The sequence below is a fragment of the Amia ocellicauda genome, unplaced genomic scaffold (genome assembly GCF_036373705.1).
Source record: "Amia ocellicauda isolate fAmiCal2 unplaced genomic scaffold, fAmiCal2.hap1 HAP1_SCAFFOLD_32, whole genome shotgun sequence".
Classification (NCBI taxonomy): Eukaryota; Metazoa; Chordata; class Actinopteri; order Amiiformes; family Amiidae; genus Amia; species Amia ocellicauda.
In genome coordinates, this window is record NW_027102887.1 from 598,320 (window position 1) to 667,177 (window position 68,858).

General features: G+C 42.8%; 13 non-coding genes and 36 pseudogenes across 13 annotated transcripts; 48 read left to right on the forward strand and 1 right to left on the reverse strand.

Moving 5' to 3' along the window:
• Positions 1-23,288: 23,288 nt before the first annotated feature.
• Positions 23,289-23,407, forward strand: LOC136730509 (uncharacterized; annotated as a pseudogene).
• A 215-nt stretch (positions 23,408-23,622) lies between these two features.
• Positions 23,623-23,741, forward strand: LOC136730791 (5S ribosomal RNA). Its single transcript, XR_010809455.1, has one exon. It is a non-coding gene; the product is annotated as a 5S ribosomal RNA (ribosomal RNA).
• A 215-nt stretch (positions 23,742-23,956) lies between these two features.
• Positions 23,957-24,075, forward strand: LOC136730992 (uncharacterized; annotated as a pseudogene).
• A 221-nt stretch (positions 24,076-24,296) lies between these two features.
• LOC136730620 (5S ribosomal RNA) lies at positions 24,297-24,415 on the forward strand. Its single transcript, XR_010809413.1, has one exon. It is a non-coding gene; the product is annotated as a 5S ribosomal RNA (ribosomal RNA).
• Positions 24,416-24,624: 209 nt separating this feature from the next.
• Positions 24,625-24,743, forward strand: LOC136730613 (5S ribosomal RNA). Its single transcript, XR_010809406.1, has one exon. It is a non-coding gene; the product is annotated as a 5S ribosomal RNA (ribosomal RNA).
• Positions 24,744-24,954: 211 nt separating this feature from the next.
• On the forward strand, positions 24,955-25,073 carry LOC136730926 (uncharacterized; annotated as a pseudogene).
• Positions 25,074-25,282: 209 nt separating this feature from the next.
• Positions 25,283-25,401, forward strand: LOC136730731 (uncharacterized; annotated as a pseudogene).
• A 211-nt stretch (positions 25,402-25,612) lies between these two features.
• Positions 25,613-25,731, forward strand: LOC136730688 (uncharacterized; annotated as a pseudogene).
• Positions 25,732-25,946: 215 nt separating this feature from the next.
• LOC136730993 (uncharacterized) lies at positions 25,947-26,065 on the forward strand (annotated as a pseudogene).
• A 209-nt stretch (positions 26,066-26,274) lies between these two features.
• LOC136730614 (5S ribosomal RNA) lies at positions 26,275-26,393 on the forward strand. Its single transcript, XR_010809407.1, has one exon. It is a non-coding gene; the product is annotated as a 5S ribosomal RNA (ribosomal RNA).
• A 211-nt stretch (positions 26,394-26,604) lies between these two features.
• LOC136730713 (uncharacterized) lies at positions 26,605-26,723 on the forward strand (annotated as a pseudogene).
• A 209-nt stretch (positions 26,724-26,932) lies between these two features.
• On the forward strand, positions 26,933-27,051 carry LOC136730615 (5S ribosomal RNA). The gene has a single exon (XR_010809408.1). It is a non-coding gene; the product is annotated as a 5S ribosomal RNA (ribosomal RNA).
• A 211-nt stretch (positions 27,052-27,262) lies between these two features.
• LOC136731058 (uncharacterized) lies at positions 27,263-27,381 on the forward strand (annotated as a pseudogene).
• A 224-nt stretch (positions 27,382-27,605) lies between these two features.
• Positions 27,606-27,724, forward strand: LOC136731055 (uncharacterized; annotated as a pseudogene).
• A 214-nt stretch (positions 27,725-27,938) lies between these two features.
• LOC136730680 (uncharacterized) lies at positions 27,939-28,057 on the forward strand (annotated as a pseudogene).
• Positions 28,058-28,282: 225 nt separating this feature from the next.
• Positions 28,283-28,401, forward strand: LOC136731056 (uncharacterized; annotated as a pseudogene).
• A 214-nt stretch (positions 28,402-28,615) lies between these two features.
• Positions 28,616-28,734, forward strand: LOC136730681 (uncharacterized; annotated as a pseudogene).
• Positions 28,735-28,959: 225 nt separating this feature from the next.
• LOC136731057 (uncharacterized) lies at positions 28,960-29,078 on the forward strand (annotated as a pseudogene).
• A 219-nt stretch (positions 29,079-29,297) lies between these two features.
• On the forward strand, positions 29,298-29,416 carry LOC136730857 (uncharacterized; annotated as a pseudogene).
• A 225-nt stretch (positions 29,417-29,641) lies between these two features.
• LOC136731049 (5S ribosomal RNA) lies at positions 29,642-29,759 on the forward strand. Its single transcript, XR_010809479.1, has one exon. It is a non-coding gene; the product is annotated as a 5S ribosomal RNA (ribosomal RNA).
• A 555-nt stretch (positions 29,760-30,314) lies between these two features.
• Positions 30,315-30,433, forward strand: LOC136730562 (5S ribosomal RNA). The gene has a single exon (XR_010809356.1). It is a non-coding gene; the product is annotated as a 5S ribosomal RNA (ribosomal RNA).
• A 210-nt stretch (positions 30,434-30,643) lies between these two features.
• Positions 30,644-30,762, forward strand: LOC136730486 (uncharacterized; annotated as a pseudogene).
• A 213-nt stretch (positions 30,763-30,975) lies between these two features.
• On the forward strand, positions 30,976-31,094 carry LOC136730684 (uncharacterized; annotated as a pseudogene).
• A 220-nt stretch (positions 31,095-31,314) lies between these two features.
• Positions 31,315-31,433, forward strand: LOC136730726 (uncharacterized; annotated as a pseudogene).
• A 221-nt stretch (positions 31,434-31,654) lies between these two features.
• On the forward strand, positions 31,655-31,773 carry LOC136730929 (uncharacterized; annotated as a pseudogene).
• A 225-nt stretch (positions 31,774-31,998) lies between these two features.
• LOC136731060 (5S ribosomal RNA) lies at positions 31,999-32,116 on the forward strand. The gene has a single exon (XR_010809480.1). It is a non-coding gene; the product is annotated as a 5S ribosomal RNA (ribosomal RNA).
• A 556-nt stretch (positions 32,117-32,672) lies between these two features.
• LOC136730961 (uncharacterized) lies at positions 32,673-32,791 on the forward strand (annotated as a pseudogene).
• Positions 32,792-33,001: 210 nt separating this feature from the next.
• Positions 33,002-33,120, forward strand: LOC136730843 (uncharacterized; annotated as a pseudogene).
• A 215-nt stretch (positions 33,121-33,335) lies between these two features.
• Positions 33,336-33,454, forward strand: LOC136730807 (uncharacterized; annotated as a pseudogene).
• Positions 33,455-33,666: 212 nt separating this feature from the next.
• Positions 33,667-33,785, forward strand: LOC136730632 (5S ribosomal RNA). Its single transcript, XR_010809425.1, has one exon. It is a non-coding gene; the product is annotated as a 5S ribosomal RNA (ribosomal RNA).
• Positions 33,786-34,001: 216 nt separating this feature from the next.
• LOC136730479 (uncharacterized) lies at positions 34,002-34,120 on the forward strand (annotated as a pseudogene).
• A 210-nt stretch (positions 34,121-34,330) lies between these two features.
• Positions 34,331-34,449, forward strand: LOC136730928 (uncharacterized; annotated as a pseudogene).
• A 218-nt stretch (positions 34,450-34,667) lies between these two features.
• On the forward strand, positions 34,668-34,786 carry LOC136730474 (uncharacterized; annotated as a pseudogene).
• A 215-nt stretch (positions 34,787-35,001) lies between these two features.
• LOC136730678 (uncharacterized) lies at positions 35,002-35,120 on the forward strand (annotated as a pseudogene).
• A 220-nt stretch (positions 35,121-35,340) lies between these two features.
• Positions 35,341-35,459, forward strand: LOC136730869 (uncharacterized; annotated as a pseudogene).
• A 565-nt stretch (positions 35,460-36,024) lies between these two features.
• On the forward strand, positions 36,025-36,143 carry LOC136730864 (uncharacterized; annotated as a pseudogene).
• Positions 36,144-36,358: 215 nt separating this feature from the next.
• On the forward strand, positions 36,359-36,477 carry LOC136730887 (uncharacterized; annotated as a pseudogene).
• Positions 36,478-36,692: 215 nt separating this feature from the next.
• On the forward strand, positions 36,693-36,811 carry LOC136730679 (uncharacterized; annotated as a pseudogene).
• A 220-nt stretch (positions 36,812-37,031) lies between these two features.
• LOC136730870 (uncharacterized) lies at positions 37,032-37,150 on the forward strand (annotated as a pseudogene).
• Positions 37,151-37,715: 565 nt separating this feature from the next.
• On the forward strand, positions 37,716-37,834 carry LOC136730865 (uncharacterized; annotated as a pseudogene).
• Positions 37,835-38,049: 215 nt separating this feature from the next.
• On the forward strand, positions 38,050-38,168 carry LOC136730888 (uncharacterized; annotated as a pseudogene).
• Positions 38,169-38,379: 211 nt separating this feature from the next.
• LOC136730671 (uncharacterized) lies at positions 38,380-38,498 on the forward strand (annotated as a pseudogene).
• A 217-nt stretch (positions 38,499-38,715) lies between these two features.
• Positions 38,716-38,834, forward strand: LOC136730560 (5S ribosomal RNA). Its single transcript, XR_010809354.1, has one exon. It is a non-coding gene; the product is annotated as a 5S ribosomal RNA (ribosomal RNA).
• Positions 38,835-39,057: 223 nt separating this feature from the next.
• On the forward strand, positions 39,058-39,176 carry LOC136730866 (uncharacterized; annotated as a pseudogene).
• A 215-nt stretch (positions 39,177-39,391) lies between these two features.
• On the forward strand, positions 39,392-39,510 carry LOC136730889 (uncharacterized; annotated as a pseudogene).
• A 211-nt stretch (positions 39,511-39,721) lies between these two features.
• On the forward strand, positions 39,722-39,840 carry LOC136730608 (5S ribosomal RNA). The gene has a single exon (XR_010809401.1). It is a non-coding gene; the product is annotated as a 5S ribosomal RNA (ribosomal RNA).
• Positions 39,841-40,057: 217 nt separating this feature from the next.
• LOC136730561 (5S ribosomal RNA) lies at positions 40,058-40,176 on the forward strand. Its single transcript, XR_010809355.1, has one exon. It is a non-coding gene; the product is annotated as a 5S ribosomal RNA (ribosomal RNA).
• Positions 40,177-40,400: 224 nt separating this feature from the next.
• LOC136730946 (uncharacterized) lies at positions 40,401-40,519 on the forward strand (annotated as a pseudogene).
• Positions 40,520-43,434: 2,915 nt separating this feature from the next.
• LOC136730549 (U5 spliceosomal RNA) lies at positions 43,435-43,549 on the reverse strand. The gene has a single exon (XR_010809343.1). It is a non-coding gene; the product is annotated as a U5 spliceosomal RNA (small nuclear RNA).
• Between the last annotated feature and the right edge of the window lie 25,309 nt (positions 43,550-68,858).

Sequence of the window (68,858 nt, forward strand, 5' to 3'; positions counted from 1 at the left end):
TGAACTGTCTCTAAAGCAGCAATATCCTTCTTGAAGTGTGGTGCCCAGAACTGTACACAGTATTCCAGATGAGGTCTAGCGCATTGTACAGTCTTAACATTACTTAAATTCTACACTTTTGACGATATACCCTAGCATTCTGTATGCCTTTTGTATTGCTTCCCCACATTGTTTGGATGGAGAAAGTGAATCCACATAGATTCCTAGGTCTTTCTCATGCATTACTTCATCTAGATCTGTACCTCCCATAGTGTAATTATAGTGGACATTTTTGTTTTACTGCATGTATTACCTTGCACTTGTCCACATTGAATTTCATTTGCCAGGTGTCAGCCCACAACTGAATTTATCTAAGTTCCTCTGAATAGCATGTGCTGCCAAGATTGTATCTGCTAAGCCACCTATTTTAGTATCATCTGCAAATTTGACAAGGTTGCTAAGTATCCCAGAGTCCAGATCATTAATATAGATTAGAAAAAGCAAAGGCCCTAGTACTGATCCCTGTGGAACTCCACTAACAACCTCACTCCAGTTAGAAGTGACTCCTCTAATCTGTTTCCTATACATCAACCAGTTCATAATCCATCTACTTACATGACCCTGAATGCCTACAGCTTCCAATTTGAGGATCAGTCTTTGGTGTGGAACCTTATCAAAAGCTTTTTGGAAATCTAAGTATATCATATCATATGCTTTCACGTGATCTACAGCTGCAGTTGCATGTTCAAAAAAATGTATTAAGTTAGTAAGACATGATCTGCATCGTCTAAACCCATGTTGACTATCTCCAAGAATATGGTTTTCATTGAGATGCTCCTCTATTTTCTGTCTAATCATTTTTTCCAACATTTTACAGGTGATGCAGGTGAGACTGATTGGTCTGTAATTTCCTGGCTCAGTTTTGTCCCCTTTCTTGTGGATTGGTATGAAATTTGCTGTCTTCCAGTCAGTGGGAACATCCCCTGTTCTATGTGTCATTTGAAATAATCGAGTTAACGGCCTATACATAATTTCCCTCATTTCTTTAAGTACTGTTGGAAATATCCCATCTGGCCCAGGTGATTTGTTTGATTTTAATTCTGCTAGTCCCTTTAGTACCTCCTCCTCATTTATCCTGATCTCTCTTAGGGTTTGACTGGATTGATTGTCAACCTGTGGCATGTCATCTGTTTTTTCTTTTGTACAAACCTCTGTGAAATACTCATTTAGAATATTTGCCACATCTTGTTCGTTTTCCAAGATACCTCCATTTTTGCCCTTTATCTGTTTCACCTCCTCCTTAATTGACCGCTTGCTGTTGTAATTTTGAAAAAAGCTCATTGCATTGGTTGTAGCTCCAAGAGCTATGTTTCTTTCTATTTCCCTCTTTGCTTTCCTGATCCCTTTCTTAAGATCTCTTTGCAGCTCAACATATTCTATGTATTCTATATGTATGTGTGGAAGGAAAGTTAGAAATTCTTTTCTCACAACTGTTTTTCTCTCTTGTATACTTAAGAAAGATAAGGTCAAGCTAGAAGGTCAGGAGGCCATAAGGTATTTTGATTTCTCTTTGTTATTTACAATGAGAACCTTGGAGACAATGTCAAACAGAATGACCTACGTGCCTGTTCCCTAATACCATGTATAGACCTATGAACTCTGTTCGATAATGATATATGTTCTGCTTAGTTAGCCTTTAAGATAACATAGTAATGACTTTCTAGCATGTATGTATGTATGTATATATATATATATATATATATATATAATATATATATATATATATATGTATGAATGTATGTATGTCCAATTGCTTTTGACAATACAAATGAATTGAGAGGGAGAGAGAGAGAGAGAGAGACAGACAGACAGACAGACTGACAAACAGAAAAACAGACACACACACAAACACACACACACACAGAGCCAGCCAGCCCGCCAGCCAGCCAGTCAGCCAGCCAGCTCAGCGATGACATCACGAGCCTCTCTCAGCTGACTGCTATGACATCACAGAGCACGTACATTCCGTTGCTTGCCGTCTGTCAACCACTCAGTCACTGCCAGCCAGACTGGCTGGCTGGCTGGATGTGGGGGCTGCTTGCTGCTGCTGCGTACCTTAGCAAGCTTATTTGCTTGACCGGCCTTCCTACTCCTCTGCCCACATGCCCACCTATGCCTCTACTCCAAGATACTTATACAATAGAAAAACTATGGTAATAATAATATAGCCCAAGACAAAAAATATTAATCTTTCTAGACTGTATTAAAGTTCAGCACTTCGGAAAAATAGAATTATTTTGTATTTCAATAAAACAAAAATTATTACTGCTATCCACACACCCAACCAATGTAAATGTCACGGACGGTGTTAATTAGCTCCTTAATCACCATTACTTATTATATTTATATTTCACTTCACTTTATGCAATATGGCTTGTGTATTTTGTTTGGTTCTATATTGCCATTATTTTGTGTGTTGATTATCTTTCACTTTATTGTTTAATTTGTTATTCACTTAGTATTATTTTGATTGTTTGCACGCGTGCCTTATTATTTTTGTTTCTTCTTTCTTTCACAACTCACCTGGGTCCACCTGCACTCTTCACACGCGTCCCCACTTAATCACCCTGCCCTGGGAGAGGAGAGGATTATCTGCTGTAGTCCACTTTCCAATGTGGGAGGTCTCTGCGGCTCATATCTCATTCAATTATTTATTCATTTATCCTACATCAAGTTTATTTATTTTCCCACGTTTCATTCAATCACCATCAGAAGCTCTCTGTGCTAAAAGTGGCAGCACATTTGTCTCACACACATCAAACTCGCCTTTTCCTGCTTCCCAAGCCTTATCAACTTACTCAGACCCTCGTCAACTTACTCAAACCCTCTTCAACTTTGGTTAACATTGCTCTGCATTCTAACAGCTATTCTTTCTCCTATTCTTAATTTCTTACAAGAAATGTATTCAGGTTTTTTTATCAATATGTTTTATTTATATTTATACAGATGTCACTCCATTATTCGTTTATTGAAGTCATATATGTACCTAACAAAATATTAGCCAATAGGCCATTGATCTCAATAATGATTCCCATAATCCTAGGACACCTTCTCTTTTACTCTTCCTTTCCATTCTTACTTTTCTCCTGTAAAGCATTTTATATTACTTGAGCTTACTTATTCTATAGTTGTAATCTTATACTTCTGCGGTATCTTACCCTTTTCCTACATCACTCATCTTAAAACCATGGTCTACTTTGACTTTCATTTCAGGTATTATATGCTAGGCACCAATAACCAAACATTTTCTGAAAGACTGTAACATGTCACCAGACTGTTTACATTCTCCTGCTTTCACAGGCTGTCAGGGCTGCACCAGGCTCTCTTCTAGCCTTTCGTTTCCTTGAATTTGACTTTTGACAGAGCTTGTCCATAACATGATGTTTAACATACAAATTCTGGTTCTTCTTGTGGAGACACCATGACTATTTATGTATTACTATTATTATCCATCTGTTTATTCAATGTATATTTTGGATTACTTTTCTTATAATAGTCTTTCTTTCTGATTTCTGATGCTTGAGGCACTCTGTATAGAGCCAAAGATCCTCATGAATATGATAAATCTGTTGTTACATTTTTAAATATAATTCTAAAATGATTGCCAAAACATAGACATTTACCTTATATCACCTTCAAACTATACATATTCATAAACACACAAAGCACATACACATTGATATCTAAAGATAATTCAGATATCCGATCTGTGGCATGTTTTATTGACCCTGCAGTGTCTCAAACAGCCCTTATAACTTATTATTTAAGCTTATGATTATTTAGAATAAAATGTCAAATAATCCCACTCGATTATTTCATTATTTCACTATCTCAGTTTTCTTGATCCATTGTGAAAAAGTTCTGTTATTTCCTCCTCATCTGTAGAGGCTACATTAGCCCACTCCCCGGTCTGATATTCTCGTAGTAACTGTATCCAAATGTTGGGCGGACATTTAGCCTTCACGATGATGTGTACATCGTGCGGGTGAAGGAGGTGAATAACCATCTTTTCATCTAGAATATCCCAAAAAGTTGTGTTACCCTGGTTTGGTTTTAATTTTGGGAGGGACGCCCATATCATTTCTTTTTCTCCTGGGGAGAAGGGGACATGGGTTTTAGTCGTATAGACTATTGATTGACCTTCCTCTTTACTCTGTCTAGTTTTGACTTGCATGGGTGCAGCTGGGACCGTTTTCAGAGCGGTCAGATCTGGATACAATGTATTATTATAACCAAAATCAGTGATTGATTTATATTCCGGATTATATGGGGGAGGAGTGCTAGCAAAACCTCCTTTTTCATATTCCCATGCTTTGCGATCTAAATCATCCCAATCGGGCCTGTCGTCCTCGGAGTGATCTGTGTCGCGACGCGCTCCTAACACGGCAGCACATCGCGCACCTACACCTTCACCTTTTCTGACCACTTTTCTTGCCCTTCTAATTTGCCTTGTAGTTCTATTAATTCTATCGTATTTTTCACAACTTCTGCTCTCAATTCACATTACTGTTTATGATGATCTTCCATTTCTGTTATTTTCTTTTCTTGATTCTCACCAACCTGACACAATATCACAATTCCTTTCTCTGTCTTATCTGGTTGTTGTTGCTTCCACCAGTCCCGGTGCTCCTTCGGAGACCAGTCTTTCTCCCAACTTCCTTCCAACATTTTCTTCTCTACATTCTGTTTTTTTATTTCTCAAAAAACCAATAATGCTGGTGTCACTCACTGTGACGATTTATCTGAAATATTACATTATTATATATTATATTATGTATATATATTATAATAAAAACAAACACTCCAGTAAGGTACGGACACCCGTACATGACACTGGCTAAGGTAAGGGAACCCATAAACAACCATAAGCACCCCCGGACCTAGGACAGACTGTAACTTGCTAACTTGCTAACTGTTTTGTTTGCTTCACATCGTTTGCTGCTAGTTGCATGCCAAACGAGTTCGTTCTGTCCAAAATATAAGCTTTTTTCTTCTAATAAACTCAATAAAAATACAGTGCACTAGCAACTATTTCCCTTTCAAAAGTTGTAGTCCCGTTTCAGTTAAAACAAAATGTGTTCTTCAAACAAAGAAAATACTTGTGTTTCTTTTCCCTCTTTACCTGCTCTTATCACAAAGCTTCTCAACACAATCTCAGGTGCAGGTGCACTCTGCGCTATCCTTTGCCCGAGCTTTGTCCAGGAAAACTCACTGTAGCCATCTTAGTTCAACACGGGCTCTCCTTACCTGCGAGTCACACGGGTCCAGTTCACTTTGCAAGTGAACAATCTCTTCTCAGAAACAATAAGGAAACTTGGAAAGAAACACAATCCCAGGTCGGTGTTAAAAAAAGTTCTTTGTTTTCATATTAAAAGAAAACATTTGTATTTTCTCTGCACACTTCACAGCTCCAATTAGCACACTCAACTAATCCCTGCCCCCCTCAGAACCGTCACTAAAGAAAGGTACTCACAGTCATTTTAAATATGACATCCTGTAGTGTTTGTTTTCAAAATATGATCTTATTATCACTTGAACCAAATAAATCCTTTGACCCACTAATACCAAATTACAGTTATGGGGGCCACAGATGTGATTTGAAAATACGATCTTCCATGTCTTTCTGTTGTGTTTTGACCTGGGGATCTGTAATTGTCCAAGTGGCTACTGCACATGTACTTATTTAATATTAAATGTGTTATTTAATTAGGCTTGGTTCTGGTGAGCATGTACAAGACGTCAGCTTTTTAAATAACTGTGTGTATTGGATCATACACATTTTAGAAATACTCTCTCAAACTTCCCGCATTGGTACCTCACCAGGGAGGTAGAAAACAGCAATAGCATTGAAAAAGTGTGATTGTAGTTCTGCTCTTCTGCAATATATTTCTACAATATCTTTAACATCTTCTTTAACATTGTTTTAAAGGCTGGGACCAATATGGTGGAATATCTCCAACACACGGACATTGAGAGACTCGACCCCTTTGTGCTGCTGCTCAGAGACCAACTCTCAGTTGTCTCTGAGTAGGCTATGGATCAACTTCCTTTCCTAATATGAAGGAGACCATGGATACAAAACCTATGAAAAACAGGTGATTATTGTTATTCTTCTCATTATAAACTACTTAATACATCTCTCCCATAAAGTACAACAGGATAGTGGTGACGTCATTCAGGATTGGATTGCCATTGGTCAAAAGCCCTCTGAGAGAAATTGTGTGGCGACACTGCACACTCTTAGAAGAAATTGTTCTGCACAGAACCATAAAGGGTTCCTCGAGTAATCGCTCTGGTGGATCCCTTTATGGTTCTATGTAGAACCCCTTCAAAGGGGTTACATGAAGAACCCCCAAACATAGCGTTCTACACAGAACCATTCGTTTTAAAATGTTATATATAGAACCCATTCAAAAGGGGGACACGTGCTATACCTGAATTTGTTTTCCAAATACAATCTTTAAAAAATGTATGAGTTCATATATACAAACACACATACACAACGTAAAAATCGCACTACTAGTGAAGTAACTTCATTTACATTATATGCCACAACTCCTCAATTTGGAACGCAAAAACAAGACATCTGATGTAAAAGTGTAAACTAATTACGAACAGCACTTTTGATTTTTATCTTCAATTCAGGGGCTACTTATTCGAACAGTAAACTGTATTCTCTCTTCAGAGTGACTGGAATGTTTTTGCCTACATTCAACTTAAATATGAAAGTTTCCAAAAACGGCATAGTTTTCTTTAAGGCTATTCAATGCCAAACACAAAATTCTCTCTGCTTTCAGTGCTTGTCCTTCAGCACAATTACACAGGTTCATGATGTTCTCATTTCAATACATTGTTTTCTTATTTAAACTATTTGACTTTGAGCTTACATTGAGAATAAAATCACTTTTGCAAGTAAAACCTGGCCAAGAAAGGAAGCAGCACTACAATAAAACAATACACAGAATACAAAGCAGTTCCTTCAAAAGTGAAAGTGATAAAGAGTGATGTCTGTCAGTAAATTACGTTGAGATACATATTGGTTATTTTGAATTAGGAGTCCAACTTCAATAACTTCTATTAACAAGCCAAAATACAGATCAGAATTACGGGTAATTGAAAATAATATGTAGCGCCTAGGTAAGCTTGGATGTGTTCAGAGAAACACTAAAAACGGACCTTCCTCACACCCGTCTTGTTGAGGTGGACGTGGTCATACCGGTGATGTGGCTGGATGTCTCAGTGGTGTGCCAGGTGGACGTTGGGGAGGAGGGCACATCTTCGGGATACTTCTGCGTTGATGGCCTGGATGATGTGCAGGGGCACGTCTGTGCGGGGCAGCAGTGTGGAGATGGTGATTTTGGCAGTTTGGAATTCCTCTGTGGCTTTCTTTGCCACCTGTCTCAGGGCTGAGGCCACATCGCCCCTGCGGGCACTCAGGTCGTTAGTGCCGGTGTGGATGAGGATGTGTTTGACCTGGCACAGCCTCCTCTTGGAGAGCAGCTCCAGGGCTCTCTGTGCTGTCGGGCACCAAAGCTTTTTCACTTTTCGCCCAGGGAAGAGGCGCCTCTCATCCAGGAACTTCCCATTGGAGTCGCTCAGAATGACCACCTCTGTGTTGACCTGCCACTCCGGGTTTTGCATCGGGAGTGGTGGGGGCAGCGGGTGTGTTTTAGGGGAGTGGCGTTTCAGGGGTTTGTGTATTAGTGGCAGGTCTGGTGATAGTGGGGGTGTCAGGAGTGGTGGGGAGTGTGGGTGGATCAGTGGGTGCGTCAGTGGGTGCGTCAGGGGTTGTAGGTGTTGTGGGGTCAGTGCAGTGCAGTCTCTGTGCTCCTCTCTTAGCTTCTCCAGCTGGCTCTGCAGGCTCCTCAGCTGGCTGTGCTGGGGTGTCCTGGTCAGCTCCTCCCTCGCTCTGTGCAGCTCCGTCCTCAGGGTTTGGCTCTGCTCCTCCTGGTCTCTCACTGCTGCTCTCAGCTTATGGATCTCAGCCTTGTGGTGCATCTTTAGTCCCTGAACTCCGCAAACTTCAGCTCCAGCACTGATAGGCATTCCTTTAGTGTTTTAATGTTGCTGGAGAGTTTTGGGGAGACAGGGGGGCAGTCTGTGGGAGATGGGGCACTGTCTGGCTCCGTGTGGCTGGGGGCAGACTGCAGGGTGGCCGGCTCTGGCTCGTGTTTCTCTACCTCAGTCTGCTGCTTTGAGGTGTGGAAGCCGAGAGATAATTGGTCCAGGCTGCTCTCGCTGTCCTGCACCATGATGGTCCCGTTGTGGTATACATTAAAAGTGAGCATCACACTGTCTGTGTCTTTCTCTACCAGCACTGAGATCTGCCTGCCTCTGCTAATGCCCCTCTTGTTGTTATTGGGGTATGTCTGGCACAGGGTTTTGTGAAAGGCGGTGTAGAACAGTAGATTGTTCTTGACCCTGTTTTCTCCTTTACCGGTGTAGTCTAGGATGAGGGTCTCAGGAGATGCTCTCATCACAGCTTGTTTGTAGTCCTTATAGCCTGTGCAGAGCGAATGTCTTCAGGGTATCGGATTTCAAAAGGCAGCTCTGCAGTCAGACTGCTGTTCGATAGATTTGTATCAGTCTCAGTGGCAGTTGGGCTCTCTCCTACTGTCACTCTATTCAAATCGGAGCTCTGCATTTTCATTGGCTGAGTCAACTACTGAGAATGCTTATTTATTTTATTAATACATATTTTTTTGTTTAATTATTTGTCTCTATAGGTGAAAGGTCTTACCTCCAATTCTTGTCTTCAGCTTTTCTTTTCTGACTTTTCTTCCTGAACTGTCTCTCTGCTTTCTTCTTTTTGTGTTTCTCTTAAAATTATTATTTTTTGAATACTTTTTCTATTCCATGTCTTCTGTGTATGTTTATAGTGCTATATATTCATTTGTAAATGACAAATTAAATCCGCTTATGTATAAAAACAAATGTTTTTTAGGAGCTCATATTCCTCTCTCTCTCTCTCTCTCTCTCTCTCTCTTTCTCTCTCTCCCTCTCAATTCAATTCATTTGTATTGTCAAAGCAATTGGACATACATACATATACATACATACATACATACATACATACATACATACATACATACATCTACACGGAAAATAAATAATAGAATTATGAATCACAATAAGATGTAATGAAGTACAGAAAATGAAAATGTAAAAAAATGTGATCTTTAATACATACAAATAAAGAAAATAGGTTTACTATTTCCAGATTCCTTTTTTGAAATACAATGACATGCATAACAAACAAGTATTTACATTATATTTACAGCCGGTGCTCGTGTGTCACTGTGTCCCTCAGGCTGTGGTAGGCGCTGACATATTGGGCAGCCAGGGTGGCTGTGTGTCCCTCCCCCAGGAGGACTGGCGTTTTTCTTTTTTCTCAGTTTTGTCACAGGTTGGGTGGGCATCCATTATGTTGTTACAGAATTTGTCCCTTATTTTGGGCTAAAGCTTTCCGTGGAGGGGAACGTGGATCAGTTTGTACCATTTTTGGGAGAATCTGCCTTGTTGGGGCGGAGCTGTGACCAGGTGAACAGCAGATCGGGCATAGGTGGGCATGTGGGCAGAGGAGTTGGAAGGCCGGTCAAGCAAATAAGCTTGCTAAGGTACACAGCAGTAGCAAGCATCCCCCACATCCAGCCAGCCAGCCAGTCTGGCTGGCAGTGACTGAGTGGTTGTCAGACGGCAAGCAACGGAATGTACGTGCTCTGTGATGTCATAGCAGTCAGCTGAGAGAGGCTCGTGATGTCATCGCTGAGCTGGCTGGCTGGCTGGCTCTGTGTGTGTGTGTGTATGTCTGTGTGTGTGTGTGTGTGTCTGTTTGTCTGTTTTTCAGTCTGTCTGTCTCTCTCTCTCTCTCTCTCTCTCTCTCTCTCTCTCTCCCTCTCAATTCAATTCATTTGTATTGTCAAAGCAATTGGACATACATACATGCATACATGCTAGAAAGTCATTACTATGTTATCTTAAAGGCTAACTAAGCAGAACATATATCATTATAGAACAGAGTCCATAGGTCTACACATGGTTTTAGGGAACAGGCACGTAGGTCATACCGTTTGACATTGTTTCCAAGGTTCTCATCGTAAATAACAAACAGAAATCAAACTAGCTTCTGGCCTGACCTTCTAGCTTGACTCTATCTTTCCGCCTTATATACTTGGTGAATAATTGAGGAAGTAGCACCAAGTGACCACATTAGGCTGCCTGAGGGTTTCTGGGGAGTGTAGTTGTCTAGGGTCGGTTTTCTTCCCTAGAGTGCAGACCTTGCAGCAGACCTGGCCTGACATGTCTGCCATGTATGACCCTGCCCCTTGGTTTGTCCCACATCCTCCCCCCCAGCTGCGACCCCATAGGTCGAGCGACAGCCGCAAAAAAGCATGCACCCGGGACAGCCCATCAACATTCCCCATGGCCTTCCCTGGCCTGTGCTGCAGGGTGAAATGAAAATGTTGGAGACTCAAAAACCACCTCATCACACGGGCATTCCTGTCTTTCGAACGATGCATCCAAGTGAGGGGGGCATGGTCAGTGATCAGGGTGAAGTGCCTGCCCAACAAATAGTATCGAAGACTGTCCAAAGCCCACTTCACTGCCAAACATTCTTCTTCAACTACCAAATAATTTATTTCATTGGATTCCAACTTTCTGCTAAGGAACAACACCGGGTGTTCGTGATCACCCATTCTTTGGGACAAAACCACTCCGATCCCCACCTCAGAGGCGTCCGTCTGGACTATAAATTCTTTCTGAAAGTCAGGTACCATTAAAACGGGGTTGCGGCAGAGCGCCTCCTGTAGGCTCCGGAAAGCCCGGTTTGCTGTATCACCCCATCTAACCATATTGGGTTCTGTAGCCTTAGTCATATCAGTCAGAGGGGCCGCTAAGGTAGCATAGTTGGGAATAAACCTCCGGTAATACCCAGTTAACCCTAAAAATGCCCTAACCTGCTTTTTATTGACAGGCCTAGGCCAAGAGTTTATGGCTTCAACCTTGGATATTTGGGGTTTCACCATACCCCTCCCTACTGTATAGCCCAAGTATTTGGCCTCTTCCAACCCCAAATTGCATTTGGTTGGATTAGCCATCAGGCCTGCTGCATGTATTGAATCCAATACCGCTTGGAGCTGAGACAAATGTGATTCCCAATCTGGACTGTGAATGACCACATCATCTAAATATGCTGCCGCATACGTCCTGTGTGGTCTAAGTATGTGGTCCATCAACCTTTGAAAGGTGGCAGGAGCACCATGCAGGCCAAAGGGCATCACTGTGTAGTGAAACAGACCATCTGGGGTTGCAAAGGCTGTTTTTTCTTTGGCACCCGGGGTCAAGGGAATCTGCCAGTAGCCCTTGGCTAAGTCAATAGTTGAAATATAGCGAGCATTCCCAATATTCTCTAACAATTCATCTACTCGGGGCATTGGGTATGCATCAAACTTTGAAATTTCATTAACCTTTCTAAAATCATTACAGAATCTCCAGGAGCCATCAGGTTTGGAAACCATGACTATAGGGCTGGACCACTCACTGTGGGATTCTTCAATAACCCCTGCCTCCAGCATTTCCTTAACCTCATTTCTAATAGTGTTCCTGCGAGCTTCTGGTACCCTGTAAGGCCTCATATTTACCTTCTTTCCTGGGAGAGACACAATGTTGTGAGAGACTAAATGGGTACGCCCCGGTATGCCTGAGAAAACTTCCCTATTACGTATTATCAAGTCGTTCACCTCCTTCAACTGGTCAGGTGACAAGGCAGCTGCAATATTCACCTTCGGTGTCCCTAGTGGCTGAGGGGGGTAAGTCAACATCAACACTTCCCTGTCCTTCCAGGCTTTTATTAAGTTGACATGATATATTTGTTCTGGGGGTCGGCGGCCGGGTTGCTGAACCTTATAGTTCACTTCCCGTATTCGCTCTATAATCTCATAAGGTCCCATCCACGTAGCCAGAAATTTACATTCTACAGTGGGAACCAACACCAACACCCTATCACCAGGCTGGAACACCCTCAGTGTAGCCTGACGATTATAGGCGAATTGTTGGTGTTCCTGTGCCTGCCTTAGGTGCTCTCTCACAATGGGAGTGACTGTGGCTATTCTCTCTTGCATAGCATTGATGTGCTCGACTACACTCCGGAAAGGAGTGGACTCGTGTTCCCACGTTTCACGGGCTATGTCTAATATCCCCCTGGGGTGCCTCCCATATAACAGTTCAAAAGGCGAAAAGCCCAGGGAAGCCTGTGGGACTTCCCTAATGGCAGACATCAAGTAGGGCAGCATGAATTCCCAATTTTTCCCATCCTTATCGATTACCTTTCTTAGCATGGACTTCAGGGTCCTATTAAATCTCTCAACCAACCCATCTGTTTGTGGGTGGTAGACTGATGTTCTCAACTGCTTAACCTGCAACAATTTACACAGATCGGTCATAACCTTAGACATAAAGGGTGTGCCCTGATCTGTTAATATCTCCCTCGGTATCCCCACCCTACTACACATCAACATTAGCTCTTTTGCAATACCTTTTGAAGCCATGGTCCGCAGTGGAATGGCTTCTGGGTACCTGGTGGCATAATCCAAAATAACCAGTATATACTGATGCCCTCTGGCTGATTTCGGGAGAGGTCCCACCACATCCATAGCTATCCTAGCAAAGGGGGTCTCTATGATGGGCAAAGGGACCAGTGGGCTTCTGAAGGCTGGTTTAGGAGCATGTAGTTGACATTCAGGACATGAGCTACAATGTTCTGTCACGTCTGCATGTACGCCTGGCCAGTAAAACCTCCTCAGGAGTCTATCCTTGGTTTTGTCCATCCCCAGATGTCCCCCCAGGATATGCCCATGTGCCAGATTGAGAACTGTTCGTCTGAATGGGGTGGGAACTAGCAATTGCTCCACAATGTCCACCCCTATCTTATTTACACGGTACAATAGGTCATTTTTTACCATAAAATAAGGATAAGCTGTTGGCGAGTCTGCAGTAGTCATAGGGGTCCCATTTACTACCTTCACATTTTCTTTAGCATAGTGTAGAGTGAGATCTCGCACCTGTGCGCTGCCAAAATCAGTGGGGAGTCCCTCTAACACTGACACTTCTACATTGTCAGCTTCAGGGGTCTCTATGAATGGATTCTCACCCACCCTGCTAGTGCTGGGTTCCTCACCCTCCATAGGGTCATCTACGTCACTACATTCCACCCCTATGTTTTCAGTTTAATTTTCCCCAACCAAAACCTTCACTGTCGACTCAACTGGAACCAGGTCTACTTTTAGCTCTAGTTGTGGGATCGAGGCAACTTCTGGCTTACAGTTTTCAGTGTGCATTTCCAATTTACTATGTTTTCTATCTAGTTTTCCAAAATTAGGAAAATATCGTCCCAGTATCACATCATATGGCATGTTGGGTACCACACCGACTTCGTAATCTAGTTTCCCGGCCTCTGTCTGTATGTTTACAAGGGCTGTGGGATAGGGGCGTGTGTCACCATGTGTGCATGTGATACTGAGCTCCTGATGTCTATCCAGCTTGTTGGTCGCTACTAATTTTTCTGTGACCAGTGTAACCATACTGCCAGAGTCGAGTAGAGCAGCCACTTCTTTCTCATCGACTATCACTGTACACATGTGTTTTGGATTAGGTACTCCGCCTATGAAAACATCCGTCCCAACAGGGCAGGCATAAAATACCGGTTTCTCTTTCCCCATATCACACACATTACATTGCATTGGTTCCTCTCTACCTGGGCAGTGGGCCGCAATATGTCCTACTTTGTCACAATTGTAGCAGACAATTGGTTGTGATGGTGACCCCCTATAACCCTTAGTCTCGGCTTTAGGCCCCACCTTTGCCCCCCCCAGTCTTGCTCTTTTCTTCCAATCCAGCGCGTCATGTTTCCCAGAGTACTTTGGAACCATCTTACCCGGTCCGCTGGTTCGTCATGGCCTGGGGAACGAGTTTTTAACCTCCGGTACATGCTCTGCTGCTCCGGCTGTATAGAACCGCTCTACAATGGCCACCAAGGTGTCAGCGGACAGCACCTCATTCTGGCCAACCCAGCGTCGAACGTCCTTGGGCAAACAGCGTTGGTAGTTGTCAAGGACTATGGCCTCCACCACCTCGGCTGATGAATGGACCTCTGGCTGTAGCCATTTCCTGGCCAGATGGATCAGATCAAACATCTGCGTTCGGATTGGTTGTCCTGGTTGGTAGGCCCACTGCTGAAACCGATGTGCCCTCACTGCGGTGGTCACGCCAAATCGGGTCATTATCTCCGCTTTCAATTTATCATAGTCCTGGGCGTCCTTCAGCTCCAGATCAAAGTACGCTTTCTGTGCATCCCCTGCCAGATAAGGTGCCACAAGCCCTGCCCAGGAATCTTTTGGCCATCCCTCTCTCTGCTGTCCTCTCAAAGGTCATAAGGAAGGCCTCAACATCGTCCTGTTTTGTCATTTTCTGCAGAAAGTGATTGGTGCGGGGAGTGGAATGGGTTGCAGCCCCCTGTGGCCCAATCCTGGTTGCAAGTGCTTCAACACTCTCTTTCAGCTCTTTAGTCACCTTTTCCTGCTCTTCTCTAAACATTTTATTTGTATCATGCTGGACCTGCAGTGCTTCCTGATGCATCCGCATAGCATCCTGGTGAGCCACCTGCTGCACCCTGGTCGCTTCCTGTTGGGCTATTACAGCCTGTAGTTTTTTTTTTTTTGGATAAAAAAATTCACTCAGCCAGTCTGGGTTTCATGAGGTGCTGCCCGCATTCTACACCAAATGTGACAAAACGCCTTGGCTGTACACATGTGCGGGTCTTCTCTGTGATCTTCTTAGGAGTAAAAACCAGTCATGACCCAGGGAGGAGGTTGCAAATACAGGGCTGTGCCTGTATGTTTACTTCAAACAAAACAAATCTGAAAACAAAACCTAACTCACACTGGAGTTGTAACTAATCTTACATAATCATTCTATTTTAAACAAAGTCTGGAATAAATAAGTCTTGGCTTTCTCCTTATGAGCTACCTCTGTTTTCCAGATAACTCACCCTATTGTCTCTCACTTCTCTCTCTCTCAGGCCCGCCTTATATACCTGGTGAATAATTGAGGAAGTAACACCAAGTGACCACATTAGGTGCTAGAATGGCTGCCTGAGGGTTTCTGGGGAGTGTAGTTGCCTAGGGTCGGTATTCTACCCTAGAGTACACACCTTGCAGCAGACCTGGCCTGACATATCTGCCATGTATGACCCTGCCCCTTGGTTTGTCACAATACATACATACATACATATACACGGAAAATAAATAATAGAATTATGAATCACAATAAGATGTAATGAAGTACAGAAAAAGAAAATGTAATAAAATGTGATCTTTAATACATACAAATAAAGAAAATAGGTATACCATTTCCAGATTCCTTTTTTGAAATACAATGACATGCATTACAAACGAGTATTTACATTATATTTACAGCCGGTGCTCGTGTGTCACTGTGTCCCTCAGGCTGTGGTTGGCGCTGACATATTGGGCAGAATGTGTCCCTTATTTTGGGCTAAAGCTTTCTGTGGAGGGAAACGTGGGTGAGTTTGTACCATTCTTGGGGGGCTCTGCCTTGTTGGGGCGGAGCTGTGATCCAGGTGAACAGCAGATCGGGCATAGGTGGGCATGTGGGCAGAGGAGTAGGAAGGCCGGTCAAGCAAATAAGCTTGCTAAGGTACGCAGCAGCAGCAAGCAGCCCCCCCATCCAGCCAGCCAGCCAGTCTGGCTGGCAGTGACTGAGTGGTTGACAGACGGCAAGCAACGGAATGTACGTGCTCTGTGATGTCATAGCAGTCAGCTGAGAGAGGCTCGTGATGTCATGGCTGAGCTGGCTAGCTGTCTGGCTGGCTGGCTCTGTGTGTGTGTGTGTGTGTGTGTGTGTGTGTGTGTGTGTGCGTGTGTCTGTCTGTCTGTCAATTCATTTCAATTCAATTCAAAGGTGCTTTATTGGCATGATCTATCACAATATTGCCAAAGCAGATACAAATGTTCTATCAATCAAGACAAAACATTGCAATACAAGATTCAGTGGAACAAATATAGTACACATTGAAATAAAATTAAGTAGGATATAAACCATTTTTGTTGTTTGTATCAAAATTTGTGTCATGACATCAGAAAAATCACTGTTTTTATTTTGTTTTGCAAATGGAGTGCCACAGGCTGGTGTCTACACACTGTCTCGCAGGCTGTGGCAGGTGGATACATATTGCGCTGCTAAGAAGGCAGTGCGCTCCTCCTCTCCCAGCAGGACGGGGAGTTTGCAGCAATCGGGGATCATGCTGAACTCAGGGATATGCATTTTTAATATTTTAAAGTATGTCTCCCTGATTTTTGTGTATTTAGGGCAGGACAGCAGGAAATGCGCCTGTGTTTCGACCTCCCCTAGGTCACACTGGCTGCACAGCCGCTCTTCTCTGGCAACCCAGAATTTTCTGTAGCGGCCTTTTTCAATGGCGAGGCTGTGGTCACTGAGCCTGTATTTAGTTAGATTTTGTCTCTCTTTTATATTTTGGATTTTTAAGTATTCAGCCAATGTAATGTTTCTATTCAGGGCCCGGTAGCATTCCAATTTGTTTTGTAATTCTAATTCGTGTCTCTAATCTTTTGTGTATTTGCTTTTCAGGTACATGTCAATTTTCCCAATTGTTGTTGTTTTGGTCATTGTGTGTTCGGGCTCTGTGAGCCTCAGAGCCGTGGGGGCGTTTCTGTGTACGTGTAAGATGTTTTTATTAAATTCTAGGTGGAATATTTCCATGGGGCTTTTGTCCCAATTGCTGTTATTGAGGTTCATGAGGGGACCCCACACTTCGCTCCCATATAGCAGGATTGGTTGGATGATGGAGTTTAATATTTTAATCCAAATAGTTATTGGTATTGTTGTTTTCCCAAATTGTGTCTTTATGGCATAAAATGCCCGGCGTGCCTTGTCTTTTAATGCGTTTATAGCCAGGCTGAAGCTCCCTGACGCACTGATGGTCAGGCCAAGGTAGTTGTATCTGGTGCAGTGCTCTAATCCAGTGCTGCCCAGAGTGAAGCGGTACCTGTTTCCCTGAGATGGGGCTTTTTTCTGGAAAACCATAACTCTGGTCTTGTCCAGATTGACTGCCAGGGCCCATTTCTGACAGTACTGCTCTAGCAGCGCCAGGTTCTGCTGAAGCCCCTGCTCTGTGGGCGACAGCAGCACCAGGTCATCTGCGTAGAGCAGGAACTTGATCTCTGTGTCATGGAGAGTTAGGCTGCGGGCGTCAGACTGCTCCAACACTGTGGCCAACTCGATGATGTAGATGTTGAACAGTGTTGGACTCAGACTGCAGCCCTGTCTCACTCCCCGCCCCTGAGTGAAGAACTCTGTTCTTGAGTTGCCAATTTGAACTCCGCATTTGTTTTCAGAATACATTGATTTAATGATGTCATAAACTTTACCCCCTACACCACTCTGTAGAAGTTTATAAAATAATCCCTTGTGCCAGATTGAGTCAAATGCCTTTCTAAAGTCTACAAAACAGGCAAATATTTTTCCTTTATTGTTTTGGGTATATTTATTTATGAGGGTGTGTAGAGTGTAAATATGATCGGTTGTGCTGTGTTTTGGTAGGAAGCCAATCTGACTCTTATTCAGGACACTGTGCTTGGTAAGGAAGGCCAGTATCTGGGCGTTGATGATACTGCAGAACACCTTCCCCAGGTTACTGCTCACACAGCTGCCCCAGTAGTTATTGGGGTCTAATTTGTCTCCACTTTTAAAAATCGGGGTGATCAATCCTTGATTCCCGACCTCAGGGAAACACCCGGCTCTCAGCACCAGGTTAAAGAGTTTGAGCAGAGCCTCCTGCAGCTGCGGGCTGCTGTGCTTCAGCATCTCAGGGCTGATGCTGTCGGGGCCGCTGGCTTTCCTGGGTTTGAGGATTTTGAGTTGATGTTTTAGTTCCTGTATTGTAAATGGGTTATCTAAGGGATTTTGGTTATTCTTAATGATTTCTTCCAATTTATTTAGGTTTTTTAATATTTTAACCTGTTCTGGCTTTGGATTGTTTTCAACATTTTGGTAAAGTTTTTCAAAGTGTGTTTTCCAGATTTCTCCATTTTGAATTGGTATTTCATTTTTTGTTTTTGGGGTATTTATTCTGCCCATATAGTGGTCTTTTTTCTTACTGAGGAGTTGCTTGTAGTGCCGCAGGGCCTGGCAGTAGCTGAGGCGAGCCTCCTGGTTGTCGGGCTCTCTGTGTTTAGTGTTGGAGAGATGTCTCAGGTGTTTCCTAGAAGTTTCACACTCCTGGTCACACCACTGTTCTTTTTTTCTTTTAGACGATTTCATATTTTGGTTTTTAATTGTTTTAATGTTTGATTTTAAAGCCAGTCTCTCAAATATTTCATTCAGTGTTTTGGTGGCTGAGTTTATTCCGTTTTGGTTTATTTGATAGTGTGAGGATTGATATCTGTCTAACATGTTTTCAATCTCATCACTATTCAGGGCTCTTGTGTAGTTCTCTGTGCTGGGCTCTGACCATCTCTAACTGGGTGGCAGGGAGACCAGTTTTGTGGGAAGTTTGGCTCTGACTTGTGGCTGCGCTGATCTTTTTAGGTAAAGTGTTATTTGGCTGTGGTCTGATAGTGGAGATTGTTGTCTGACTATAAACGCATTGTTGGCTTGTGGGTCCAGGTCAGTTATGGCGTAGTCCACCACACTGCTGCCCAGAGCCGAGCAGTATGTGAATCTCCCCAGAGAGTACCCCCTGGTCCTGCCATTGATGATATATAGACCCAGGCTTTTACATAGGCGCACTACCTGCTTCCTGCTCTTGTTTACCACGCTGTCGTGGCTGTGTCAGTGTGGAGGTGTGTGTGTGGCACAGCGGGGAGTCTCCGAACAGGTGTGTGTTCCCCTCTGTATTGATGTAGTCCATCTCTCTGCCAGTCCTGGCATTGAGATCGCCACACAGCAGTACAGAGCCCAGGGTCTGGAAGTGGCAGATTTCGTTTTGAAGCTCATGAAAGCCTTCCTCATTATAGTAGGGGGAGTCTGCGGGTGGCATATAAATTGCACATAGGTATATATCTGTGTTATTTTGTAGGGTGTCTTTTCTGATTTTCATCCACAGGTGTGTGTCTCCTCTCTGTACTGGGCATAGGGCTGCTCGGAGCTCCTCCCTGTACCACACGATAATCCCCCACGAGGCCCTGCCACACCTGACTTTGGGTTTTTTATAGGAGGGCACAATCAGCTCCCTGTATCCATTGTATCCATCCAGTGTATAGACATATCTGCACAGCACCAAGTCTCTACAAGAATGAAAACATCTGAACTATTTACAGTGTTGATCAGTTCAGGGCCTGTGCTCTTCATTCCAAAAGTTGAGGAGCGTAAACCCTGCATATTCCAACTGCTTATTTTAAAGGACATGTTAATATATTTTATTATACTTGTCTCTTCTACATAAGAAAGTTTAATTTGTGGTCTACAACTGATATTATATTACTATTAATAATTATATATGGATATACATAATAATCACTCAAAGATTTTATCTTTGCATCAAAATATCAGAATAATTAAATCACATTTTTTCTTACTCTCCATCTCCACAACCATATATATGTGTGTTGAGGCTCAGTTAACTCAGCAGTGTGGTACAGATGACACTGAGGAGTTGCCTTATCTGGGCCAGCTGGGCAGCATCGGGCCTCCAGGCTCTGGAAGCCGCTGCTGCGTGGCTGTGTGGCTGTGCTGGTCCCCGGCTGTCCGCTCTGCTGTGCTGGACGGGCCCTCTGGGGATGGGGGGGTGGGGAATGGGGCCGCGGGGTCTCAGGGGCTGGGGCTGGGGTGGAGCCGGTGGCTGGGGATGTGGCCGGGGGCTGGGGGGTTTGCTCCTGGTCTCGAGGTGGGGGTGTGTGGGGTTTCGGCCCAGGGTTGTGTCCTTGAGGACCTTTGAGATGATCCTCACACCCGTCTTGTTGAGGTGGACGTGGTCATACAGGTGATGTGGCTGGATGTCTCAGTGGTGTGCCAGGTGGACGTTGGGGAGGAGGGCACATCTTCGGGACACTTCTGCGTTGATGGCCTGGATGATGTGCAGGGGCACGTCTGTGCGGGGCAGCAGTGTGGAGATGGAAATTTTGGCAGTTGGGAATTCCTCTGTGGCTTTCGTTGCTACCTGTCTCAGGGCTGAGGCCACATCGCCCCTGCGGGCACTCAGGTCGTTAGTGCCGGTGTGGATGAGGATGTGTTTGACTTGGCAAAGCCTCCTCTTGGAGAGCAGCTCCAGGGCTCTCTGTGCTGTGGAGCACCAAAGCTTTTTCACTTTTCGCCCAGGGAAGAGGCGCCTCTCAACCAGGAACTTCCCATTGGATTCGCTCAGAATGACCACCTCTGCGTTGACCTGCCACTCCGGGTTTGCGTCGGGAGTGGTGGGGGCAGCGGGTGTGTTTTGGGGGAGTGGCGTTTCAGGGGGTTGTGTATTAGTGGCAGGTCTGGTGATAGTGGGTGTGTCAGGAGTGGTGGGGAGTGTGGGTGGATCAGTGGGTGCGTCAGGGGTTGGAGGTGTTGTGGGGTCAGTGCAGTGCAGTCTCTGTGCTCCAGTGATGTGTAGCTCCTCTCTTAGCTCCTCCAGCTGGCTCTGCAGGCTCCTTAGCTGGCTGTGCTGGGGTGTCCTGGTCAGCTCCTCCCTCGCTCTGCGCAGCTCCGTCCTCAGGGTTTGGCTCTGCTCCTCCAGGTCTCTCACTGCTGCTCTCAGCTCATGGATCTCAGCCTTGTGCTGCATCTTTAGTCTGTGCATCTCATCCCGGAGCTGATCACACAAGGAGGTCTGGGCCAGGGTGCTCAAGGTCTGCTCCCTGAACTCCGCAAACTCCAGCTCCAGCACTGATAGGCATTCCTTTAGTGTTTTAATGTTGCTGGAGAGTTTTGGGGAGACAGGGGGGCAGTCTGTGGGAGATGGGGCACTGTCTGGCTCCGTGTGGCTGGGGGCAGACTGCAGGGTGGCCGGCTCTGGCTCTTGTTTCTCTACCTCAGTCTGCTGCTTTGAGGTGTGGAAGCCGAGAGCTAATTGGTCCAGGCTGCTCTCGCTGCCCTGCACCATGATGGTCCCGTTGTGGTATACATTAAAAGTGAGCATCACACTGTCTGTGTCTTTCTCTACCAGCACTGAGATCTGCCTGCCTCTGCTAATGCCCCTCTTGTTGTTATTGGGGTATGTCTGGCACAGGGTTTTGTGAAAGGCGGTGTAGAACAGTAGATTGTTCTTGACCCTGTTTTCTCCTTTACCGGTGTAGTCTAGGATGAGGGTCTCAGGAGATGCTCTCATCACAGCTTGTTTGTAGTCCTTCTTAGCCTGTGCAGAGCGAATGTCTTCAGGGTATCGGATTTCAAAAGGCAGCTCTGCAGTCAGACTGCTGTTCGATAGATTTCTATCAGTCTCAGTGGCAGTTGGGCTCTCTCCTACTGTCACTCTATTCAAATCGGAGCTCTGCATTTTCATTGGCTGAGTCAACTACTGAGAATGCTTATTTATTTTATTAATACATATTTTTTTGTTTAATTATTTGTCTCTTACCTCCAATTCTTGTCTTCAGCTTTTCTTTTCTGACTTTTCTTCCTGAACTGTCTCTCTGCTTTCTTCTTTTTGTGTTTCTCTTAAAATTATTATTTTTTGAATACTTTTTCTTCTGAATTTCTATTCCATGTCTTCTGTGTATGTTTATAGTGCTATATATTCATTTGTAAATCACAAATTAAATCCGCTTATGTATAAAAACAAATGTTTTTTAGGAGCTCATATTCCTCTCTCTCTCTCTCTCTCTCTCTCTCTCTCTCTCTCTCAATTCATTTCATTTGTATTGTCAAAGCAATTGGACATACATACACATACATACATATACACTCACCTAAAGGATTATTAGGAACACCTGTTCAATTTCTCATTAATGCAATTATCTAATCAACCAATCACATGGCAGTTGCTTCAATGCATTTAGGGGTGTGGTCCTGGTCAAGACAATCTCCTGAACTCCAAACTGAATGTCTGAATGGGAATGAAAGGTGATTTAAGCAATTTTGAGCGTGGCATGGTTGTTGGTGCCAGACGGGCCGGTCTGAGTATTTCACAATCTGCTCAGTTACTGGGATTTTCACGCACAACCATTTCTAGGGTTTACAAAGAATGGTGTGAAAAGGGAAAAACATCCAGTATGCGGCAGTCCTGTGGGAGAAAATGCCTTGTTGATGCTAGAGGTCAGAGGAGAATGGGCCGACTGATTCAAGCTGATAGAAGAGCAACTTTGACTGAAATAACCACTCGTTACAAACGAGGTATGCAGCAAAGCATTTGTGAAGCTACAACACGTACAACCTTGAGGCGGATGGGCTACAACAGCAGAAGACCCCACCGGGTACCACTCATCTCCACTACAAATAGGAAAAAGAGGTGAGACATTCAGATGGTAGAGTCAGAATTTGGCGTAAACAGAATGAGAACATGGATCCATCATGTCTTGTTACCACTGTGCAGGCTGGTGGTGGTGGTGTAATGGTGTGGGGGATGTCTTCTTGGCACACTTTAGGCCCCTTAGTGCCAATTGGGCATCGTTTAAATGCTACGGCCTACCTGAGCATTGTTTCTGACCATGTCCATCCCTTTTTGACCACCATGTACCCATCCTCTGATGGCTACTTCCAGCAGGATAATGCACCATGTCACAAAGGTCGAATCATTTCAAATTGGTTTCTTGAACATGACAATGAGTTCACTGTACTAAACTGGCCCCCACAGTCACCAGATCTCAACCCAATAGAGCATCTTTGGGATGTGGTGGAACGGGGGCTTCGTGCCCTGGATGTGCATCACACAAATCTCCATCAACTGCAAGATGCTATCCTATCAATATGGGCCAACATTTCTAAAGAATGCTTTCAGCACCTTGTTGAATCAATGCCATGTAGAATTAAAGCAGTTCTGAAGGCGAAAGAGGGTCAAACACAGTATTAGTATGGTGTTCCTAATAATCCTTTAGGTGAGTTCATCGTAGCTCTTAATACTCTCTTTCTGTCTGGAGGAGATATAATTGAAGTATTGTACACGTACCCGGCTACTTTCAACACCCATTGCTGCACTGATATTTTTCCCTCCATTTTTCTTTATCCATTTTTTTTTTGCTGGAAGTTCCGTCAATACCCGTCAGCCTTTAAGAGACATCATGCAGCCAGGCCTCTTGGCTTGCGGCCACACCGTCCTGAACGCGCCCAATCTCATCAGATCTCGGAAGCTAAACGGGGCAAGGGTTCGTCAGTACTTGGATGGGTGACCTCCTGGAGATATCAGGTGCTGCAAGTTATTTCGTCTCCTGGGTAACTTTATCGTAGCTCTAAATACTCTCTTTCTGTCTGGAGGAGATATAATTGAAGAATTGTACACATACCCGGCTACTTTCAACACCCATTGCTGCACTGATATTTTTCCCTCCATTTTTCTTTATCCATTTTTTTTTTGCTGGAAGTTCCGTCAATACCCACCAGCCTTTAAGAGACATCATGCAGCCAGGCTTTTTGGCTTGCAGCCACACCGTCCTGAACGCGCCCGATCTCGTCAGATCTCGGAAGCTAAACGGGGCAGGGCCTGGTCAGTACTTGGATGGGTGACCTCCTGGAAATACCAGGTGCAGCAAGCTTTTTCGTCTCCTGGGTAACTTCATCGTAGCTCTTAGTACTCTCTTTCAGTCTGGAGGAGATATTATTGAAGAATTCTACACGTACCCGGCTACTTTCAACACCCTTTGCTGCACTGATATTTTTCCCTCCATTTTTCTTTTTTCTTTTTTATTTTGCTGGAAGTTCCGTCAATACCCTCCAGCCTTTAAGAGACATCATGCAGCCAGGCCTCTTGGCTTGAGGCCACACCGGCCTGAACGCGCCCGATCTCGTCAGATCTCGAAAGCAAAACGGGGCAGGTCCTGGTCAGTACTTGGATGGGTGACCTCCTGGAAATACCAGGTGCTGCCAGCTTTTTACGTCTCCTGGGGAACTTCATCGTAGCTCTTAATACTCTCTTTCTGTCTGGAGAAGACATAATTGAAGAATTGTACACGTACCCGGCTACTTTCAACACCCTTTCCTGCACTGATATTTTTCCCTCCATTTTTCTATTTTTTTTTTTTTTTTTTTTTGCTGGAAATTCCGTCAATACCCGCCAGCCTTTAAGAGACATCATGCAGACAGACATCTCGGCTTGCGGCCACACCATCCTGAACGCGCCCGATCTCGTCAGATCTCGGAAGCTAAACGGGGCAGGGCCTGGTCAGTACTTGAATGTGAGACCTCCTGGAAATACCAGGTGCTGCAAGCTTTTTACGTCTCCTGGGTAACTTCATCGTAGCTCTTAATACTCTCTTTCTGTCTCCAGGAGATATAATTGAAGAATTGTACACGTACCCGGCTACTTTCAACACCCTTTGCTGCACTGGTATATTTCCCTCTATTTTTCTTTTTTTTTTTGCTGGCAGTTCCGTCAATACCCGCCAGCCTTTAAGAGACATCATGCAGCCAGGCATCTTGGCTTGCGGCCACACCATCCTGAACGCGCCGGATCTCGTCAGATCTCGGAAGCTAAACGGGGCAGGGCCTGGTCAGTACTTGGATGGGAGACCTCCTAGAAATACCAGGTGCTGCAAGCTTTTTACGTCTCCTGGGTAACTTCATCGTAGCTCTTAATACTCTCTTTCTGTCTCCAGGAGATATAATTGAAGAATTGTACACGTACCCGTCTACTTTCAACACCCTTTGCTGCACTGGTATATTTCCCTCTATTTTTCTTTTTTTTTTTTTGCTGGAAGTTCCGTCAATACCCGCCAGCCTTTAAGAGACATCATGCAGCCAGGCCTTTCGGCTTGCGGCCACATCATCCTGAACGCGCCTGATCTTGTCAGATCTCGGAAGCTAAACGGGGCAGGGCCTGGTCAGTACTTGAATGTGAGACCTCCTGGAAATACCAGGTGCTGCAAGCTTTTTACGTCTCCTGGGTAACTTCATCGTAGCTCTTAATACTCTCTTTCTGTCTCCAGGAGATATAATTGAAGAATTGTACACGTACCCGGCTACTTTCAACACCCTTTGCTGCACTGGTATATTTCCCTCTATTTTTCTTTTTTTTTTTGCTGGCAGTTCCGTCAATACCCGCCAGCCTTTAAGAGACATCATGCAGCCAGGCATCTTGGCATGCGGCCACACCATCCTGAACGCGCCGGATCTCGTCAGATCTCGGAAGCTAAACGGGGCAGGGCCTGGTCAGTACTTGGATGGGAGACCTCCTAGAAATACCAGGTGCTGCAAGCTTTTTACGTCTCCTGGGTAACTTCATCGTAGCTCTTAATACTCTCTTTCTGTCTCCAGGAGATATAATTGAAGAATTGTACACGTACCCGTCTACTTTCAACACGCTTTGCTGCACTGGTATATTTCCCTCTATTTTTCTTTTTTTTTTTTTGCTGGAAGTTCCGTCAATACCCGCCAGCCTTTAAGAGACATCATGCAGCCAGGCATTTCGGCTTGCGGCCACACCGTCCTGAACGCGCCCAATCTCATCAGATCTCGGAAGCTAAACGGGGCAGGACCTGGTCAGTACTTGGATGGGTGACCTCCTGGAAATACCAGGTGCAGCAAGCTTTTTCGTCTCCTGGGTAACTTCATCGTAGCTCTTAGTACTCTCTTTCAGTCTGGAGGAGATATTATTGAAGAATTCTACACGTACCCGGCTACTTTCAACACCCTTTGCTGCACTGATATTTTTCCCTCCATTTTTCTTTTTTCTTTTTTATTTTGCTGGAAGTTCCGTCAATACCCTCCAGCCTTTAAGAGACATCATGCAGCCAGGCCTCTTGGCTTGAGGCCACACCGGCCTGAACGCGCCCGATCTCGTCAGATCTCGAAAGCAAAACGGGGCAGGTCCTGGTCAGTACTTGGATGGGTGACCTCCTGGAAATACCAGGTGCTGCCAGCTTTTTACGTCTCCTGGGGAACTTCATCGTAGCTCTTAATACTCTCTTTCTGTCTGGAGAAGACATAATTGAAGAATTGTACATGTACCCGGCTACTTTCAACACCCTTTGCTGCACTGGTATATTTCCCTCTATTTTTCTTTTTTTTTTTGCTGGCAGTTCCGTCAATACCCGCCAGCCTTTAAGAGACATCATGCAGCCAGGCATCTTGGCTTGCGGCCACACCATCCTGAACGCGCCGGATCTCGTCAGATCTCGGAAGCTAAACGGGGCAGGGCCTGGTCAGTACTTGGATGGGAGACCTCCTAGAAATACCAGGTGCTGCAAGCTTTTTACGTCTCCTGGGTAACTTCATCGTAGCTCTTAATACTCTCTTTCTGTCTCCAGGAGATATAATTGAAGAATTGTACACGTACCCGTCTACTTTCAACACCCTTTGCTGCACTGGTATATTTCCCTCTATTTTTCTTTTTTTTTTTTTGCTGGAAGTTCCGTCAATACCCGCCAGCCTTTAAGAGACATCATGCAGCCAGGCATTTCGGCTTGCGGCCACACCATCCTGAACGCGCCTGATCTCGTCAGATCTCGGAAGCTAAACGGGGCAGGGCCTGGTCAGTACTTGAATGTGAGACCTCCTGGAAATACCAGGTGCTGCAAGCTTTTTACGTCTCCTGGGTAACTTCATCGTAGCTCTTAATACTCTCTTTCTGTCTCCAGGAGATATAATTGAAGAATTGTACACGTACCCGGCTACTTTCAACACCCTTTGCTGCACTGGTATATTTCCCTCTATTTTTCTTTTTTTTTTTGCTGGCAGTTCCGTCAATACCCGCCAGCCTTTAAGAGACATCATGCAGCCAGGCATCTTGGCTTGCGGCCACACCATCCTGAACGCGCCGGATCTCGTCAGATCTCGGAAGCTAAACGGGGCAGGGCCTGGTCAGTACTTGGATGGGAGACCTCCTAGAAATACCAGGTGCTGCAAGCTTTTTACGTCTCCTGGGTAACTTCATCGTAGCTCTTAATACTCTCTTTCTGTCTCCAGGAGATATAATTGAAGAATTGTACACGTACCCGTCTACTTTCAACACGCTTTGCTGCACTGGTATATTTCCCTCTATTTTTCTTTTTTTTTTTTTGCTGGAAGTTCCGTCAATACCCGCCAGCCTTTAAGAGACATCATGCAGCCAGGCATTTCGGCTTGCGGCCACACCGTCCTGAACGCGCCCAATCTCATCAGATCTCGGAAGCTAAACGGGGCAGGACCTGGTCAGTACATGAATGTGAGACCTCCTGGAAATACCTAGTGCTGCAAGCTTTTACGTCTCCTGGGTAACTTTATCGTAGCACTTAATACTCTCTCTCTGTCTGGAGGAGATATAATTGAAGTATTGTACACGTATCCAGCTACTGTCAACACCCTTTGCTGCACTGATATTTTTCCATCCATTTTTCTTTTTTCTTTTTTTATATTTTTTTTTTGCTGGAAGTTCCGTCAATACCCGCCAACCTTTAAGAGACATCATGCAGCCAGGCATCTCGGCTTGCGGCCACACCATCCTGAACTCGCCCGATCTCGTCAGATCTTGGAAGCTAAACGGGGCAGGACCTGGTCAGTACATGAATGTGACACCTCCTGGAAATACCTGGTGCTGCAAGCTTTTACGTCTCCTGGGTAACTTTATCGTAGCTCTTAATACTCTCTATCTGTCTGGAGGTGATATAATTGAAGTATTGTACACGTACCCAGCTACTGTAAACACCCTTTGCTGCACTTATATTTTTCCATCCATTTTTCTTATTTTTTTTTTTTTTGCTGGAAGTTCCGTCAATACCCGCCAACCTTTAAGAGACATCATGCAGCCAGGCCTCTTGGCTTGCGGCCACACCGTCCTGAATGCGCCCGATCTCGTCAGATCTCGGATGCTAAACGGGGCAGGGCCTGGTCACTACTTGGATGGGAGACCTCCTAGAAATACCAGGTGCTGCAAGCCTTTTACGTCTCCTGGGTAACTTCATCGTAGCTCTTAATACTCTCTTTCTGTCTCCAGGAGATATAATTGAAGTATTGTACACGTATCCAGCTACTGTCAACACCCTTTGCTGCACTGATATTTTTCCATCCATTTTTCTTTTTTCTTTTTTTATATTTTTTTTTTGCTGGAAGTTCCGTCAATACCCGCCAACCTTTAAGAGACATCATGCAGCCAGGCATCTCGGCTTGCGGCCACACCATCCTGAACTCGCCCGATCTCGTCAGATCTTGGAAGCTAAACGGGGCAGGACCTGGTCAGTACATGAATGTGACACCTCCTGGAAATACCTGGTGCTGCAAGCTTTTACGTCTCCTGGGTAACTTTATCGTAGCTCTTAATACTCTCTATCTGTCTGGAGGAGATATAATTGAAGTATTGTACACGTACCCAGCTACTGTAAACACCCTTTGCTGCACTTATATTTTTCCATCCATTTTTCTTATTTTTTTTTTTTTTGCTGGAAGTTCCGTCAATACCCGCCAACCTTTAAGAGACATCATGCAGCCAGGCCTCTTGGCTTGCGGCCACACCGTCCTGAATGCGCCCGATCTCGTCAGATCTCGGATGCTAAACGGGGCAGGGCCTGGTCACTACTTGGATGGGAGACCTCCTAGAAATACCAGGTGCTGCAAGCCTTTTACGTCTCCTGGGTAACTTCATCGTAGCTCTTAATACTCTCTTTCTGTCTCCAGGAGATATAATTGAAGTATTGTACACGTATCCAGCTACTGTCAACACCCTTTGCTGCACTGATATTTTTCCATCCATTTTTCTTTTTTCTTTTTTTATATTTTTTTTTTGCTGGAAGTTCCGTCAATACCCGCCAACCTTTAAGAGACATCATGCAGCCAGGCATCTCGGCTTGCGGCCACACCATCCTGAACTCGCCCGATCTCGTCAGATCTTGGAAGCTAAACGGGGCAGGACCTGGTCAGTACATGAATGTGACACCTCCTGGAAATACCTGGTGCTGCAAGCTTTTACGTCTCCTGGGTAACTTTATCGTAGCTCTTAATACTCTCTATCTGTCTGGAGGAGATATAATTGAAGTATTGTACACGTACCCAGCTACTGTAAACACCCTTTGCTGCACTGATATTTTTCCCTCCATTTTCCATTTTTTTTTTTTTTTTTTTCTGCTAGAAGTTCCGTCAATACCCGCCAGCCTTTAAGAGACATCATGCAGCCAGGCATCTCGGCTTGCGGCCACACCATCCTGAACGCGCCCGATCTCGTCAGATCTCGGAAGCTAAACGGGGCAGGGCCTGGTCAGTACATGAAAGTGAGACCTCCTGGAAATACCAGGTGCTGCAAGCTTTTTACGTCTCCTGGGTAACTTCATCGTAGCTCTTAATACTCTCTTTCTGTCTCCAGGAGGTATAATTGAAGAATTGTACACGTACCCAGCTACTGTCAACACCCTTTGCTGCACTGATATTTTTCCATCCATTTTTCTTTTTTCTTTTCTTCTTTTTTTTTTTTGCTGGAAGTTCCGTCAATACCCGCCAGCCTTTAAGAGACATCATGCAGCCAGGCCTCTTGGCTTGCGGCCACACCGTCCTGAACGCGCCCGATCTCATCAGATCTCGGAAGCTAACGGGGCAGGGCCTGGTCAGTACTTGGATGGGTGACCTCCTGGAAATACCAGGTGCTGCAAGCCTTTTACGTCTCCTGGGTAACTTCATCATAGCTCTTAATACTCTCTTTCAGTCTGTAGGAGATATTATTGAAGAATTGTACACGTACCCGGCTACTTTCAAAACCCTTTGCTGCACTGATATTTTTCCCTCCATTTTTCTTTTTTCTTTTTTTTTTTGCTGGAAGTTCCGTCAATACCCGCCAGCCTTAAAGAGACATCATGCAGCCGGGCCTCTCGGCTTTCGGCCACACCGTCCTGAATGCGCATGATATCGTCAGATCTCGGAAGCTAAACGGGGCAGGACCTGGTCAGTACTTGAATGTGAGACCTCCTGGAAATACCACGTGCTGCAAGCTTTTACGTCTCCTGGGTAACTTTATCGTAGCTCTTAATACTCTCTTTCAGTCTGCAGGAGATATAATTGAAGAATTGTACACGTACCCGGCTACTTTCAACACCCTTTCCTGCACTGATATTTTTCCCTCCATTTTTCTATTTTTTTTTTTTTTTTTTTTTGCTGGAAGTTCCGTCAATACCCGCCAACCTTTAAGAGACATTATGCAGCCAGGCCTTTCGGCTTGTGGCCATACCGTCCTGAATGCGCCCGATCTCGTCAGATCTCGGAAGCTAAACGGGGCAGGGCCTGGTCAGTACTTGGATGGGAGACCTCCTAGAAATACCAGGTGCTGCAAGCTTTTTACGTCTCCTGGGTAACTTCATCGTAGCTCTTAATACTCTCTTTCTGTCTCCAGGAGATATAATTGAAGAATCGTACACGTACCCGGCTACTTTCAACACCCTTTGCTGCACTGGTATATTTCCCTCTATTTTTCTTTTTTTTTTTTGCTGGAAGTTCCGTCAATACCCGCCAACCTTTAAGAGACATCATGCAGCCAGGCATCTCGGCTTGCGGCCACACCATCCTGAACTCGCCCGATCTCGTCAGATCTTGGAAGCTAAACGGGGCAGGACCTGGTCAGTACATGAATGTGACACCTCCTGGAAATACCTGGTGCTGCTAGCTTTTACGTCTCCTGGGTAACTTTATCGTAGCTCTTAATACTCTCTATCTGTCTGGAGGAGATATAATTGAAGTATTGTACACGTACCCAGCTACTGTCAACACCCTTTGCTGCACTGATATTTTTCCATCCATTTTTCTTTTTTTTTTTTTTTTGCTGGAAGTTCCGTCAATACCCGCCAACCTTTAAGAGACATCATGCAGCCAGGCCTCTTGGCTTGCGGCCACACCGTCCTGAATGCGCCCGATCGCGTACGATCTCGGAAGCTAAACGGGGCAGGACCTGGTCAGTACTTGGATGGGAGACCTCCTGGAAATACCTGGTGATGCAAGCCTTTTACGTCTCCTGGGTAACTTCATCGTAGCTCTTAATACTCTCTTTCTGTCTCCAGGAGATATAATTGAAGAATTGTACACGTACCCGGCTACTTTCAACACCCTTTCCTGCACTGATATTTTTCCATCCATTTTTCTTTTTTTTTTTTTTTTTTTTTTGCTGGAAATTCCGTCAATACCCGCCAGCCTTTAAGAGACATCATGCAGCCAGACATCTCGGCTTGCGGCCACACCGTCCTGAACGCGTCCGATCTCGTCAGATCTCGGAAGCTAAACGGGGCAGGGCCTCGTCAGTACTTGGATGGGAGACCTCCTGGAAATACCTGGTGCTGCAAGCTTTTTACGTCTCCTGGGTAACTTCAGCGTAGCTCTTAATACTCTCATTCAGTCTGGAGGAGATATAATTGAAGAATTGTACATGTACCCGGCTACTTTCAACACCATGTCCTGCACTGATATTTTTCCCTCCATTTTTCTATTTATTTATTTTTTATTTTTTGCTGGAAGTTCTGTCAATACCCGCCAGCCTTTAAGAGACATCATGCAGCCCGGCCTCTTGGCTTGTGGCCACACCGTCCTGAACACGCCCGATCTCGTCAGATCTCGGAAGCTAAACGGGGCAGGGCCTGGTCAGTACATGAAAGTGAGACCTCCTGGAAATACCAGGTGCTGCAAGCTTTTTACGTCTCCTGGGTAACTTCATCGTAGCTCTTAATACTCTCTTTCTGTCTCCAGGAGATATAATTGAAGAATTGTACACGTACCCAGCTACTGTCAACACCCTTTGCTGCACTGATATTTTTCCATCCATTTTTCTTTTTTCTTTTTTTCTTTTTTTTTTTTGCTGGAAGTTCCGTCAATACCCGCCAGCCTTTAAGAGACATCATGCAGCAAGGCCTCTTGGCTTGCGGCCACACCGTCCTGAACGCGCCCGATCTCATCAGATCTCGGAAGCTAACGGGGCAGGGCCTGGTCAGTACTTGGATGGGTGACCTCCTGGAAATACCAGGTGCTGCAAGCCTTTTACGTCTCCTGGGTAACTTCATCATAGCTCTTAATACTCTCTTTCAGTCTGTAGGAGATATTATTGAAGAATTGTACACGTACCCGGCTACTTTCAAAACCCTTTGCTGCACTGATATTTTTCCCTCCATTTTTCTTTTTTCTTTTTTTTTTTGCTGGAAGTTCCGTCAATACCCGCCAGCCTTAAAGAGACATCATGCAGCCGGGCCTCTCGGCTTTCGGCCACACCGTCCTGAATGCGCATGATATCGTCAGATCTCGGAAGCTAAACGGGGCAGGACCTGGTCAGTACTTGAATGTGAGACCTCCTGGAAATACCTGGTGATGCTAGCTTTTACGTGTCCTGGGTAACTTTATCGTAGCTCTTAATTCTCTCTTTCTGTCTGGAGGAGATTTAAATGAAGAATTGTACACGTACCCAGCTACTGTCAACACCCTTTGCTGCACTGATATTTTTCCATCCATTTTTCTTTTTTTTTTTTTTTTTTTTTTTTGCTGGAAGTTCCGTCAATACCCGCCAACCTTTAAGAGACATCATGCAGCCAGACATCTCGGCTTGCGGCCACACCGTCCTGAACGCGCCCGATCTTGTCAGATCTCGGAAGCTAAACGGGGCAGGACCTGGTCAGTACTTAAATGTGAGACCTCCTGGAAATACCAGGTGCTGCCAGCTTTTTACGTCTCCTGGGGAACTTCATCGTAGCTCTAAATACTCTCTTTCTGTCTGGAGAAGATAAAATTGAAGAATTGTACACGTACCCGGCTACTTTCAACACCCTTTGCTGCACTTGTATTTTTCCCTCTATTTTTCTTTTTTTTTTTTGCTGGCAGTTCCGTCAATACCCGACAGCCTTTAAGAGACATCATGCAGCCAGGCATCTCGGCTTGCGGCCAAACCATCCTGAACGCGCCCGATCTCGTCAGATCTCGGAAGCTAAACGGGGCAGGACCTGGTCAGTACATGAATGTGAGACCTCCTGGAAATACCTGGTGCTGCAAGCTTTTACGTCTCCTGGGTAACTTTATCGTAGCTCTTAATACTCTCTATCTGTCTGGAGGAGATATAATTGAAGTGTTGTACACGTACCCAGCTACTGTCAACACCCTTTGCTGCACTGATATTTTTCCATCCATTTTTTTTTTTTTTTTTTTTTTTTGCTAGAAGTTCCGTCAATACCCGCCAACCTTTAAGAGACATCATGCAGCCAGGCCTTTCGGCTTGTGGCCACACCGTCCTGAATGCGCCCGATCTCGTCAGCTCTCGGAAGCTAAACGGGGCAGGGCCTGGTCAGTACTTGGATGGGAGTCCTGCTAGAAATACCAGGTGCTGCAAGCTGTTTACGTCTCCTGGGTAACTTCATCGTAGCTCTTAATACTCTCTTTCTGTCTGCAGGAGATATAATTGAAGAATTGTACACGTACCCGGCTACTTTCAACACCCTTTCCTGCACTGATATTTTTCCCTCCATTTTTCTATTTTTTTTTTTTGCTGGAAATTCCGTCAATACCCGCCAACCTTTAAGAGACATCATGCAGCCAGGCCTCTCGGCTTGCGGCCACACCGTCCTGAATGCGCCCGATCTCGTCAGATCTCGGAAGCTAAACGGGGCAGGGACTGGTCAGTACTTGGATGGGAGACCTCCTAGAAATACCAGGTGCTGCAAGCCTTTTTCGTCTCCTGGGTAACTTCATCGTAGCTCTTAATACTCTCTTTCTGTCTCCAGGAGATATAATTGAAGAATTGTACACGTACTAGGCTACTTTCAACACCCTTTGCTGCACTGATATTTTTCCCTCCATTTTTCTTTTTATTTTATTTTTTTGCAGGAAGTTCCGTCAATATCCGCCAGCCTTTAAGAGACATCATGCAGCCAGGTCTCTTGGCTTGTAGTCACACTGTCCTGAACGCGCCCGATCATATCAGATTTCGGAAGCTAAATGGGGCAGGGCCTGGTCAGTACATGGATGTGTGACCTCCTGGAAATACCAGGTGCTGCAAGCTTTTTACGTCTCCTGGGTAACAGCATCGTAGCTCTTAATACTCTCTTTCTGTCTCCAGGAGATATAATTGAAGAATTGTACACGTACGCGGCTACTTTCAACACCCTTTGCTGCACTGGTATATTTCCCTCTATTTTTCTTTTTTTTTTTTGCTGGCAGTTCCGTCAATACCCGCCAGCCTTTAAGAGACATCATGCAGCCAGGCATCTCGGCTTGCGGCCACACCATCCTGAACGCGCCCGATCTCGTCAGATCTCGGAAGCTAAACGGGGCAGGACCTGGTTAGTACATGAATGTGAGACCGCCTGGAAATACCTAGTGCTGCAAGCTTTTACGTCTCCTGGGTAACTTTATCGTAGCTCTTAATACTCTCTATCTGTCTGGAGGAGATATAATTGAAGAATTGTACATGTACCCGGCTACTTTCAACACCCTTTGCTGCACTGATATTTTTCCCTCCCTTTTTCTATTTTCTTTTTTTTTTTTTTTGCTGGAAGTTCCGTCAATACTAGCCAGCCTAAAGAGACATCATGCAGCCAGGTCTCTTGGCTTGCGGCCACACTGTCCTGAACACGCCTGATCTCATCATATCTCGGAAGCTAAACGGGGCAGGGTCTGGTCAGAACTTGGTTGGGTGACCTCCTGGAAATATCAGGTGCTGCAAGCTTTTTACGTCTCCTGGGTAACTTCATCGTAGCTCTTAATACTCTCTTTCAGTCTGGAGGAGATATTATTGAAGAATTGTACACGTACCCGGCTACTTTCAACAGCCTTTGCTGCACTGATATTTTTCCCTCCATTTTTCTTTTTTTTTTTTTTTTTTTGCTGGAAGTTCCGTCAATACCCACAGCCTAAAGAGACATCATGCAGCCAGGCCTCTCGGCTTGTGGCCACACCGTCCTGAATGCGCCCGATCTCGTAAGATCTCGGAAGGTAAAAGGGGCAGGGCCTGGTCAGTACTTGGATGGGTGACCTCCTGGAAATACCTGGTGCTGCAAGCTTTTTTGTCTCCTGGGTAACTTCATCGTAGCTCTTAATACTCTCTTTCTGTCTGGAGGAGACATAATTGAAGTATTGTACACGTACCCAGCTACTGTCAACACCCTTTGCTGCACTGATATTTTTCCCTCCATTTTTCTATTTTTTTTTTTATTTTTTTTTCTTGGATGTTCCGTCATTACCCGCCAGCCTTTTAGAGACATCATGCAGCCAGGCCTCTAGGTTTGCGGCCACACCGTCCTGAACGCGCCCGATCTCATCAGATCTCGGAAGCTAAACGGGGCAAGACCTGGTCAGTACTTGAATGTGAGACCTCCTGGAAATACCTGGTGCTGCAAGCTTTTACGTCTCCTGGGTAACTTTATCGTAGCTCTTAATACTCTCTTTCTGTCTGGAGGAGATATAATTGAAGTATTGTACACGTACCCAGCTACTGTCAACACCCTTTGCTGCACTGATATTTTTCCATCAATTTTTTTATTTTTATTATTATTTATTTTTTCTGCTGGAAGTTCCGTCAATACCCGCCAACCTTTAAGAGACATCATGCAGCCAGGCGTCTTGGCTTGCGGCCACAACGTCCTGAACGCGCCCCATCTCGTCAGCTCTCGGAAGCTAAACTGGGCAGGGCCTGGTCATTACTTGAATGTGAGACCTTCTGGAAATTCCAGGCGCTGCAAGCTTTTTTCGTCACCTGGGAAACTTCGTCGTAGCTTTTAATACTCTCTTTCTGTCTGGAGGAGATTTAATTGAAGAATTGTACACGTACCTGGCTACTTTCAACACCCTTTGCGGCACTGATTTTTTTCCCTCCGTTTTTCTTTTTTTCTTTTTTTTTTTTTTTTTGCTGGAAGTTCCGTCAATACCCGCCAGCCTTTAAGAGACATCATGCAGCCAGGCCTCTCGGCTTGCGGCCACACCGTCCTGAACGCGCCCGATCTTGTCAGATCTCGGATGCTGAACGGGGCAGGGCCTGGTCAGTACTTGGACGGGTGACCTCCTGGAAATACCAGGTGCTGCAAGCTTTTATCGTCACTTGGGTAACTTCATCGTAGCTCTAAATACTCTCTTTCTGTCTGGAGGAGATATAATTGAAGTATTGTACACGTACCCGGCTACTTTCACCACTCTTTGCTGCAGTGATATTTTTCCCTCCATTTTTCTTTTTTCTTTTTTATTTTGCTGGAAGTTCCGTCAATACCCTCCAGCCTTTAAGAGACATCATGCAGCCAGGCCTCTTGCTTGCGACCACACCGTCCTGAGCGCGACCGATCTCATCAGATCCCGGAAGCTAAACGGGGCAGGGCCTGTTCAGTACTTGGATGGGTGACCTCCTGGAAATACCAGGTGCTGCAAGCTTTTTACGTCTCCTGGGTAACTTCATTGTAGCTCTTAATACTCTCTTTCAGTCTGGAGGAGATATTATTGAAGAATTGTACACGTACCCGGCTACTTTCAACAGCCTTTGCTGCACTGATATTTTTCCCTCCATTTTTCTTTTTTTTTTTTTTTTTTTGCTGGAAGTTCCGTCAATACCCACAGCCTAAAGAGACATCATGCAGCCAGGCCTCTCGGCTTGTGGCCACACCGTCCTGAATGCGCCCGATCTCGTAAGATCTCGGAAGGTAAAAGGGGCAGGGCCTGGTCAGTACTTGGATGGGTGACCTCCTGGAAATACCTGGTGCTGCAAGCTTTTTTGTCTCCTGGGTAACTTCATCGTAGCTCTTAATACTCTCTTTCTGTCTGGAGGAGACATAATTGAAGTATTGTACACGTACCCAGCTACTGTCAACACCCTTTGCTGCACTGATATTTTTCCCTCCATTTTTCTATTTTTTTTTTAATTTTTTTTTCTTGGATGTTCCGTCATTACCCGCCAGCCTTTTAGAGACATCATGCAGCCAGGCCTCTAGGTTTGCGGCCACACCGTCCTGAACGCGCCCGATCTCATCAGATCTCGGAAGCTAAACGGGGCAAGACCTGGTCAGTACTTGAATGTGAGACCTCCTGGAAATACCTGGTGCTGCAAGCTTTTACGTCTCCTGGGTAACTTTATCGTAGCTCTTAATACTCTCTTTCTGTCTGGAGGAGATATAATTGAAGTATTGTACACGTACCCAGCTACTGTCAACACCCTTTGCTGCACTGATATTTTTCCATCAATTTTTTTATTTTTATTATTATTTATTTTTTCTGCTGGAAGTTCCGTCAATACCCGCCAACCTTTAAGAGACATCATGCAGCCAGGCGTCTTGGCTTGCGGCCACAACGTCCTGAACGCGCCCCATCTCGTCAGCTCTCGGAAGCTAAACTGGGCAGGGCCTGGTCATTACTTGAATGTGAGACCTTCTGGAAATTCCAGGCGCTGCAAGCTTTTTTCGTCACCTGGGAAACTTCGTCGTAGCTTTTAATACTCTCTTTCTGTCTGGAGGAGATTTAATTGAAGAATTGTACACGTACCTGGCTACTTTCAACACCCTTTGCGGCACTGATTTTTTTCCCTCCGTTTTTCTTTTTTTCTTTTTTTTTTTTTTTTTGCTGGAAGTTCCGTCAATACCCGCCAGCCTTTAAGAGACATCATGCAGCCAGGCCTCTCGGCTTGCGGCCACACCGTCCTGAACGCGCCCGATCTTGTCAGATCTCGGATGCTGAACGGGGCAGGGCCTGGTCAGTACTTGGACGGGTGACCTCCTGGAAATACCAGGTGCTGCAAGCTTTTATCGTCACTTGGGTAACTTCATCGTAGCTCTAAATACTCTCTTTCTGTCTGGAGGAGATATAATTGAAGTATTGTACACGTACCCGGCTACTTTCACCACTCTTTGCTGCAGTGATATTTTTCCCTCCATTTTTCTTTTTTCTTTTTTATTTTGCTGGAAGTTCCGTCAATACCCTCCAGCCTTTAAGAGACATCATGCAGCCAGGCCTCTTGCTTGCGACCACACCGTCCTGAGCGCGACCGATCTCATCAGATCCCGGAAGCTAAACGGGGCAGGGCCTGTTCAGTACTTGGATGGGTGACCTCCTGGAAATACCAGGTGCTGCAAGCTTTTTACGTCTCCTGGGTAACTTCATTGTAGCTCTTAATACTCTCTTTCAGTCTGGAGGAGATATAATTGAAGAATTGTACATGTACCCGGCTACTTTCAACAGCCTTTCCTGCACTGATATTTTTCCCTCCATTTTTCTATTTTTTTTTTTGCTGGAAGTTCCGTCAATACCCGCCAGCCTTTAAGAGACATCATGCAGCCAGGCCTCTTGGCTTGCGGCCACACCGTCCTGAACGCGCCCGATCTCATCAGATCTCGGAAGCTAAATGGGGCAGGACCTAGACAGTACTTGAATGGGTGACCTCCTGGAAATACCAGGTGCTGCAAGCTTTTTACGTCCCCTGGGTAACTTCATCGTAGCTCTTAATACTCTCTTTCAGTCTGGAGGAGAAATAATTAAAGAATTGTACACGTACCCGGCTACTTTCAACACACTTTGCTGCACTGATATGTTTCCCACCATTTTTCTTTTTTCTTTTTTTTTTTTGCTGGAAGTTCCGTCAATACCCGCCAACCTTTAAGAGACATCATGCAGCCAGGCGTCTCGGCTTGTGGCCACACCGTCCTGAATGCGCCCGATCTTGTCAGATCTCGGAAGCTAAACGGGGCAGGGCCTGGTCAGTACTTGGATGGGTGACCTCCTGGAAATACCAGGTGCTGCAAGCTTTTTACTTCTCCTGGGTAACTTTATCGTAGCTCTTAATACTCTCTTTCTGTCTGGAGGAGATTTAATTGAAGAATTGTACACGTACCTGGCTACTTTCAACACCCTTTGCGGCACTGATTTTTTTCCCTCCGTTTTTCTTTTTTTCTTTTTTTTTTTTTTTTTGCTGGAAGTTCCGTCAATACCCGCCAGCCTTTAAGAGACATCATGCAGCCAGGCCTCTCGGCTTGCGGCCACACCGTCCTGAACGCGCCCGATCTTGTCAGATCTCGGATGCTGAACGGGGCAGGGCCTGGTCAGTACTTGGACGGGTGACCTCCTGGAAATACCAGGTGCTGCAAGCTTTTATCGTCACTTGGGTAACTTCATCGTAGCTCTAAATACTCTCTTTCTGTCTGGAGGAGATATAATTGAAGTATTGTACACGTACCCGGCTACTTTCACCACTCTTTGCTGCAGTGATATTTTTCCCTCCATTTTTCTTTTTTCTTTTTTATTTTGCTGGAAGTTCCGTCAATACCCTCCAGCCTTTAAGAGACATCATGCAGCCAGGCCTCTTGCTTGCGACCACACCGTCCTGAGCGCGACCGATCTCATCAGATCCCGGAAGCTAAACGGGGCAGGGCCTGTTCAGTACTTGGATGGGTGACCTCCTGGAAATACCAGGTGCTGCAAGCTTTTTACGTCTCCTGGGTAACTTCATTGTAGCTCTTAATACTCTCTTTCAGTCTGGAGGAGATATAATTGAAGAATTGTACATGTACCCGGCTACTTTCAACACCCTTTCCTGCACTGATATTTTTCCCTCCATTTTTCTATTTTTTTTTTTGCTGGAAGTTCCGTCAATACCCGCCAGCCTTTAAGAGACATCATGCAGCCAGGCCTCTTGGCTTGCGGCCACACCGTCCTGAACGCGCCCGATCTCATCAGATCTCGGAAGCTAAATGGGGCAGGGCCTAGACAGTACTTGAATGGGTGACCTCCTGGAAATACCAGGTGCTGCAAGCTTTTTACGTCCCCTGGGTAACTTCATCGTAGCTCTTAATACTCTCTTTCAGTCTGGAGGAGATATAATTAAAGAATTGTACACGTACCCGGCTACTTTCAACACACTTTGCTGCACTGATATGTTTCCCACCATTTTTCTTTTTTCTTTTTTTTTTTTGCTGGAAGTTCCGTCAATACCCGCCAACCTTTAAGAGACATCATGCAGCCAGGCGTCTCGGCTTGTGGCCACACCGTCCTGAATGCGCCCGATCTTGTCAGATCTCGGAAGCTAAACGGGGCAGGGCCTGGTCAGTACTTGGATGGGTGACCTCCTGGAAATACCAGGTGCTGCAAGCTTTTTACTTCTCCTGGGTAACTTTATCGTAGCTCTTAATACTCTCTTTCTGTCTGGAGGAGATATAATTGAAGTATTGTACACGTACCCGGCAACTTTCAACACCATTTGCTGCACTGATATTTTTGCCTCCGTTTTTCTTTTTTTTTTTTTTTTTTTTTTTTTTGCTAGAAGTTCCGTCAATACCCACCAGCCTTTAAGAGACATCATGCAGCCAGGCCTCTCGGCTTGCGGCTACACCGTCCTGGACGCACCCCGTCTCGTCAGATCTCGGAAGCTAAACGGGCCAGGGCCTGGTCAGTACTTGGATGGGTGACCTCCAGGAAATACCAGGTGATGCAAGCTTTTTACGTCTCCTGGGTAACTTCATCGTAGCTCTTAATATTCTTTATCTGTCTGGAGGAGATATAATTGAAGTATTGTACACTTTGTCTTAGGGACAGTCTGGCTAGCAGTGACTGAGTGGTTGACAGACGACAAGCAACGGAATGTACGTGCTCTGTGATGTCATAGCAGTCAGCTGAGAGAGGCTCGTGATGTCATCGCTGAGCTGTCTGTCTGTCTGTCTGTCTCTCTCTCTCTCTCTCTCTCTCTCTCTCTCTCTCTTCCTCTCAATTCAATTCATTTGTATTGTCAAAGCAATTGGACATACATACATACATATATATATATATATATATACATACATACATACATCCATACATGCTAGAAAGTCATTACAATGTTATCTTAAAGGCTAACTAAGCAGAACATATATCATTATAGAACAGAGTTCATAGGTCAACACATGGTTTTAGGGAACAGGCACGTAGGTCATACCGTTTGACAATGTCTCCAAGGTTCTCATCGTAAATAACAAACAGAAATCAAACTATCTTCTGGGCTGACCTTCTAGCTTGACCGTATCTTTCTTAAGTATACAAGAGAGAAAAACAGGTGTAAGAAAATAATTTCTAATTTTCCTTCTACACATATATACATACATACATACATATGTAGCGTTATTTTGGGTGTATTTTGATAAGAGCATTTGGGCTCTGAGCTGAAGCACTGATCTAAAGAAGACCTCTCCCCCCCCAAAGTTATCAGATTTCCTTAGCTCATCAGCTTGGAACTGGTTTGCATCAAAGTGACAGTTTTGGGGAGGATGGCACCGAGAAGAGGCCAAATAGTTTGGAATTCTGCTATGAGATGTCTGGAGAAAGGGGCCTGTAGGTGATAAAAACTCTTTGAAGTGGATGAGAGCCGAAATCCCGACATAGAGCTACGAACCCAGGCCAACCGGCATTTCCAAAAGATGGCATGGATTGACATCAGTCATAAATAAAGCCTCCCTCCAATAGGACACTGGGGGCTGAAACCGAAATCCAATCTCAAGAACTCAGGGACCAATCACCTACTGATCTGACAGACTATAAGGAACAGCGGACAGTCTTTCTCTCTCTCTCTCTCTCACCTGAACCAGAATCTCGCTGCCACAGCTCAACCTGTAGCTCTGTTGCCAGAACCGGAATCAGAAACCAACCAAGTCTTTGCCGGCAACAGAAGAGTTAAACTGGGAGAAGGAGATTGAGCGAAGAATTATTTTAAAGGACTTTATTAAATAAATAACTTCACAGACCCACCTGATCAGTGGAGTTTTACAGCTGGACAATTGACTAAGTCGACTGAATACGAAAGTGTCAGTCACTTAAATAGCTATTTGAGTCTTAAGAAACTTGACCCTTGGAACGAACAGGGCCCTGCTTTCCTCAAAGACTTTGTCTTCAAGTAACTACGGTGGAACCCTGCTTACAAAGAAGATTTTGTGCACAACCTTGGAGCCTTCAAACCAGTGGAAAATCTGTTTGGAAAAGACTCTACATTCGCGAAACCCCAACTTCCAGGTGCATCGACTGAGTGGAAGTTCTTGGACAAAGCCGAACCGGACTGCCTTTGTTCCAAACCACACGGACCTCGTGCCGTGTGCTGTTATCTGAGCCCGAAGCCAGAGAGGCCTCTCTGCGACGAAGTTCACATAAGTTTAACAGTTTGGAGTTCATTATTCATGACATTTGAGAAATCAATTAGAAATGTTAATCTGTGATTCATAACTCTAGAATGTGTAATATCATTTAGTTTTCTTAAATATAAATGTGTGTTGCATTCAACTGTTTTGTTGATAATTTTAGAAATAAAATCTGTCAACGCCGAGAAATATCTTCTCATTCCTGTTTAACTGTTTAGTCTGAAATTGACACAAGTTAATAGACACCAGATTATAGGTGGCCCTGCCTATCCTTAATCATTGAATAATAATCAGTTAAGGGAAATTGTGGTAACAAGTAATGATAGGATCTTTCTCTCCACCTAAACGTTAATGAGACTGATATATATATAACGAGAAGTTACCTGACATAAATACTAACCTGCGTAGTTATTGAATGTCTGACTAACAATACTAATGAGAGACTCACCTTCGTCTTACTAACCGGTATTGTAGTCAATGTGTTTATAACCTTTTTTGTTTAATGATTTGTGTGTTATCATATGCGATCCCATGGTCTTTGATTTGGTCACGGAAGTGATTTGTCTTTGATTTGTTGATCTAGAGTTGAATTTTAATTAGTTTTTCCCTTTTGTATAATTAGTGTAGTGCTACATTTAGTCTTTGTTTTTAAATAAATTTGACAATTTATATCTTTGGAATTGGTGTCTGCGTCCAATTATTACAGAAATTGAGTTCTACAAGACTCCAGGATTCGTGATAAGGTGATACTATGAATTCACTTCTTTAATTGAAATTTAAAAGTGTACCTTACGCTACATATATATATATATATATATATATATATATATATATATATATATATATGTATGTATGTATGTATGTATGTCCAATTGCTTTGACAATACAAATGAATAGAATTGAGAGGGAGAGAGAGAGAGACAGACAGACAGACTGACAAACAGAAAAACAGACAGACATAGACACACACACACACACACACACACACAGAGCCAGCCAGCCAGCCAGCTCAGCGATGACATCACGAGCCTCTCTCAGCTGACTGCTATGACATCACAGAGCACGTACATTCCGTTGCTTGCCGTCTGTCAACCACTCAGTCACTGCCAGCCAGACTGGCTGGCTGGCTGGATGGGGGGGCTGCTTGCTGCTGCTGTGTACCTTAGCAAGCTTATTTGCTTGACCGGCCTTCCTACTCCTCTGCCCACATGCCCACCTATGCCCGATCTGCTGTTCACCTGGATCACAGCTCCGCCCCAACAAGGCAGATCCTCCCAAAAATGGTACAAACTCACCCACGATCCCCTCCACGGAAAGCTTTAGCAAAAGGCAAAAGCGTTATACGTAATGAAGAGGAACCCGAGTCCAAGACGCATCCGACCAGCCATACATATTTGTGTGTATTAAAGATCACATTTTCTTACATTTAGTTTTTCTGTACTTTATTACATCTTATTGTGATTTATAAATGTATTGTTTCTTTTCCATATGTATGTATGTATGTATGTGTGTGTGTGTGTGCCTGTCTCTGTGTGAAAGTGAGTGTGTGTGTGTGTGTGTATGTCTGTCTGTCTGTGAAAGTGTGTGTGTGTGGGTGTGAGTGTCTGTCTGTCTGTCTGTCATGTAACTCGCACATCTGTGAGGGCACCATTTTTGCAGAAGAGATGTACACATTTTGGAGCAACATATGCTGCCATCCAGACATCATCTTTTCCAGTGACGTCCCTGCATTTGCAAAAAGATCACATTTTATTACATTTTGTTTATCTGTACTTTATTACATCTTATTGTGATTTATACTTGTAATGTTTCTTTTCCATATATATGTATGTACAGTGGGGGAAAAAAGTATTTGATCCCCTGCTGTTTTTGTACGTTTGCCTTGAGATCATTAACAAGATCCTCCCATGTAGTTCTGGGCTGATTCCTCACCGTTCTCATGATCATTGAAACTCCACGAGGTGAGATCTTGCATGGAGCCCCAGACTGAGGGAGACTGACAGTTATTTTGTGTTTCTTCCATTTGCGAATAATCGCACCAACTGTTGTCACCTTCTCACCAAGCTGCTTGGTGATGGTCTTGTAGCCCATTCCAGCCTTGTGTAGGTCTACAATCTTGTCCCTGACATCCTTGGACAGCTCTTTGGTCTTGGCCATGGTGGAGAGTTTGGAATCTGATTGATTGATTGCTTCTGTGGACAGGTGTCTTTTATACAGGTAACGAGCTGAGATTAGGAGCACTCCCTTTAAGAGAGTGCTCCTAATCTCAGCTCGTTACCTGTATGAAAGACACCTGGGAGCCAGAAATCTTGCTGATTGATAGGGGATCAAATACTTATTTCCCTCATTAACATGCAAATCAATTTATAACTTTTTTGAAATGCGTTTTTCTGGATTTTTTGGCTGTTATTCTGTCTCTCACTGTTAAAATACACCTACCATTAAAATTATAGACTGATCATTTCTTTGTGAGTGGGCAAACGCACAAAATCAGCAGGGGATCAAATACTTTTTTCCCTCACTGTATGTATGTATGTATGTATGTATGTATGTATGTAAGTGTGTGTGTGTCTGTCTCTGTGAAAGTGTGTGTGTGTGTGTGTGTGTCTGTGAAAGTGTGTGTGTGTGTGCATGTGTCTGTCTGTGAAAGTGTGTGTGTGTGTGTGGGTGTGACAGTGTGTATGAGTGTCTGTCTGTCATGTAACTCGCACATCTGTGAGGGCACCATTTTTGCAGAAAGAGATGTACACATTTTGGAGCAACATATGCTGCCATCCAGACATCATCTTTTCCAGGGACGTCCCTGCATTTTTCAGCAGGATAACGCCAAACCACATTCTGCCCAGATTTCAAGCGCATGGTTGCGTAGGCAGAGAGTGCGGGTGCTAGCATGGCCTGCCTGCAGTCCTGACCTGTCTCCGAATTGAGAATGTGTGGCGCACTATGAAGTGCAAATTAAGACAACGAAGGCCCTGTGCAGTTGCGCAGCTGAGGAAATGCATAATGGATGAATGGGGGAAAATCCCGCTTGCTAAACTTAACCAAGTGGTGTCTTCAGTGCCCAAGTGCTTAATAAGTGTTATTAAAAGAAAAGGTGATGTTACATAGTGGTAAACAGTCGACTGTCCCAACTTTCTTGGTTTCTTTTCACTGCTAATGAGATGCTGTAAAGTGAGTTAGTTATATTGCTTTCAGGAGCTCTAATCGTATTGATGAATTCATGCAGCATTTGTAATTGAATTTCAAAAAGAAATCCTTGCTGTCTGGCCTGTGTGTATGAGATGTACTCTGTCAATCTTTGGCTAACAACTGAAACATTGGTAGAACAGAAATGGCAACATAAAAAAGAAAAGTACATTTTAAAAGAGCACATTAAATAGGATGAATATACAGTTTTTTACAATCACTTTGTCACTAATTTCAGAACCTTGATGTCATTTTTCAAAACTCTAGACACAAAACTCAAAACGGTCATCACTTGTAACACTGCACAATACAATGTTTTGAACATTGGACAGCCTTTCATATCTTTAAAGAAACCTTGCACTTGCAGACTTGTTGGTTCAAATAACTAATTTATCATGAAATACCATAGTAACATAGTAACACAGAAGATACCGATAGTTTCACTGTGTAGTTGTTCGTACAATCATTAAATATTGTAGTACAAAATATGTGATACATGTTTCATTATGGTACTACACATAAATACATCACTGTAAAAGGACTAGTAGAGAGAATACTACAGACACAGTGGAATCATTGAACAAAATCTGAAATGTATTGATGCAATACAATCAAATCACACCATAGGTTTCTTTGAATCCATGCAACAATAATTAGCTACAAAAAAGAACAAAACTACAGTAAAATGTCAACTGCAGTGTTCCTCACCTGGCTTAGTGTAAAAAGCAAAACAAAGGATTGATTACTGTACTTCTAAATTTCCATCAGCCCTGTGTTCTGGTTCAGGTTCTCACAACCATTTTTCACAAGAGGCATCTTGAAACTGAACATACCTGAACATACTCAGTCATCAGCTGCTTCACTCTGTCTGCATTTCTTTCAAAAGGCACACTATACTCTGTGCTACACATTGGTATGCAGTATACAGTCATTTGACAATTGAGAGTAGCCTAATGTTTAGTGCATGCTGAAGACTTGCCGCTTCTCAGTACGGACATTTCTGATGATTGAGGCCACAGTTGATCCTGAGTTGATTCTGAGGTTTGATTGAATCATTGTAGCTGCCTCAGTCATGGTCATGCCATGATTTACAACATGCTCTACAACTATTTCTCGGATTTCACTGGACACTATTTGCTGTTGCTGCCGCTGTCTGGTCCGTGGCCTTGTCCTCTACCACGTTCCCCCAACACCTCTCAAATGAGGCCCATGGCTGCCTCTCTGGTGAGGCCTAAGCCCTCCTCTATGACGAGGACCACGACCACCTCTCAGAAGGGGTGCATGTCCCCTTCCATTCCTTTGACCACCACGTCTTCCTCCTCCCACTGCTTGACCTCTATTGTGACCTGGATGACTTGCCGGCTCCATGTTATCACTGTGTTGCTGGGGTGGATAGCACTCATTTCACTCGATACTCGTACCACAATGTGAAATCAATCATCAATAACCAGTTGGCAGTATTGGAAAAGCAATTACAAGGGCCTGCATACATACAGTAATGTCAAATCTGATGTGGAAGAACAATCATCTTCAACCAGGTTGGAGCGTTAGTTGCAATGCCTTTAATACACGCAGCGTGGAGAGGAACAGTGACTCAAGTAGATCCCAAAGTCGCTCTGCCTTCATTTTAACAGTCAGAGCTTTTATACACAAAAATCAAAGAGCTGGTTATAATCAGAAAGTCATTACTATGTTATCTTAAAAGTTAGCTAAGCAGAATTTATATCATTATAGGACAGAGTTCATAGATCAACACATGGATTAGGGAGCAGGCACTTCAATCATACTGTTTGACATTGTCTCCAAGATTCTCATCGTAAATAACAAGCAGAAATCAAACCACCTTCTGGCCTGACCTTCTAGCTTGACCTTATCTTTCTTAAGTATACAAGAGAGAAAAACAGGTATTAGAGAAAGAATTTCTAACTTTCCTTCCACACTGAAAACATGGTGTGGAAAAGTGCTACATGATGATGAATGATGATGAAATATTACATCCATAGATAATGTAGTCCAACTGGTTCATGCTCCTCGGTTATTGGTGTCAATGGATCTCATTATCCTGAAACTTTCATGATCGAAACATGGAATATTGTTTGTCAGTTTCCATAAAATTATGCATTAAGAGTAATGCAACAGTCACTTATCATTTTGAGCAGCTGTATCAATTGATAGTTAGATCTTTGTAATGAAATGAATAGACAGTGATCTCAGATGTAATGTGTGAATTGCATTTTGAAATGGTAATACTTTGATGTAAGTTGTGTCATTTTAGTTCAATGAACAAATGATCTGAGGTTGATGTGTATTGTATCCAAGCAATTGTAAAAAAGTGTTAGAGTTTTGAAAAATGTGCATTTTGATCATCGGGTGTGAGTTTAGTGTCTAGAGTTTTGAAAAATGACATCAAGGTTCTGAAATGAGTGCCAAAGTGATTGTAAAAAAGTGTAATATCAGGGGACAGTGGCTATTAGTGATCTGGCCTTCCGTGGCCTCTGTATTAATGTAACAGGTCACATTGTATGTGTACACTGATACTTGATAGTATAATATAGTACAAGTAAAAAACATACATAGGTATCATAGAAGTATTTTGCAGAAATGATTATGGATAGTTATCAAAATGGAGAGCAAATGCTAAATCCAGTCTCCCCAGGCTGAGCTTCTATTGCTGCACCTGCTAAGTGGCTGCTGGCCCCACTATATGGATAGAGCCACACCAAGTACAAGAGTCTCCCCATTGCTATTTATATCTCCCTATCCAGTCTTCTATAAGTGTCAGGGTGGGGTGCCTATTCCCCTGCATGCTTTGAAACCTATAGCACCTGGGACGCACACTTGGGATCCGGTTCCTCTGCCCCTCACATACACATGAGGAATCCTAGGTGCTCAATACGTCATACTGTCTCTTTCATCTCATGTGTAAACTATGGACAAATACATGACTAAACGTGTTAAGTTGCTTTTCCCAGAAAGCTTTGCGCCACGATATGCAAATAACGGGGACTATGATTGGCTCCCTGACATTACCCACACTGCGACTGATGCTACCCATTTCACTACCCAACAAAGACCCATAATATGCGTGTGTCTGTCTGTCTGTCTGTCTGTCTGTGTGTGAAAGTGTGTGTGTGTCTGTCTGTCTGTCTGTCATGTAACTTGCACATCTGTGAGGGCACCACTAATGCCGAAAGAGATGTACACATATTGTTTATTTTCCATATATATGTATGTATGTATGTATGCATGTCCAATTGCTTTGACAATACAAATGAATTTAATTGAGAGGGAGAGAGAGAGAGAGAGAGACAGACAGACAGACAGACAGAGAGACACACACACACACACACACAGAGAGCCAGCCAGCCAGCCAGCCAGCTCAGCGATGACATGACGAGCCTCTCTCAGCTTACTGCTATGACAGCACAGAGCACGTACATTCCGTTTAACAAATCGTTAAACAAAAAAGGTTATAAACACATTGACTACAATACCGGTTAGTAAGACGAAGGTGAGTCTCTCGTTAGTATTATTAGTCAGACATTAAATAACTACGCAGGTTAGTATTTATGTCAGGTAACTTCTCGTTATATATATATCAGTCTCATTTACGTTTAGGTGCCGAGAAAGATCCTATTTGTTACCACAATTTCCCTTAACTGATTATTATTCAATGATTAAGGATAGGCAGGGCCACCAATAATCTAATGTCTATTAACTTGTGTCAATTTCAGACTAAACAGTTAAACAGGAATGAGAAGATATTTCTCGGCGTTGACAGATTTTATTTCTAAAATTATCAACAAAACAGTTTAATGCAACACACATTTATATTTAAGAAAACTAAATGATATTACACATTCTAGAGTTATGAATCACAGATTAACATTTCTAATTGATTTCTCAAATGTCATGAATCACAAACTCCAAACTGTTAAACTTATGTGAACTTCGTCGCAGAGAGGCCTCTCTGGCTTCGGGCTCAGATAACAGCACACGGCACGAGGTCCGTGTGGTTTGGAACAAAGGCAGTCCGGTTCGGCTTTGTCCAAGAACTTCCACTCAGTCGATGCACCTGGAAGTTGGGGTTTCGGGAATGTAGAGTCTTTTCCAAACAGATTTTCCACTGGTTTGAATGCTCCAAGGTTGTGCACAAAATCTTCTTTGTAAGCAGGGTTCCACCGTAGTTACTTGAAGACAAAGTCTTTGAGGAAAGCAGGGCCCTGTTTGTTCCAAGGGTCAAGTTTCTTAAGACTCAAATAGCTATTTAAGTGACTGACACTTTCGTATTCAGTCGACTTAGTCAATTGTCCAGCTGTAAAACTCCACTGATCAGGTGGGTCTGTAAAGTTATTTATTTAATAAAGTCCTTTAAAAGAATTCTTCGTACGGCTCAATCTCCTTCTCCCAGTTTAACTCTTCTGTTGCCGGCAAAGACTTGGTTGGTTTCTGATTCCGGTTCTGGCAACAGAGCTACAGGTTGAGCTGTGGCAGCGAGTTTCTGGTTCAGGTGAGAGAAAGAGAGAGAGAAAGACTGTCCGCTGTTCCTTAAAGTCTGTCAGATCAGTAGGTGATTGGTCCCTGAGTTCTTGAGATAGGATTTCGGTTTCAGCCCCCAGTGTCCTATTGGAGGGGGGCTTGATTTATGACTGATGTCAATCCATGCCATCTTTTGGAAATGCCGGTTGGCCCGGGTTCGTAGCTCTATGTCGGGATTTCGGCTCTCGTCCACTTCAAAGAGTTTTTATCACCTACAGGCCCCTTTCTCCAGACATCTCATAGCAGAATAACAAACTATTTGGCCTCTTCTCGGTGCCATCCTCCCCAAAACTGTCACTTTTAAGCAAACCAGTTCCAAGCTGATGAGCTAAGGAAATCTGATAACTTTGGGGGGGGGAGAGGTCTTCTTTAGATCCGTGCTTCAGCTCAGAGCCCAAATACTCTTATCCAAATACACCCAACATAACGCTACATATGTATGTATGTATGTATATATGTGTAGAAGGAAAATTAGAAATTATTTTCTTACACCTGTTTTTCTCTCTTGTATACTTAAGAAAGATACGGTCAAACTAGAAGGTCAGCGCAGAAGATAGTTTGATTTCTGTTTGTTATTTACGATGAGAACCTTGGAGACAATGTCAAACGGTATGACCTACGAGCCTGTTCCCTAAAACCATGTGTTGACCTATGAACTCTGTTCTATAATGATATATGTTCTGCTTAGTTAGCCTTTAAGATAACATAGTAATGACTTTCTAGCATGTATGGATGTATGTATGTATGTATATATATATATATATATATATATATGTATGTATGTATGTATGTATGTCCAATTGCTTTGACAATACAAATGAATTGAATTGAGAGGAAGAGAGAGAGAGAGAGAGAGAGAGAGAGAGAGAGAGAGAGAGAGAGACAGACAGACAGACAGACAGCTCGGCGATGACATCACGAGCCTCTCTCAGCTGACTGCTATGACATCACAGAGCACGTACATTCCGTTGCTTGCCGTCTGTCAACCACTCAGTCACTGCTAGCCAGACTGGCTGGCTGGCTGGATGGGGGGGCTGCTTGCTGCTGCTGCGTACCTTAGCAAGCTTATTTGCTTGACCGGCCTTCCTACTCCTCTGCCCACATGCCCACCTATGCCCGATCTGCTGTTCACCTGGATCACAGCTCCGCCCCAACAAGGCAGATCTTCCCAAAAATGGTACAAACTGATCCACGTTCCCCTCCACGGAAAGCTTTAGCCCAAAATAAGGGACACATTCTGTAACAACATAATGGATGCCCACCCAACCTGTGACAAATCTTAGAAAAAAGAAAAACGGTCAGTCCTCCTGGGGGAGGGACACACAGCCACCCTGGCTGCCCAATATGTCAGCGCCTACCACAGCCTGAGGGACACAGTGACACACGAGCACCGGCTGTAAATATAATGTAAATACTCATTTGTAATGCATGTCATTGTATTTCAAAAAAGGAATCTGGAAATAGTAAACCAATTTTCTTTATTTGTATGTATTTAAGATCACATTTTATTACATTTTCTTTTTCTGTACTTGATAACATCTTATTGTGATTCAAAATTCTATTATTTATTTTCCGTATGTATGTATGTATGTATGTATGTATGTATGTATGTATGTATGTGTGGAAGGAAAGTTAGAAATTATTTTCTCACACCTGTTAATCTCTCTTGTATACTTAAGAAAGATAAGGTCAAGCTAGAAGGTCAGGCCAGAAGGTAGTTTGATTTCTGTTTGTTATTTACGATGAGAACCTTGGAGACTGTCACGGTCTCCCCTGCTTCTACCTTAGTTCACCACCAGAGGTCTCCCTCTCCCAAATACTAGTTTAGTGCTTCTCTTTTCCTTTGTCCAGTCAAACCAGTCTTTCCACATTCTTCCCTACCAGGTGCACCTGTTCTGTCCTCCTCTCCTATCATTGGTCAATCCTTCATTCACCTCGTTCAATCCCTCTCTCCTTCACAGTACACAGTACCCCTCTGTTTCCTAGATTCATCGCGAAGTCTTGCATTCTCTCCTGAATCAATTCTAAGCCTTGTTTCTTGATTGCCTTCCCGTGTATTTTTGACCTCTTGCTTCCTTCTCTCGTTTACCCCTTTCGGATCTCTCTACTAGCCTGTTCGCTTGATCGTTTGACCTGGACTGTCCCTGTTTATGCTCTCTCGTTTTGCCCTTATTGGATTATCTGCTTCAACTCTAAAGCCTGCACTTGGATCCTTTCCTTTTCCTAAAAAAACCTGTGATTCTTATATGTTCAAACCGAATATTGTAAGGGACATATATGCTGCAAAAAACACATATATAAATTGCATAATATTAATGTATTTTTAATCATATATGTCCTACATACAACTAAAGGCATATAGTTTTTGATGAAGTAAAAACATAGGAAAATAGTGCAAATTTAATATGAATGTCCAGCATATGAAGACATGTATAAAACACAGTGCAGTTTAGCAGTATAAGGCTGTACTTAACTCATGCTCTTGCCTTGTCCTAAGTGGAGCCCTATGCCTATAATCAAACATGGTCATATACTGTATAATCAACCTTAGATCAACTGCTCTTTCAAATCCTGTAGGAAAATGAACAGTCCGCATAAAGGTCAGTGATATTTTGACAGCAGATCCTCGAACCAGTTTCTGCACTGTACAATTTCCAAATTTGCCAACTGCATATAAGTGATATTGGTCATCACTGACACAGAGAAAGTGTGAAACCGTGAAAATACTGCCATCTTTCAATATCACAACCGAGTTGTTCCTTTTCTTTGTCTTTGTGTATGTTTGGCTTTGAATGACCTCTCCGTTGATAACTATTCTGTTGTAGTACCTGCCAATAGAGGTCCCAGGTACATCTAGCAATGCATGCAATGCATTCATATTATTTTCAGACACTGGCCTAATCTTTGGCACTCCAAGTGCAAGTCATATCTAGTATAATTCTTTACATGACGTTTACCAGAGGTCATTTCTGTGTAGAATGATTTAATTTCAGGTGAAACATCATTGGATGAGCAGGCCTTAGCTATGCGTGGCAATGCCCGAGACCATGCTACTCTTTTGCAAAGCTGCTGAGGCACTGCATTACTGCTTTTGACTTGCTTGAGCAAGTAGCCATTATAGCTCTCAAACATGAAAGCAGACTGGGCCCAGAGAGGACCCAAATTCTCAACACTCTTAGTCAAATGCAGAAGTGAATGCATATTGTAGGTCACCTGATCTTCGCCATACAAAGACTGAACTGATTTAACATAAAGCTCAAGAGCCTCATGAGCATGGTCAATATCCTCTTGGCTAATGTCTGAACCTAGCAAAATGCTCACACCCTCCACAAGTAGAGCCCAGTGGCAAAGATACCTGTTTGGAAGTATCCCCTCCAGGACTGGCAAACTGTAATATAAAAGCCAGTTCTGTCATTCGTGAGCTTTCCAAAACCTTAGCTCAACAATAGACCGTGGGATTCTGGAAAAAATGCTTAGAGGCTTGATTGCTAAAAGATTTACATCCACTGTTACAGTGTTCAAACCAACATACCATGGTTTACTATAGCTTTTGGAATCAAACCATAAAGTGGCTATTTGCCGGCAAACCCCCAGCAACACACAATGCATGTAATCAGGGACCATGCCATTGATCAGGTCAAAATCTGGCAAGTCCACAATTGGAGATGGCCCTTTTATGCCCAAAATGCTCTGTTCATTATTTTTGGCAATCTCACCTATTTGCACAGTTGTGTCATGATCTCTAAGGAACACCTGGATGAAGACAGTGCCCACACCCATACTCTCCATTAAACTGCTTGAAATTTTGCAGTAAAGGTCGTGCAACAGCATCACATATGGCACATAATGCATAGACCTTTGTCGTTTTGATTGAGTGATCTACTGGATCCTGCCACTGAAGACCTGTTTGTCCAAGACTTTTGCATTCCTCCACAAAAGGTTTGAGGAAGCTAGTCATTTGTGGTTTTGATGACCCAAACCACAAGGCACATAGTATGACATTTGTATCTCTTTCCTCTGGGGGTAATTCATTAACAGAGCATAGTAAGGGCCATATGCTGTATTTAGATGACTGGAACACTGGCACTCCATCACAATTGAAAGACAGGGAAAAGAATGAATCACTAACTGATTTCAGATATTTGTACAACTTCCCATCTGAAAAATCTGTTATTCCATCTGTTTTGGTCATTGTAAATATTTGGAATAGGCTCATTCTCCAAAAGAGCTTGAAGTTGATTCCTCAAAGGTATACAAATAAAAAATTGACCCAGCTCTAAACTTTGTCTCACAGATGGTATTCTGATTTGTCTACATAATCTTTAAACTCCTTCTCTAGCATGTACTTGCTACTTGGGATGCTTGCAGCATCCCCACTACATAACCTTAACAGCTTCAGTAGGTCCTCCATTAAAGCCTCTGTTACATTGTGCTTCATGGAAAATGCGAGGATGTTCAGCCAACTGGCATCTGTGACATGGTCATTTGAGGGACCTGAAGACACCAGGTTTGATTGGTTGGTATTCTGTAACAAATGGGAAAGAATCCAAATTTGAGTGATCATAAGCAAAGTGTGTACCAAAAGAAACCTGTTTTACTCTAAATGTTGATATTCTTGTTCAACAATATGGCAAGCTGTTTTGACTGTTATTAATTCCCAGGATGTTCATCAAGATTAAAGCTAGTGTTCACAACCCACCCCACCGTCTACCTGTATGCTCCTTTCACTTTTACAGACACAATAATACATTACATTTTAGCATTGCTGTTGTGCTTAGATTTATATTGGTGTCTTGAGATGGAAGCCATCTCCATAGGCTACAGATGAATATATTATTATGACATAAAATTATTAGCCATGCATAATATTTTACTGACAGTACTAATGCCAGGCTGCTAATTTATAGAATGTCTGTAAACCTAAAATGGGCGACATATCCTGCTGAGGGACACTAACATTGAGACGCTATGGCGAGCAGTGAAAGCATTGCTCTCATTTCTTGGTTTCATGTCGAAAGGGTGTTTGTTGTGAATATTTAGATATGGTGACTTCGTTCATTGTTCAGTTCACGGGCAGCATTTAAAAACAACATGACCAGCTGTAGTGGGAAATCTACTCGCCTTCAGATATGTTTGTCAATGCATTTTACAACATTTTAAACACATTTTTAAAACCTTAAAACTTAACATAACTTAAACTAAACATTATTTGTACAATTATGTTCAACAATAAGTATAATGCCTATTTATGAATATATTATAGTTTATCATATTTAATACACACATTTCTAGGGCCTATAAATTATCAATATGACCAAAACTTTGCTGGAAAAACAAGTTTTGCCTTGTTTTCCACCTGGTCCGAGTACGACGAGGAATCATTCTTTCTTCTTGGCAACTGTTAAAGCAACACAATTTTCGTTTCGCCATTTTGCATAATAGAAAACACATCGCTACATGTAGGCAAGTGAATTAGGGCCATAAGCCCATACAATATGCCGATTGGTTGATGTTTGAACTGCTGCGCGGGATCCAATAGAAATCCAGATCACTGACTCATTGAAGCAGCCAGACAGCGGTAACACGGGCCGTTGCTTTAAGTTTCAACAGAGGTTTCAGATCGATTAAACATGGATTTCTAACGTCACCCCGAAGGAAAGAATAATTGTATCTTGTTGTAATTATTACTCAGGGATTTGTGTTGATTCAGGTTGGTTCATTTAGTAATTTATAAGCAAAGTAGTTGGTTTGTTCAATAAGACAACAGTTGCAAGAGTTAAGGTTACCTTGCTAGGAGCTAACTGAGCCAGCAACAACTTTGATATTGCCCTTGCTTCGTGTATTTAGGTAACGTGAACTGGATTCATGTATTTGTTGGTTTATGTTGAATGGGTATTATACCGTTAACATTAGACTACATTTACTTTTTTTACTGTCAAGCGATTCAGTTTTGAATCTATTTCATTACACAAATCTACCTACGTTGGTCAGGGGCGGGTGGGTTAATTGAGTTAAAATATTTGAATCGCGTTAGTTTCTCACAACTAACGTTAATGAATCAGATTACCGCGTTAAATCGACAGCCCTCATTATCGATTGTACTAATCTTTCACAGATCTGCAGCTAACTTGCATGCAGCTGACATTTAGCTGGCCTAGCATTATGTCTGTGTCTGGCAAACTGGTCTTACAAAGCAAAAATGATGCCCATGACGCTACAATCAGACTCACAAGACACAAAACTGTGACCTTCCCATGTGAGATCTGATGAAACAGCCGTGATCTAAATTCACTAAAAGCCAAACTCTTCTAAAGCCCAAGGTGTGATGAGAAAGTTTGCAGTGGTCCAATGGGTCAGTGGGGAGGATGCTGGGATGTATAGCGAGGTGGAAACCGAAGCCATACGTAAATATGATGACACCAAGATGGATGACGATGGATACCCGCAAACTGACTGTTCAGCTGCTGTGGGATGGCAGAAAGGGAAAAAGCCAAAACATGGCTGGCCAGTGTACGCTGCCTCTATCAAGTTTGTGAGCAGTAAGTAGACCTATCTAATGCATTTAATTTGTTTTTACACTGTCGGGGCCAATAAATAATGTGAAGCTGTTATGATACACGGATATACGGATTCAGATGAAACTGATGTTGAGAATACACCGGTAAGACTGTTTGTATTCCACTGTCACCGAATGAATGTCATGCATATAATCACACACCATTTACTTAAGTACCAATTCACATAATAATACATTTGAACTTAAAAAACAAAGAAATCTGGTATTAAATCTAGGCTAAGTCCTACTGTTATTTAGAACAGTAAAACCAGCAGTGACAAAAAGTCTATGCAAGGGAAGTCAATCACCTTCATTTATATAGCGCTTTTAACAATATGAATTGTTTGAAAGCAGCTTTCCAGTGATAAGAAATGAAAGTGACAGAGATTGTTTTGGCTTTACAGCAGCTCTAGAATAAAGTTATTGTCCAGCTCAAGTTAGTTTTGATTGATTGACTTGCATGCGAAGATCATTAGTTATTAACGACAACGTTGTAACAGAAAACCCTTAACGCGCTCCGGCCGCCCATCCGCACAAAACAGAGCCTGGTGGCTCAACAACGCGCTCCCGGAAATAGGTTCCAAGGTGCGAGCGATTATCCGCTATCTGTGCGCAAACATACGCAACCTCTGCGCAAACACCGACAACAAAGTAACCTTCTTGTTTTTGCACCTGACTATGTCCAAAATATGCATGTCATTAAGAACTGTGATAACACTTTATTTGAATAGTCCAGAATGATGCATTAGTTAAGCATAAGTACACTAGTAATTCTGATTAGTAAGGACATATTACCCATTATTTAACATGTATTAAACATTTGAAGGATCAACATTCTTTCATATTAACAACTTAGCAAACCATATTATTTGTGTGTAGTAATGTACCTCACCATCTATTATGTTAACTGGACTATGTTTAGTTATCTTCTACTCATTGATTAGCATATTCTGTCTTGATAATCTCTGAATTGTGTTCAGGGGACGGGGTTTATGTCAATTCTAGGGTTAGTGATGTCACTAACCCAGCCGTTTGTTGTAGTCCTTAAAAAACGATTTCTTTAACAGCAAATATCTCCCTTTGCTTTGAACTTTGAGCTTCGTAACTTTGCAGATGTTGTTTATGCTCAAACAGCAACATTACACACTAACTAAAGTTAGAAAAGTGAAATCATATTCAAGCACCCCGTTAAAGCTCTGATTTCAGAGAGAAGAGCTGCTATTTGATTTGCGCTCATTTCAGTCCTAAAGTTTACACACATTCATTTCACACGGACATTATTGCCTAGTGATTTCAGACATTTAAGTTTCGTGATATGATCCCCTGGCTCACCTGTTATCCATCAAACACAAGCTGTGACTGTCTCAGCCTTAGCCGCATATTATTCGGCAAAATTATTCGTTATTGGTTTTGAAGCCATTATCCGTGCCTTTCCGAATAAGGTATTGTGCTTCGGGACACCCCTAGTGTAAATCTTTACAACAGGGAGTCCAATTCTCTTTAGTACTGTGTTGTTGGCAGTTTAGCCATAATTATTGCCTTATTCTAGGCCAATAAACATAAATATCACTGAATTAGTGCAATAATTAATGTGAATATAACTTTCACTTTAGAACAGGCGGTCAAATTGTCTTTCTTACAATATTTGAGCAATTTATAACTGTAAAACCAGCACTAATTAAACAGTTACTAGCTTCATATTGTTCAGTTAATTTAATAGATACATTATGTATAAGGTACACTTATAAATTTCAATTAAAGAAGTGAATTTATAGTATTACCTTATCACGAATCCTGGAGTCTTGTAGAACTCAATTTCTGTAATAATTGGACGCAGACAGATATAAATTGTCAAATTTATTCAAAAACAAAGACTAAATGTAGCACTACACTAATTATACAAAAGGGAAAAACTAATTAAAATTCAACTCTAGATCAACAAATCAAAGACAAATCACTTCCGTGACCAAATCAAAGACCATGGGATCGCATATGATAACACACAAATCTTTAAACAAAAAAGGTTATAAACACATTGACTACAATACCGGTTAGTAAGACGAAGGTGAGTCTCTCGTTAGTATTGTTAGTCAGACATTAAATAACTACGCAGGTTAGTATTTATGTCAGGTAACTTCTCGTTATATATATATATATATCAGTCTCATTAACGTTTAGGTACAGAGAAAGATCCTATCATTACTTGTTACCACAATTTCCCTTAACTGATTATTATTCAATGATTAAGGATAGGCAGGGCCACCTATAATCTGGTGTCTATTAACTTGTGTCAATTTCAGACTAAACAGTTAAACAGGAATGAGAAGATATTTCTCGGCGTTGACAGATTTTATTTCTAAAATTATCAACAAAACAGTTGAATGCAACACACATTTATATTTAAGAAAACTAAATGATATTACACATTCTAGAGTTATGAATCACAGATTAACATTTCTAATTGATTTCTTAAATGTCATGAATCACAAACTCCAAACTGTTAAACTTATCTGAACTTCGTCGCAGAGAGGCCTCTCTGGCTTCGGGCTCAGATAACAGCACACGGCACGAGGTCCGTGTGGTTTGGAACAAAGGCAGTCCGGTTCGGCTTTGTCCAAGAACTTCCACTCAGTCGATGCACCTGGAAGTTGGGGTTTCGCGAATGTAGAGTCTTTTCCAAACAGACTTTCCATTGGTTTGAAGGCTCCAAGGTTGTGCACAAAATCTTCTTTGTAAGCAGGGTTCCACTGTAGTTACTTGAAGACAAAGTCTTTGAGGAAAGCAGGGCCCTGTTTGTTCCAAGGGTCAAGTTTCTTAAGACTCAAATAGCTATTTAAATGACTGACACTTTCGTATTCAGTCGACTTAGTCAATTGTCCAGCTGTAAAACTCCACTGATCAGGTGGGTCTGTAAAGTTATTTATTAAATAAAGTCCTTTAAAAGAATTCTTCGTACGGCTCAATCTCCTTCTCCCAGTTTAATTCTTCTGTTGCCGGCAAAGACTTGGTTGGTTTCTGGTTCCGGTTCTGGCAACAGAGCTACAGGTTGCGAGTTTCTAAGAGAGAGAGACCGTGCGCTGTTCTTTATAGTCTGTCAGATCAATAGGTGATTGGTTCTTGATTTTTTTAGATTGGATTTCGGTTTCAGCCCCCAGTGTCCTATTGGAGGGGGGCTTGATTTATGACTGATGTCAATCCATGCCATCTTTTGGAAATGCCGGTTGGCCCGGGTTCGTAGCTCTATGTCGGGATTTCGGCTCTCGTCCACTTCAAAGAGTTTTTATTACCTACAGGCCCCTTTCTCCTATCTCATAGCAGGATTCCAAACTATTTGGCCTATTCTCGGTGCCATCCTCCCCAAAACTGTCACTTTGATGTAAACCAGTTCCAAGCTGATGAGTTAAGGAACTCTGATAACTTTTGGTGGGGGGAGAAGTCTTCTTTAGATCAGTGCTTCAGCTCAGAGCTAAAATGCTCTTATCAAAATACACCCAACATAACACTACAATAATATATGGTTTGCTAAGTTGTAAATAATGGCTAAAATGCATTTACTGTGCATTCGGTTAATCATTAATTACTAGGTTTATGTTTATTCATTGCATGAATGTGGATCCTTCAAATGTTTAATAAATAATGACTAATATGTAAAGTTAAAAATTAATTACGAGTGTGTTTGTGCTTAACTAATGCATACTTCTGGCCCCTTAAAATAAAGTGTTATCAGATCTCCTTTGAGATATGACTCCCTCCCCTTCAGGTTCTGCAACATTGAATAAATAAACTTAGATAGCCGCGACTGTTTCCCAAAAATGTATTGTTTCAAATATGCCGTTTAACAGCATTTGTTAGGGGTGTAACGTTACGGTACACAAAACTGACAGTTCGGTACGTACCTCGGTTTTGAAGTCTCGGTTCGTTATGGGTTCGGTACAGCGGGGGGGGGGAACTAAACATTAATTCCGTTGTGCATGTTTCTAAGCTATGCAAAAGAGATTTCACTTCTTTCTCAGTCTGTCTGGTGATGCATAGCCCACATAGGGCACGTGCAACACATAACACAACATTTAGAAAGTGGGTGACACTTATTTTGTTACATATAAGAGCGACACTACTCCAGACACTCCCTTGCTCGTGATCTAAAGTTAGACAGAGATGCTGTGCTTGGCTGGAGTCACCTATCAGACAGGCCTCACACTTATCAACTAATTCACGGCCAATACAATGTTGTAACACTAGCGCAATAATGCCCTTTATGGTGTGTGTCATCACTAGTGTTACATGATCATCATAGTTTTTACAATTATATCTCGGAACTTCCCTGTCTGAATCAAAACTCTTGTGGGTTCTAGCAAGGCAAGAACAGAAGCATGCAATGTTCAATCTTGTTCGGGGTCTTAAAGAGTTGACAGAGGAATCCATATCACTGGTGTCTGGTACTCCACTATTCTAATGAAGAGAAAAGAAAATAACACTTAAAACTGTAATGTGTGTCGGTCAGTAAAGAAGTACACAACTATACACAGTTGTAGGACCTCTATATTTACCTCTCTTTCCATTGATGGTCCAACTCCATCATCAGTGTCTGAGGTTTTATCCTCCCTGCCATGTTCATGGTCCTTGTCATCATCTTCAGACTCATCACCAGTGTTGACACCTTCGTCTTCATCAGACATTGGGAGAGCATCCCTGGGGCTCGGAGGAGGAGCGCTGACACTATTCTTTTGATAAACATACAAAGAAGAAAACATGCATTTAAATTCACTTTGCATTGAAATTTATATATACACACATACGGCCTAACAGCATGTAAACACCGGCATACGTTTAAAATTAATAATAATATTCTAAACACGTTTTTAAAGTAAAATAAAGTGTTACCTCTTTTGGGTCCCTGTCTTCCGACCATCTTAATTTTGTGTTAGGTGCCCCCACATCTTCATCAGCAGCGTGGTCGCTAGGGGGTGTCTTCTTAGCTGGTGTAGCCATAGTGCGCTATGGGGGTTTCCACCAGTTACCGCAGACCTGTTCTGTCCCGAACGGGTGACATGTTTTCTGTGTTTACCAGCATGCTCTTTATACTGTAAATGGTGGCCGGCGGCTCTACAGAGGAGGCGGGGTGTGGGTGGGGTTGGGGGCGTGTGTGGGGACACGTGGGTAAATGGGGGGCAGTGGCTCTACAGAGGAGGAGGAGTGTGGGCGGAGTTGGGTGCGTGTATGGGTGCCACATGGGTACAGTCATTTGTACCCATTAGGCTCGTGTCCATAACAAATATGTGATAACAATTTATCTCTCCAAATGGTCACCTCACCCAGTGTGTACACGTTGTTTTGAACGTGAGACCATGACCATAGCACCAACTTTATCGGAGTGAAATAGACACCCCAACATACCGCCCCAACTGAATTCTGTAATAAGAACAACATTTTTGGCGGTTTCCTGGTATGTTATGTGGAATACAATTTTGTGTGATTCTTAGAAAAATTATGAAATACCATTTTGCCCCCCCATAAATAAGCCGCTCCAAGCAGTTAATTTTACACATCCAATATAATATATGAAGGGACACACTCTTCATAATGGCATCTGACTGGGGTCCATTTGATGAGGAAGAGCTAGTAAATGCGTTATCATGTATTGATGGTAAGAATGTTTTTTATAGTAATAGAGTTGGGTTTAAAAGTGTTAGTATATCATGCATAGTTCATGGTTTGTATAATTTAAGGTGAAACACCGGCCTTGGAGAGAACCAAGATATTACAGCACAGAATAACAGAGCCGAGACTGTCGGGCCGAGCACCCCGCAGGGGACCACGGAGAGTGGAATTCACAACCCCCAACGCCTACGTCCCGAACAGCGCCTTCCAAACCGCAGGAGACACGTGTTCTGAAGGTGGGCCAAAGCAATGTGTTTAATGGCCAGTTTTATTCAGATTTCATGGTATGCCATAGAACAAGTTGTTACATATTATGAATTAATTACATCTTCTAAAACATAATATCGTGTACATTTATGTGACCAATGTTTGTTTTTTGATTTGACAGTTGTTTAACCCACATAACTACACACTCCCCCACCCACCCCAAGTCACAGAGCAAACTTTGAATGGAGGTGTGTAACATTCACCGTTTTTACCAATGTTATTAATAATAATAATAATAATAATATATTTTGTATTTGTTCGAAATGTAGTGAAAAGTCACTGTATAAAGTGTAATTGACATGTTTGTTTTATTATAGCTAAAAATGCGGCACAGCCTGCATTGCCCTGCTTGAGAGGCGTGTCAAGTGGAAAACAGCTGAAGAGATCCGATCGTGCTGATAAAGGGAGGTCCGTTCTACAGCGGGGGAGACAGCCACCAGTCACACAAAGGGGAAACACAGCGCCCAGAAAAGCCCTGAGTAAGACAAACCGGGTGGCACACGACACCACCGATGTGGGGGTGCAATGTGTGAAAGTGAACCGACCGAGCTCCGCTACTGTAAAAAGAGGTAAACGGGGTAAAAGCACGGTTAAAGCCACCACTAGTGGGGATACTGAGATGAAATGTGATCAATCACCCTGTGTTGACATACAGACCCCTGGTGATTGTAGGGCCCTGGTGTTTAGCAAGATATGCAGTCAGCTTGTGGAGGCGTTAAACACCGCTCAGTGCAAAATACATGTTTTGACAAATTTGTTAAAACAAATAGGGAATTGACCCGTTTCTGATGAGAGTTTGATGAATCTGTAATTCACACTGTGAATCAATCAGTCTCTGCAAGATCGAGAAGGGTTGTTACAAAAAACAACCAATTCTGAAAACAACAATTGACAAACAATGAAAAAGGAGAAGCACAAAATCTGTCAGTCTGCTTGTGTAATTAGGGGGGTAATGCGAAATAAAATTAATGCTGCGAAAAGAATGCTGCGTAGGCTTAAATTTAGAACAAATGTGTCACAATTAGCACGGTCACAGACACTGTTGCACACTCTCCAGACGGGAGGCCATCCGGTAAACTTGGAAATTCAGGAATATATAGATCAGGATGTATCTAAGGAACTAGCATCGGTAGCTAATAACAATGATAATCAGTTCGGGGGTGGTGATGCTGCAATGTTAGAGATGAATAATGAAAATGATGAACAAATGGCTGAGGGTGGCGTTGGCGGGGACCCTCCTCGGGGGTTTTTGGAGATTATTCGTCGCTATGACCGAGAAATTAATAGGTTTCGGGCTATGGAGTTTTATGAAGAATTCAGGTTTGTGAACCTGGATCTGGTACAATCTTATATGAATGCTGTCCGTATTGTGCATGGAGCTGTGCAAGGATTGCTAAATGAAATATCACACAATGTGGGTCCTAATGATTTTGTACAGCTGAGACCGAGCTCGGGGTCATTAAATAATCCTTTCTAATCGAGGAGGCGAAATGTGGGGGAGCTGGACGCTGCAGATTTCTTAGAGAGCATAGCTAATTTACTACAAAGTCACAACAAAATTCTATCACATGTGAGTTTGCGAATAACGGTCACTGTGATTAGAAATATGCAAGGTGGTGGTGGTGCGCGGAGGCGCTTAAAAGGTATATTATTTAGTAAAATAATAGACATAAACCAAGGTAACAATTTATGTTTTGCTGCCAGTGTGTACCGCCTGTGGAAGGGTAAAGAATGCACAGATTCCGAAATGTTAGATGGTGCCAAACGAATGCATAGCCAGCTAGGGTTTTCAATTCAGAAAAAAAAATGTTTATCAGATATTCAGGCATTTGAAAGACTATTGGGGGTCATTATCAAAGTATTGTACCATGAAAACGGATGGGAATATTTTACTACGGGGCCTACACCTATAAATTCTAAGTATCCGTTGCTCTTATCCTGTATCAAGTGTTGCTCATTGCTTCGCTGTCCTCGTCCTGTACCCTCAGTGTTTTCAGAGCCCGTTCTTGATCTTGTAGAAATATATTGCAGAAGAGCAGAACTACAATCACACTTTTTCAATGCTATTGCTGTTTTCTACCTCCCTGGTGAGGTACCAATGCGGGAAGTTTGTGAGAGTATTTCTAAAATGTGTATGATCCAATACACACAGTTATTTAAAAAGCTGACGTCTTGTACATGCTCACCAGAACCAAGCCTAATTAAATAACACATTTAATATTAAATAAGTACATGTGCAGTAGCCACTTGGACAATTACAGATCCCCAGGTCAAAACACAACAGAAAGACATGGAAGATCGTATTTTCAAATCACACCTGTGGCCCCCCTAACTGTAATTTGGTATTAGTGGGTCAAAGGATTTATTTAGTTCAAGTCATAATAAGATTATATTTTGAAAGGAAACATTACAGGATGTAATATTTAAAATGACTGTGAGTACCTTTCATTAACATTGTTTTAAAGGCTGGGACCAATATGGTGGAATATCTCCAACACACGGACATTGAGAGACTCGACCCCTTTGTGCTGCTGCTCAGAGACCAACTCTCAGTTGTCTCTGAGTAGGCTATGGATCAACTTCCTTTCCTAATATGAAGGAGACAATGGATACAAAACCTATAGGCAACTATGAAAAACAGGTGATTATTGTTATTCTTCTCATTATAAACTACTTAATACATCTCTCCCATAAAGTACAACAGGATAGTGGTGACGTCATTCAGGATTGGATTGCCATTGGTCAAAAGCCCTCTGAGAGATTTTGTGTGGCGACACTCCACACTCTTAGAAGAAATTGTTCTGCACAGAACCATAAAGGGTTCCTCGAGTAATCGCTCTGGTGGATCCCTTTATGGTTCTATGTAGAACCCCTTCAAAGGGGTTACATGAAGAACCCCCAAACATAGCGTTCTACACAGAACCATTCGTTTTAAAATGTTATATATAGAACCCATTCAAAAGGGGGACACGTGCTATACCTGAATTTGTTTTCCAAATACAATCTTTAAAAAATGTATGAGTTCATATATACAAACACACATACACAACGTAGAAATCGCACTACTAGTGAAGTAACTTCATTTACATTATATGCCACAACTCCTCAATTTGGAACGCAAAAACAAGACATCTGATGTAAAAGTGTAAACTAATTACGAACAGCACTTTTGATTTTTATCTTCAATTCAGGGGCTACTTATTCGCACAGTAAACTGTATTCTCTCTTCAGAGTGACTGGAATGTTTTTGCCTACATTCAACTTAAATATGAAAGTTTCCAAAAACGGCATAGTTTTCTTTAAGGCTATTCAATGCCAAACACAAAATTCTCTCTGCTTTCAGTGCTTGTCCTTCAGCACAATTACACAGGTTCATGATGTTCTCATTTCAATACATTGTTTTCTTATTTAAACTATTTGACTTTGAGCTTACATTGAGAATAAAATCACGTTTGCAAATAAAACCTGGCCAAGAAAGGAAGCAGCACTACAATAAAACAATACACAGAATACAAAGCAGTTCCTTCAAAAGTGAAAGTGATAAAGAGTGATGTCTGTCAGTAAATTACGTTGAGATCTATTGCATAATCTACAACACCTTATACATCAAACCCAATTTACTAATATTATTGTTATGCATTAATTTGTCACATCTGCCTTTGTTGGTTAGGATAACAGTACAGGATCATCAATATGTACTGAAACGAAACCTGTCCTAGTAAGGTCGTGTCCTAACTGGATTTGACAGAGGAGCGTGTAGCTGCCACCACCTTTGGTTTACCGGACGGTCCGGTCGAATAACCCTGGAAGCTAAAATTAGTGATGTTAAAGGGAGAGTGAAAAGCCAAGAGGAAGTATATAACCAAGTCTTTTTAATAACCAATTTAATACGCTGGGTACACAATGTGCAATTTAGGCAAATAGAATAACAATCACAGTATCACTAAACAATCCATAAAAAGTAAATATCCATTAAACAGTTAAGTTAATTTCTCCCTCAAATACATACGACCAATTATTATAATAAAACCGCAATTGACCTTCATTAAAGAAATACTAAAATAAACCATACAATAAACACCAATGTAAGTGAAAAGAAACCACAATATAAACATCAGATAAACCATACAATAAACACACCAATATAAGTTACCACAATTACAACAGCAATTTCAACTATAAAAGCACACAATACAAACTCTTCAATGTAAAGCCAAAATTCACAACAAGCCAAAAAAAAAAAAAAAAACGGGTTAATTGCTGTTTTAGATCAATTGATTGGAATATAGCTAATAGGATCAGCACAATCCAATCAATCAATCACTCACTTGGCCCTGTTACACAGACTGATTAATAGCAGTATGTTTAAGTCTAACCATAAATTCATAAATTAAAGCAAAGACATTGTTACTATTGGCAAGGACTTGTATAAAACCAAGTTTAAACAATGAAAACATGTAATCAAATACACATAATCCCACAAACAAACACATATAGATTTAAAATAGAGTCAGAGAGCTCCCGTCAACTGAACAGCTCCCCAGTGGCTCCAGAGGTTCAGCTCCAGGCTGGATCTAAACATTTAACTGTATATAGAGTGCATATAGAGTGCATAAGGCATCACAAATTATAAATAAATTATATATTCTATTATGAGAATAATGTTAAAGTAATACACAATATACACTAAATAATAAAAATAAAGTAATAATAAAGTAAATAAATAGTAATGGTGTCGTCTAAGACCCAGAAGGACAAGGATTTGTTTGTTAAAAATCATATTATGGACAAATTCTATAAAGTCAAATTAAAGGGAAATGAAAGGCTGACATCCACAGGAGCAGCACTCTGGTGCAGCCCTGACAGCCTGATGTAAAATCCAGGCAGGAGAATGTAAACAGAATAGTGATATATTATAGTCTTATTTTCAGAAAATGTTTGGGGCCAGCATAAAATACCTGAAATAAATTAGACCTTGGATTTAAGATGAGTGAAGTAGTCAAAGGGTACGAATTTGAAGGATACTATAGAAATATAAAATGACAAGCATTGAAGAAGTGAGCTAAATTAACATTGAACCATTTAAAGGAGAAAATAAAAATAAAATACTATTTTACAACCCAGAAATACAAAATAAAATGTTGAAAATTGAATTTGAGCTAATTTCTGAAATGGGAATCTGAGGAAACAGTAAAATATGGTGAAGATATGAATACATAGATGTAGAACCGTCTCGCAAATAAGTGGAGAAATCGTGGAGATAAAGCAAATAGAACTTTAATCAAGCCGCTCGGAAGCCCCACGTCAGGAATAATTCCTTCAGTGAGAACTTAATGTTTACCAACATGAGTGCAGCTTTATAGGAAAATGACGTAACATCTTATGGCCGTTCATCCAATCAGAAGATACAGGTCCGGGTCTGTTTTATGATCTGTCCTCCCGTGAAGAGGTGATGGATCCAAAGCAGATGTCCGTCTTTGATGTGCACTAGGAAGATGCGATCCCACGGTCGTCATTTACCTAGTGTCAATCGCTCGTTAACAGAAACAATTCCTGCCTATCTGGAGAAACGATTAAGTCATAAACAAATTCTCAGCAGACATCTGTAGGCTATTTCGGCACTGTGTGATCTTTCATTACTGACAGGAGTTTCTAACAAACCAACCTTGTTGACCCTTTACTTGTGCTGCTAAATCTAATCTGCTCAGTCTGTATACAAACTACTTCTAATGCTAGTATTAATATAAAACATTATATAATTATCACAAAACACTTTCTTCAACTTCCTATACAGAGTCTTCAATAGATAACCAGATACTCCAGGAAATTAAATGGTCGTTTGGTAGCTGTGAGTTCCACAATGAAGAGTTTTTGAAATTCCCAGATATAAGATCCCTAAATACAATGTGTAGGTAAGAAATTAACTATTGATCAGTTCAACCTAGTTTCGGGAACAGTTCTTCTGAACATGTACCGGTGTAGATTGGACTTCAATAGGAGGAAGTTGACACAATAAGGACATATGAGCCGCGCAGGTGGACAGTCTTAGTGCCCACGCAAACTCTTCATTGGGGAAATCATTGACTGGACACATTTTTTGAAACTTTGTTTTCCTGAGGTACCTGGGAATCATTATTGAAATCAATTAAAAGGCTTATTTTCTAAAAGATATTTTGTTAAGTAAATATTTTAGTTAAAATAATGGAGTGAAATGTGTGTATAAATAGTAATAATACATGTCAATAAATATAACTTGAATTTTCTTGTAAGAAATTAGGAAAAGGAGAAAGAACAGCTTTTAGGATACAGAGCAATTTAGTGGGTCTGAGCGATGTTGAGGAAGGTTTGAGGAAGTTGACGAGGGGTTTAAGAGTTGATAAGGCTTGGGAAGCTGGAAAAAGGGAGTTTGATATGTGTGAAAGATATGTGCTGCCACTTTCAGCATGAGAGTTGTGAAGGTGGTTGAATGG